This window comes from Helianthus annuus, chromosome 15 (assembly GCF_002127325.2).
Source record: "Helianthus annuus cultivar XRQ/B chromosome 15, HanXRQr2.0-SUNRISE, whole genome shotgun sequence".
NCBI classification, from domain to species: Eukaryota; Viridiplantae; Streptophyta; class Magnoliopsida; order Asterales; family Asteraceae; genus Helianthus; species Helianthus annuus.
Genome location: NC_035447.2, coordinates 21332480 through 21404568, shown reverse-complemented (window position 1 = coordinate 21404568; position 72089 = coordinate 21332480). Strand labels below are relative to the sequence as shown.

The 72089-nt window shown below is 38.6% G+C and overlaps 2 protein-coding genes across 2 annotated transcripts; both read left to right on the top strand.

Annotated features, from left to right (window-relative positions):
• The first annotated feature begins 24553 nt into the window (after positions 1–24553).
• LOC110911022 (peptidyl-prolyl cis-trans isomerase CYP65) lies at positions 24554–30433 on the top strand. Its single transcript, XM_022155586.2, has 11 exons — positions 24554–24887; positions 24986–25048; positions 26761–26864; positions 27286–27377; positions 27474–27563; positions 27653–27728; positions 27803–28173; positions 28262–28518; positions 29301–29589; positions 29692–29802; positions 29919–30433. Exons 1-11 carry the CDS (start codon positions 24760–24762, stop codon positions 30117–30119), a joined length of 1782 nt encoding a protein of 593 aa, XP_022011278.1. The 5' UTR covers positions 24554–24759; the 3' UTR covers positions 30120–30433.
• A 10163-nt stretch (positions 30434–40596) lies between these two features.
• On the top strand, positions 40597–41819 carry LOC110913432. Its single transcript, XM_022158263.1, has 2 exons — positions 40597–40875; positions 40941–41819. The coding sequence occupies exons 1-2, from the start codon at positions 40597–40599 to the stop codon at positions 41817–41819; spliced, it is 1158 nt and encodes a 385-aa protein (XP_022013955.1).
• Positions 41820–72089: the final 30270 nt, after the last annotated feature.

Below are 72089 nucleotides of genomic sequence, written 5' to 3'. Positions count from 1 at the left end.
TATTCATAAAAGTATTATCTAGTTCTAAGTACTCGTTTATGACACTAAGTTATGTGTGATCTCATGGGTCCTAATTTGCCCATTAGAATCAATAACGAGAGTCTTAGATTCATAGATATGATGGCATAAGTTTATGACGAATAATCATGGACCGATTAGCATCATAAATTCAGCCTTGTTTGTGTTTGTGTGTGTGTGTGTGTATATATATATATTTACATAGTTATAATATTAACCTAAAACTAAGTCCATCATAGATATCATAGATTATCATGTAAGTCAAGCATGGAGGTTTAACCTCTTTATATTATTCACCACTACACATAATCATCACAAGGATGATTCGGAGGGTCATGAATTACAAGAAATAAAGAACTAACTAGTATATTATCGAGCAAAATCATCAAGTGAGGTTTGGAATCAAGTTAGGAATGCCCAAGCATCCAAAGTTCACACTTACATCTAACATAAGTCTCATCATATGAACTATGGCAATCTTATGTGATTTCAACACTTGTGGGTTGTATTAAGCCCTAACAAATCAGAAAGTTTAGAGGTTGTTTGTACCTCTAAACTTGTAAGAATTGTCTCCAACAAGCTCCACAACCATTGATGGGTTTAGGAGGTTGCTAGGTACAAGATTCAAGTAAGAAAAGTTATGTTTAATAAAAGTTTAACCAAGTTTCTTCAAAACAGAAAGTTTGGACCTAAAAATGGTGATGTTCCACCTTAGATTACCTTGGTAATCTTGTGGAAACACTCCAATAGGTATTCCAAGCTTTGTAGAAGAAGAAATGGTGAAGAAAGTATGTAAAAATGAAGTTTACATGAACATAAACAAAATCAGAAAATTAATCACACTTTGGACCTCAATTATGGTGAGGTTTCACCTTAGATTACCTTGGTAATCTTGTGAAAACCTTCTTAGAGGTTATCCAAGTGAAAATAAAAGAAGAAACAAGAAGAAATGGTTGAGGAAGTGAGTTAGAACTCACTTTGAATCCTTAGAACTTCCTGCTCAAATAAGGGAATTTAGAGGATTTTGGAGTGAATTTGAGAGTGGTTAGAAGGTTTGTAAAGTGGTAATGAGACTTAGAAGTGTTGTTTATATAGGGAGGGATTAGGGTTAGTGTTTAAAAGTGTATTAAATGCAAGTAGTTGGGAGCTTGGAGCCAAAAATCGGACCAATAAGCAAACTGATCGAGCTGGGCAAGGATTACCCCTGGCCGCGAGTTGCTAAGGGATCCCGGGCATGGGGTCGCGTGTCACGGGGACTACTCAGCCGAGAACTTTCCATATTTGACACTAGGGGTGTGCAGAAAACCGAAATAACCGAACCGTAACCGTAATAACCGAACCAAACGTTACAATACATATATTTTTATGCTTAAGTTTAAGTTGTTTATGTGTTTAATCCAATGCTAGTAGATATTATTAATTTTATTCTTGAATGTTATGTCTTTATAATAAAACATTATATGTTTATTTATAATTGAAATGATTTATTTATTACCTACAAGAAATAACAAATATTAATGTAAAAATTAAATGATCTTCAAATTATTATCAAAAAATGTCTTAATAAAACTTTGGAGAAACATAAAAATAGATTAGAAGGTTAGATTTATGTGAGCAATATTATTTAAAGAAGTTAACTATTATATCTTAAATGTAAACATATAAGAATGATTCTTATGTTTTAATTATACTTTTTATTTTGTGAATCTTACATAATTTTGTTCCAAAAAACCTAACCGAACCGACATAAAAAAAAAACGAAACCGAAAATGAACGGTTTTAAAAAACCAAAAACCGACATTTCGGTTTCGGTTTTGGTTTTGCCCAAAACTGAACCGAACCGAACCGAACCGTGCACACCCCTATTTGACACTTATGGTCCCTCAGCTTTGCTTATCTGATGTTTTGAAGTTATAATTTGCATATAACACATTTAATTAAGCATCATATATTAAGTAAAGTATGTTCTGAGTATTATAATTGTATAATTTAAGTAGTAAACTTGTATAATAGTGTAGTTAAGTATGGTATACATAAAAATCAAGTATTGGTATGTCTAAAGTGTATGAAGACGCGTATTTACGATGGTTTGCAAAAGAACCATGTATGTGTATACAAGAATAACAAATTTGTATCAAGTATGCATATGTTTCGAATGTAAAAAAAGTATGATTAATCAAAGTATAACTTAAATAAAGTGATCAAGTTAGTTCTATTACGATCCAAGTTACGAATTACGAAGTCGTAAGTGAAACACGAATACGATACGGATATAAATTTCCAAAAATAGGGGTGTAAACAATCTTTCTAATTATGGTAAGTTTCAAAACGCGAGGCATTACATTTCGAATCCGAATTTGTTGATTTTTACTTGTAAAGTCCGAATTTATGGGTTATAATCGGAATTTTGAGTTATATTCGGTTTCTAGATTCTCGGTGTACGGATTTGGTCCGTTAAAGAGTTTTCAGACAATTTGGGACTGTTTTCGGGCAATTGAAGATACGAAGGTGACGTTGCTTGGACGTTGACAGTTTACGAAGAAATAGGGGGAGTAAAACTTCCTATTTTCTTCGTAAATCTAAAGCTTGTGCTGAAAAGACTCGTGTGTGATGGAGTTTTGTCAAGTATGTTCATGTTTTCAATCAAGTATGGACGTGATGAAATGGGATTCTCGGTTGACGACTAGTTAAAGATTCAGCCATATTAGTTGTTGTTTAGAGTAGAGAAGATTGGTTTCTTGTTCTCTCTTCCAAGATGGTTGCCACTCGGTTCTCGAAACAATGTGGTGCTTCTTGATAAGGGGAAAATCGGAGATGAAAGCCATCAGGGATTCAGTGGATTTGTGAAGATAGGAGATTGATTCATGAAGATTCATGACGAGATGAGATCATACACGAAGGGTTGCAGATCATGATAAAGATGGTAGATGTACTTTTACAAAGTTCAGTCTGTTATTAACTTATCGAACTGAACTTCATGTCTTTGCGGAAGTTGAAGTGTTCATCGTTGGGGATTGGAAATCCAATGTCTCTTTCTGCTGCCGATTAGGTTTGAAGATTAAGGGTTCAAGCGATATTCTTACATTTGGTTGTACGCTGGTTCGCGTTAACTTGATTCGGGAGTAGTTTGAGGAGGAGGATCTACAGTGTCTGATTTTGGATTTTTCAGGTTTCACAAAGCAGCCATTCAAGTGATCGTTAGCAAGTCTTTAATTAGAAGGGTTGAAGATCGTTGTGCTTTGCCGGAAAGATCAAGTCTCAGCCAAAATAGAAAGTAGGAATAACATCATCAGTCAAGGGGGAGTCTATAAGCGCAATATCCGATGACTGAAGATTTTCGATGCCAGACAGAACTGATAGCAACAATTAAGGGGGAGTCTGTAAGTGCAGCTCTCGTCGGGTAACTGTGCTTATCAGTTCTGTTCGACAAAGACAAAGGCCAAGTCAAGTTATTATATTATGACAAATTCGGACATATATAAGGTGAATAGGTCTGAATTTGTGATTTTGGATCTGTCAGAACTTATGGTGTATTGTCCGAATTTAGCAATTTGTATTGTCAGGAGTTAGGGTTGGCCTCGACCTATATATATGCGTGTATAGGTTAGAATTGGGCATCCATCACATTTATTCATCTCAGTGAGAATGGATCTGGGTGATCAGCTTCGTGCAAACTCTCACAAACAAAACAAGATAGAAAGATGTAGAAGATGAATCTCTTTATTAACGAATCAGTCATCACAAATTACATACCAAATGAGTATACATCTAAACCGAGTTTTCTCTCACTAACACATAGTCACACTCTCTCTAGAAATGTGCACACACTATTAAGGAATTCCTTAGGGTTTGTGAGAGTTTGCACGAAGCTGATTACCCAGGTCCATTCTCACCGGATACTACGCTTACAATTGGATAGAAGGAATAACACACTACTAGTTAGTGATGAGGTGGTTATTTCCTCACCAATAGTTTGACTTTCTATGGCTAGAAGGATTTTGACAGTGACTAGCATATATGAAATTTTGAGCTCCCTATTTAGGAGGCCAACTGTTGGGTATAATCATGGATTAGCTTGTCTTAGCTTGAGGCATTTTGGTGACCATCTACTTCAGATTGGAGACCTCAAATCTCAGGTTATTTCATTAAATCAAGAAGTTTCAAAGTTCTGGCATCATTCAATATGGCGAAATCAAATGCACCCACATAATGTAGTTATATCACTAGTTTTATCAAACTGTGATGCCCTTTTTTTCTTGGTACTAGGGACTTCCAGTTGTTGTGTCTTCCTGAGGAAGTAAAGTGTTGTTGCTTGCATGGTGGTCTTACTTATGTTTTCACTGGCAATCTGTAACGAAGTGAGGTCCACTAAAAAAGTGGAAGCTACACATGCAATCTCATCAACAGGTTATACCTGGGATGGATTTCACCTCTTCTTCATGTGGGTTAGGAAGTATGTCCTGTAACATCTCAGCATTGTTTAGAAGGGTTATCTCTTGAAAATGGCTTTGAGATTTTTCTCATTTGTGATGTACAGATATTTATCCGTCATGAATTTTGAAACTATTGTTTTTAAAAGAATTAACAACATTTTTTAATTAGTGAAACAATTGTTTGAAAAGAATCATCAAGATTAGATGTGAAAAAGTAACATCGATCTTATGTGTGAGTGAATATGTGTGTCACTCTTTATAAGACAAGTAGGCTTTTGAGGAATGTTATAAAATGTCAACATGTTATTTGTGAAGTATGTTTGTATTAAGATACCATAGGAAGGTGTTTTTCCTTGGATAGATAGAGGCAGTAGGCTCAAAAATGACAATAACCAATAAAATTCATACATGTTCTTACCTTGTATCTTTGCCTGATATTGTGGAAGGTGGAAAATTATGTTTTGAAAACTATTGGTAGAAAGATCAGTCGTTCGTGAAACCACTGGTGAATAACCAGAAGTTTATTCCATTTTTGAGAAAACAACTGGTATGTGACCAAAAGTTTTGAATTTTGAAAGATTAGGAAAAAGAAGAGTTGTTTTTTAATTAATATACACATTGTTAATGGTTTTATTATAATTCTAACATCCCAAGCCTAGAGATTAGGCTTTGAAATGTTAGTGTGTCCAGTGGTTTTGTGTTTTGTAAAGACATTTGCAAGTTCATTTGCAAAGGACACATATTAAATTGAAATCAGACTTTTTTCATAACAATCTCTTACAAAGTGGTATCTGATATCAATATGTTTGGTTCTTGAATGTTGGACAGGACTCATGATGATATTCTGAGCAACTTCATTGTCCATTTTGATGGGAGTTTTCAAGGTGGTTATTCAACAAGCCAACAGTTGATTTTGCAACCACAAGATTTGAGCAGCATAACTAGTTGTTGTAATATACTCAAGACAACAGTTTGTTACTTGCTCTGCCAGGAAATAAGTGCATCTCACAAATACTTGCATCCACATGTGGTTGACTTCCTTGTAGTGAGGCAACCTGCAAATTCACTATGTGAAAAGCCAACAAGCTCAAGATTGTCATTAGTTGGATACAAGATTCCCAAGGTTGGAAACCCTTTGAGGTATTCGAATATCTTTTTCATAGAAATTAAATGTGACTCTCTTGGTGAGTGTAACTGTCACAACTGAGCAGAACCCGCAACAATCCTGATTTTCCACCTCATTTCTCTGTGTTTATTTGCCAAATTTCGGGACGAAATTTCCTTCAAGTTGGGGATGATGTGACAACCCGAACTTTCGAGGAAGGTTAGTGACGTGTAATCTAGTGATCTTAAACTCATTAAACTTAAACGTTTGATAACCCGATTAGATAATTTATTTGAAATGGTTGGGTCGCGTACATGTTGGGCCTGATAACTATACTTTGCAAATAACTCACCCTATCGGCCCAAATGGAACTCCTAAGCCCAACCCGAAGTAAACTGGTGTTCGGCCATGTGATTTAATTATGACTGCCCTAAACTTGTGTCACATATATGAATATGATTAGTGCTTAAATTGCTAATACAAATCTTCGGCCCAAGCTTAGAGATGTAGGCCCAACTGGTTGTTTAGAAAAGGTAATCGGCCCAACATCCTATCCATATAGATTCATGCGTATGTATTGTACTCGTAATCAAACTTTGATTAGTTTAAAACTATAACAAACCCTACCTATTCCCTGATTACGCACGGCAGTAGAACATACCCTTCTTCCCCCCTCGTGAGACATCATCTCTTGCAATCCAGTTCTTGGTTAGTATACTTGCTTTAAATTGTCGATGATCATATTTGTTAAATGTAACCCGTATGTGGTGATTTCTGGTTGAAACCATGTGTGATGTTGTGAACTGTGATGCTCATATGAACTCTCATGAAGTATATACATAATTACTGGTTGCATGTCATGATTCAGGTACATTAATTGATGCTTAGGGATGGTATGCTAGTTACATATTTAGGAAGAATGTTAAGGGGATGGTTCGGTTATTAAATTCTAATATTAAACATGAGGAATCATTATTACAGTAGGTTAAAGGTGAATATGGGTCAATCACGAGAAACAAATAGGGACCACGCGGCAACTTTATGATCGGCAACCTCATGATTGGCCAATCATATTTAATTGATGGTCAAATCTTGCTTGTAAAGTATGATGAATGATTGGTGTTTATAGGCGGCGAGTAGTATGATTCAAGAATTAAAGTATATGCTGAGATTAAATATATATGTAAAGTATGAAGTGGTAATTGATGATTTGATCATGTCACTTAAATGGGCGGTGCACATGTGCTTTCTGTTACACCACAAACATACATGTAGGACTATTATATGCTTAAAATTGTAGGTTAATTAGTGGTCCAATGGTTTCATGGGAACAAGCCATAGTGTCGGTCATGAGATAGTATTGATATTATGAATGATGTGAGCCCCCATGTTGCATGTGATTACTTCAGTGGCAATAAATTCCTGCATGTGATTTGTGTGTATAGGTCTTGGGCATGGGATGATTGGATATGGATATATTACAAAAGTCTATGATGATTATTATTATAAAAATGAGTAAATATTAATATGTTGTTTTATTGGTTGTTAATATAAATGCACACACTTTACACTGAGCTGGGCCGAACGGTAGAAGGCAGTACCGAGTGGACCTGACATCGTTTGGGCCGCGGACGTGATGGGTTTGGACGGGTTATACGGTTTGGGCTTAACACATGTTAGCATAAATCGACAGGGTATTGGGCTGTACTGTTTGTGTTAAACATAAGTTGTTCATTAGTGGGTCGTGTAGAAACTGAACGGTTAGGGGTTATTTGCTATGTGTTAGATGGAATGTGAACTTGTAATGTGAGTGTATACGTGAATCAACTGTCAACTATGTGTATGTGTATATACTGACATGTGCATGAGTTAATGTCGTGATTTATATGATGTAGTGTGCAATAAGTGTCATACGTGTAAAAGATACGTGTTTTAAGTGCTTATGAAATTAATTGGTATGTGTAACCCTTTTAGGGCTTGGTTGATTAACTTGGATAACGAGTAATTTAACAAACCGAGCAAACCAAGGTGAGTTCATTGCTCTTTTCTCAAGCATGGATCCCAGGGAAGGGATAACGGGTAACGTTCCGAGGAGGAATGCATGGGTAACGGGATGTTGGTTATTGTACTCAGTTTTTCTATCATTGTAAGACCACTACATCTACCGGGTCGTTGCTTGTAGGGCAACGGGGGTTATTAGTTGATAGCGCTATTAGGTTTGGCACCCTCACGACGTTCGAGGAGAACGGGCGTGAACTAATTACCTTAAAACATGACCAATGCTTTGATAGAGGCATTGGGGTTGGCAATCACATATCATACGGCCATTCGGTAATCGAGTAATAACAACATCGAAACATCAAGCATCATAACAACAAACAACGTATCGTCTTGTAAACTGTTTTACTCACATGATTGGTAACACTACTTGGTAAACAAACACAAACCTTGAACTCACCAGCGTAGTCTGACACACTTGTTTACATGCTTGTAGGTAATTACTGAAGGAACTTGGGAACTTGCCGTCTGATGCTGCTGGAGTGGTTATGGTCATGATAAGCAATTACTTTGATTTGGTTTAGATACATTTACACACTTATACATTTATGCTTCCGCTCAATAGTTTGGTTTTGGTTTAACTTTTCAAACAATACATTTCTTTCAATTGGGTATTTTAATACATTATAACTTGTGTTTGATATGATTGGTGGCTCTTTGTTGGATCGTTGCACCTCCAATAGGAACATACCCTAGGTGGTAATTTGGGGGTGTGACAGTTTGGTATCAGAGCCACTGGTTATAGAGAACTCGGTTTTAAAATGTTTTCATAAAACCAGACTATAACCTAATTGATCCAAACTATGACCATGACACTCAGCTTCAGATTGCAAGGTTCGTTCCTCATTAGTTTACGCATTATATGCCTAGTAAACGTAACTATATTTATAGCATACACGATACGACATGGTAGGCATCATGACACATTGATAGTGTAACATAACACTTGCATCTAGTAAATCCTAATCTTGTTGGTAGTGCTTATTTTGTGTGATTGGGGTGGGAGAAACTTCAAACATAAGTTAAGAAGCATCGAGAGGAGCATGCAAACCGCCTTATTATCATGGGTGCACACATAATAATAACGCGTGGTGCATGCAAATCCCAATGAGGCTTAACGAGTGTAAGAGGGGTTCTTCCCTGTTTGTGTATGAATATGGTAGTTAATCGTTCTTAACATGATAAACCTGAACACTTTCCTCGTTTTTCGACTCCTAAATTAGTTCATTTCCATATATAGAAACATGAGTGGACGAGGAGACGGTCGTGGTAGCATCAACATGACTCAGGCTGAGTTAACAAATCTGATAAACACACGTGTGGCTGAGGCTCTGGCAGCCTACCAAGCTGGTATGAACTGTACCAAATACTTTCAATCCTGTATCCTAAACACAACTCTTACTCCTGTGTTGTATTTTCTTTCACCCAGCGCACCCGAACAACCAGCCTGCCTGTACGTTCAAGATGTTTATGGATTGTAAGCCACAGACCTTCAGCGGGACGGAAGGGGCTGTGGGACTATTGAGGTGGTTCGAGAAAGCTGAGTCAGTGTTCGCTATGTGCAACTGTCCCGTGGGGGACCGCGTGAAGTATGCGACAGGCACGCTTGAGGATGGTGCCTTAACCTGGTGGAATGCCCAGGTTCAGCTGCTGGGTATTGATGCAGCAAACGCTACTACTTGGGACGACTTCAAGGAATTAATGAGGGAGGAATATTGTCCTCGTGATGAGATACAGAAGCTAGAGAACGAGTATTACGATCTGAAACTGGTGGGATCTGAGGTTGAAGCGTACGTGAAGCGGACGTATGAGTTGGCTGACTTGTGTCCGAATTTGTCCCGACCTATGTCTCGAAGGATCGAGTTATTCATCAAGGGATTGCCTCCACGAGTGAAGGGTTTGGTTACTGCTGCAAACCTCAATAACTTAACCCAGATTGTCCGGTTGACTCACAAGATTATTGATCAGGAGGTGGAAAGCAACTCACTGCCACCGCGTGTTTCTAAAGCTACTACTGCCACCACCACAGCCACTACTCCTGTCACTAATAGTAAACGCAAGTGGGGTGATATGGACAAGGCGTCCCACTCGATTCAGCCCCAAAAGAAGACAGACACTGGCAGTACTCGCAGCTTTAGCCAATCATCCTCAGTGAATCAAAATCAGAGACCTTATGTGGGAAAGAAGCCTCAGTGTAGCAAATGTGGGTTTCATCATTATGGGCAGTGTGATCGAGTTTATCGCAGGTGCGACAAGGTAGGCCATGAGGCCAAGGATTGTAGGGCTCCTAAGCCAAAGCAGCAGCAGCAGCAAACTCAGCCGAATCAGAGACAGCAAGGGCAGCAATCTCAGCAGAGTCAGGGGTCTAGAAAAGGATGTTATCAGTGTGGGGCTGAGGGGCATATGAAGCGGGATTGCCCACAATTGAAACAGAATGCAGGTGGTAACAACGCAGGGAGCAATGGTGGGAACAATGGGGGCAACGTGGCGCGTGGGCGTGGATTTACTATTGGAGCTGGTGAAGCTCGGAACGACGGCAATGTGGTTACTGGTACGTTCTCTGTGAATGGTGTTTATGCTTCTATTTTATTTGATTCGGGTGCCGATTGGAGTTATGTGTCTGCGGGATTCAGTAGTCGTCTAGGATTGTGTCCTACGCCTCTTGTTGTTAAGCATGTAGTGGAAATAGCAAATGGTAAAACTATTGAAGCGTCTCATGTCCTCATGGGTTGCAAGTTAGATCTCTTAGGTCAAGTATTTGACATTGACCTACTCCCTGTCACTCTCGGAAGCTTCGATGTAGTTGTTGGAATGGATTGGTTATCCAAATATCAGGCGGAAATTCTCTGCAAGGAGAAAGTCGTTCGTATTCCTCTTGCTAGTGGTAAATCTTTATCGGTTTAGGGTCATCGTAGCGGTGCTACAGTAGGTATTATCTCAGCCATGAAGGCTCTAAGTTGTCTACGTAAGGGCTATCCTTCCCTCTTGGACCTTATTACTGACTCTCAGACTGACGAAAGGAAACTCGAAGACCTCCCGGTTGTTCGAGAGTTTCCTGATGTTTTTCCTGAAGAGCTCCCTGGTTTACCTCCACATCGTCAGGTGGAATTTCAGATCGAACTCCAGCCAGGAGCAGCACCGATTGCTCGTGCTCCATACCGTCTTGCACCAGGAGAGTTGCAGGAATTATCAAATCAACTTCAAGAGTTACTAGACAGGGGTTTCATTCGTCCTAGCTCTTCTCCTTGGGGAGCCCCTGTATTATTTGTGAAGAAGAAGGACGGGTCTTTTCGTATGTGCATCGACTATCGCGAGCTCAACAAGGTGACAATCAAAAACCGCTACCCTTTACCCCGCATTGACGACTTGTTTGACCAGCTGCAAGGGTCAAGTTTCTATTCCAAGATTGATTTGAGGTCCGGATATCATCAAGTACGGGTTAGAGAGGAGGATGTGCCTCGAACAGCTTTTCGAACGCGGTATGGCCACTACGAATTTCTGGTTATGCCATTTGGGATGACCAACGCACCAGCGGTCTTCATGGATCTCATGAACCGCGTGTGCAAACCTTACCTTGACGACTTCGTTATCGTTTTCATTGACGACATATTGATCTACTCCAAGAGCAAGGAAGACCACGAGCGCCATCTTCGTCTTATTTTGGAGCTCCTGAGGAAGGAGCAGTTGTACGCAAAGTTTTCTAAGTGTGACTTCTGGATTCGGGAGGTACACTTTCTCGGGCACATCGTTAATGAAATGGGTATTCATGTGGATCCTGCCAAGATCGATGCTATTCGAAATTGGGCGGCACCAAAGAATCCTTCGGAAGTGCGTCAATTTCTTGGTCTTGCGGGATATTATCGTCGGTTTATCCGGGATTTTTCTAAGATTGCTCAACCCCTCACCGCCCTGACTCAAAAGAAAGTTGTTTATTCTTGGGGGTCGAAACAAGAAGAAGCATTCCAGCTCTTAAAGCAGAAGTTGTGCAGCGCGCCGATTTTATCGCTACCAAAGGGTACTGAAGATTTTGTGGTTTATTGCGATGCGTCTATTCAGGGTCTCGGCTGCGTGTTGATGCAGCGAGACAAGGTGATAGCTTATGCTTCTCGACAGTTGAAGGTACACGAGAAGAACTATACGACACACGACATGGAGTTAGGAGCCGTAGTCTTTGCGTTGAAGATTTGGAGGCATTACCTGTACGGTACCAAGTGTACCATCTATACCGATCACAGGAGTCTTCAACATATCTTCGACCAGAAGGAATTAAATATGCGGCAACGTCGTTGGGTCGAGCTTTTTAATGATTATGAGTGTGCTATCAAGTATCATCCAGGTAAAGCTAATGTTGTAGCTGATGCCCTTAGTCGCAAGGAACCGAAACAGAAACGTGTTCGTGCCCTACAGCTTACTATTCACTCTGATTTACCTGCCCGGATTCGTTCAGCTCAGATTGAAGCGTTAAAGGAAGAAAATATCGAAGCCGAAGGATTACGAGGGCTACACAAGAAGAAGTTCGAGCAATGGTCTGACAACATCTACTACTTCATGGAACGGATATGGGTTCCTTCACTGGGTGATCTTCGAGAACTTGTGATGGACGAAGCACACAAGTCACGATATTCTATTCATCCAGGGTCTGACAAGATGTACCAGGACCTCAAGGTTTTGTATTGGTGGCCGAACATGAAAGCTATTATTGCCACCTACGTGAGTAAGTGTTTGACCTGTGCTAGGGTCAAGGCAGAGTACCAGAAGCCTTCGGGACCACTTCAGCAGCCAGAGATACCTATGTGGAAATGGGAACAGATCGCTATGGATTTTGTTACGGGGTTACCTAGAACACAGGCTGGGAACGATACTATATGGGTGATTGTCGACCGTCTCACAAAGTCAGCACATTTCCTAGCAATCAAGGAGACAGATAAGTATTCGCAGCTCGCAGCAGTGTACCTTAAAGAGGTGGTTTCTAGGCACGGGGTGCCGACTTCTATTATTTCTGATCGAGATCCTCGTTTTACTTCAGAGTTATGGCAGGCCATGCATAAGTCATTCGGCTCACGTCTCGATATGAGCACGGCCTATCATCCACAAACGGATGGTCAGAGTGAGCGCACTATTCAGACACTAGAAGACATGTTGCGAGCATGCGTTATTGATTTCGGGAAAGGATGGGAAAAGCACTTGCCGTTGGTAGAGTTTTCCTACAACAACAGCTACCACACCAGTATCAAAGCGGCACCATTTGAGGCACTGTATGGGAGGAAGTGTCGTTCACCTCTCTGTTGGGCTGAGGTGGGTGATAGTCAGATAACAGGTCCTGAGATGGTACTCGAAACTTCAGATATGATCGTGAAAATCAGAGAACGTATGGCAGCTGCTCGTGACCGCCAGAAGGCCTATGCGGACAAGCGTGCCAAAGAGGTAGTGTTCGAAGTAGATGATCGCGTCATGCTGAAAGTCTCACCGTGGAAAGGGGTTGTACGCTTTGGGAAGCGTGGCAAGCTGAATCCACGTTATGTTGGGCCGTTTAAAGTTCTTGAGCGTATCGGTAAGGTGGCTTATAGGTTGGAGTTACCTACTGAGCTGGGTAATGTTCACGACGTATTTCATGTATCCCAGTTAAAGAAGTGTTATGCTGACGATCCCTTAGCGGTACCTTTTCAAGAGTTAAAAGTCGACGACAAGTTGCAGTTTGTTGAAGAACCCATCGAGATCATGGACCGTGAGGTCAAAGTGCGTAAACACAGTCGTATTCCCATCGTTAGGGTTCGTTGGAACTCAAGACGTGGACCAGAGTTCACGTGGGAGCGCGAGGATCAGATGAAGCTAAAGTACCCTCACCTATTTCCCAAAGACAAAGCAGAGTCAAGCAAAACTAGTGAATCTCGGGGCGAGATTCCCCTTCAAGTTGGGGATGATGTCACAACTGAGCAGAACCCGCAACAATGCTGATTTTCCACCTCATTTCTCTGTGTTTATTTGCCAAATTTCGGGACGAAATTTCCTTCAAGTTGGGGATGATGTGACAACTCGAACTTTCGAGGAAGGTTAGTGACGTGTAATCTAGTGATCTTAAACTCATTAAACTTAAACGTTTGATAACCCGATTAGATAATTTATTTGAAATGGTTGGGTCGCGTACATGTTGGGCCTGATAACTATACTTTGCAAATAACTCACCCTATCGGCCCAAATGGAACTCCTAAGCCCAACCCGAAGTAAACTGGTGTTCGGCCATGTGATTTAATTATGACTGCCCTAAACTTGTGTCACATATATGAATATGATTAGTGCTTAAATTGCTAATACAAATCTTCGGCCCAAGCTTAGAGATGTAGGCCCAACTGGTTGTTTAGAAAAGGTAATCGGCCCAACATCCTATCCATATAGATTCATGCGTATGTATTGTACTCGTAATCAAACTTTGATTAGTTTAAAACTATAACAAACCCTACCTATTCCCTGATTACGCACGGCAGTAGAACATACCCTTCTTCCCCCCTCGTGAGACATCATCTCTTGCAATCCAGTTCTTGGTTAGTATACTTGCTTTAAATTGTCGATGATCATATTTGTTAAATGTAACCCGTATGTGGTGATTTCTGGTTGAAACCATGTGTGATGTTGTGAACTGTGATGCTCATATGAACTCTCATGAAGTATATACATAATTACTGGTTGCATGTCATGATTCAGGTACATTAATTGATGCTTAGGGATGGTATGCTAGTTACATATTTAGGAAGAATGTTAAGGGGATGGTTCGGTTATTAAATTCTAATATTAAACATGAGGAATCATTATTACAGTAGGTTAAAGGTGAATATGGGTCAATCACGAGAAACAAATAGGGACCACGCGGCAACTTTATGATCGGCAACCTCATGATTGGCCAATCATATTTAATTGATGGTCAAATCTTGCTTGTAAAGTATGATGAATGATTGGTGTTTATAGGCGGCGAGTAGTATGATTCAAGAATTAAAGTATATGCTGAGATTAAATATATATGTAAAGTATGAAGTGGTAATTGATGATTTGATCATGTCACTTAAATGGGCGGTGCACATGTGCTTTCTGTTACACCACAAACATACATGTAGGACTATTATATGCTTAAAATTGTAGGTTAATTAGTGGTCCAATGGTTTCATGGGAACAAGCCATAGTGTCGGTCATGAGATAGTATTGATATTATGAATGATGTGAGCCCCCATGTTGCATGTGATTACTTCAGTGGCAATAAATTCCTGCATGTGATTTGTGTGTATAGGTCTTGGGCATGGGATGATTGGATATGGATATATTACAAAAGTCTATGATGATTATTATTATAAAAAGGAGTAAATATTAATATGTTGTTTTATTGGTTGTTAATATAAATGCACACACTTTACATTGAGCTGGGCCGAATGGTAGAAGGCAGTACCGAGTGGACCTGACATCGTTTGGGCCGCGGATGTGATGGGTTTGGACGGGTTATACGGTTTGGGCTTAACACATGTTAGCATAAATCGACAGGGTATTGGGCTGTACTGTTTGTGTTAAACATAAGTTGTTCGTTTGTGGGTCGCGTAGAAACTGAACGGTTGGGGGTTATTTGCTATGTGTTAGATGGAATGTGAACTTGTAATGTGAGTGTACACGTGAATCAACTGTCAACTATGTGTATGTGTATATACTGACATGTGCATGAGTTAATGTCGTGATTTATATGATGTAGTGTGCAATAAGTGTCATACGTGTAAAAGATACGTATTTTAAGTGCTTATGAAATTAATTGGTATGTGTAACCCTTTTAGGGCTTGGTTGATTAACTTGGATAACGAGTAATTTAACAAACCGAGCAAACCAAGGTGAGTTCATTGCTCTTTTCTCAAGCATGGATCCCAGGGAAGGGATAACGGGTAACGTTCCGAGGAGGAATGCATGGGTAACGGGATGTTGGTTATTGTACTCAGTTTTTCTATCATTGTAAGACCACTACATCTACCGGGTCGTTGCTTGTAGGGCAACGGGGGTTATTAGTTGATAGCGCTATTAGGTTTGGCACCCTCACGACGTTCGAGGAGAACGGGCGTGAACTAATTACCTTAAAACATGACCAATGCTTTGATAGAGGCATTGGGGTTGGCAATCACATATCATACGGCCATTCGGTAATCGAGTAATAACAACATCGAAACATCAAACATCATAACAACAAACAACGTATCGTCTTGTAAACTGTTTTACTCACATGATTGGTAACACTACTTGGTAAACAAACACAAACCTTGAACTCACCAGCGTAGTCTGACACACTTGTTTACATGCTTGTAGGTAATTACTGAAGGAACTTGGGAAATTGCCGTTTGATACTGCTGGAGTGGTTATGGTCATGATAAGCAATTACTTTGATTTGGTTTAGATACATTTACACACTTATACATTTATGCTTCCGCTCAATACTTTGGTTTTGGTTTAACTTTTCAAACGATACATTTCTTTCAATTGGGTATTTTAATACATTATAACTTGTGTTTGATATGATTGGTGGCTCTTTGTTGGATCGTTGCACCTCCAATAGGAACATACCCTAGGTGGTAATTTGGGGGTGTGACAGTAACACCATGTAAAAACGTGTCCAATTATGTATAGACACGTGTCCTAAACTCTAAACATGTGAAAGATTGAGTTTGAAGGACTAAAGTTGACAAACGGTGAAATTATGTGTACAGAGGGACTAAAGTGTCAACATGCCAAACTTGAGCCTCTGAATGACCATACGTGAAGAATATATTCTTAAACGAGTGATTAATTGGGTATAAGAAGCCGTTTGTGAAAATAATCGGAAGATTATAAAACTACAGGGGTTAAACGTGTCAACATGTTAATTCTTACCTCTGAGTGACCTTTTAACGAACCCGAGGCTTCGAAATATTCAAATATACTCTCAAGAATAAGTGGTATAAATTTCACGTGGTTTCGAGATCGTTAAACAAGTTTTCAAGACTTTGGGCTAAAAGTGTCAAAGTAATGAAACTTGTGTTTATAGTGATATTTAACGAACCGAGCCTAACGAAGTTTGATTGTACTTCCTTGAACCTCTACAAACTAACTACAAGGGCCTTATATGCCAAAAATGAAAGAAATAAAGCTTTAAAGGGTCCAGGGACTGAATCTGCCAAATTTGAAACAACTTTAACCTGAACAGCCGGTCTACGCGGGGCGCGTAAGCCCCCTTCTGAGCCTACGCGGGGCGCGTAAAAGTGCCCAGCTCAGAAAAATGCTGACAGCTGCAAGTTCATGCTTATAACCGACTTAAATGCTTCTAAATCGATACCAGGAGCTTGTTGTTGGTATTATAATACCACTAGGACACTTGTAAACATCAGGGATCAATCCTAAACACACTTGTGATGATCCTAAGATGTGTTCTTCAAGTATAAATAGGCACCATTTTGAAGGATTATGTGCTCATTTAATTGCAACAATATTCAAACTCACTTCTGGAGCTATCAAGCATTAGGAAAAGACTTAGAAGTGTAGAAAAGATAGCAAGGACCTTATGTAAGAGTTTAATCCCTGCTTAGTCCATTTTTATTAGCTTAAAAACCGAAAAGTGAAACATATCGTAATTTAGCTTTGACTTTCAGTTTAATCATATATGGTCCAGCCACTGACCGAAACGAAAGTGGTTATGGAACCATATTAAGGTAGGTGATTAACCCTTAGAAGGGCACCTCCTAATTATTTCGTTTGACTAGTTAATTGTCGGGTCAAACTAGTAAGTCAAAAAGTTAAACTGGACAGAAAGTTTAAAAATGATTTAAACTAATAAAACAAAGGTTCTAAATTATATTTTAACATTCTAATGACTTGGTAATTAGTATTAGAACATGTATAATCAGGCCTAACCCGATAATTATCAGTCTAAGGTCAGTTTATAACCGAAAGTCGCAAAAGCTTGATTTTTGCTTTGACTTTCAGTTTTGACCCATTTAAGCTTAATTCTCCCATGTTTTAAGCTTCCATTAGGACCACATTATTCAGTAGTATAACCCCCTGGAGTTGTATTGCTTGGTCCTTAGTGGTTTGAATTGTATGCTCTTGTTTGTTATTATGCTTATAAATGCCGAAATTGCCCTTTTGATATATAATTGAGATTATTAGAAATGTGAGAGGACAAAAACCTTTGCTACTGATATTTAAACTTGTCCCAAAAATTTGACATCAGTTATTGGTCCCAAATAGAAGTTATGCTCGATATCGTAATTAGAAGCTTTTTATTAATTAATTTGTGATATCTTGCATAATGCATCTTTAAACTTGGATTTTGAACCAAAATTAATTACCTACTATTAAGATATTATTTTTAAGGATTTTTAAGATTTTTGGTCATATTATAACCTGATTAAATCATAGAGTTCTTGTGTAATTCGGTAAATGACGATAATACCCTTTTTGTGCATAAAATGAGATTTACAAATGATTTGCATGCCAAACCTTTTCCTACTGATTTCATACATTAAATAAATTGTTTTGAGCATTTAAAACTGATCAAAACCTCAGATTTACATAAACATCTTGATTATCGCCAATTAGCGAGTTTTACGCTAATTAGGTGCATAGTATGGTTTAAAACCATATTTAACACCTAAGACTTGTTACCTACTGAATTTTTAAACCAATTTTAATATTATTACAGTAGGTATAAGTCATGAACTCAGATTTCCAAAAACGTACCTAAAAGCATATGTGAAATGACCAAAATGCCCTTTCGGGACATAGTTTGGCCATAAATGGTAAACCTCACATATATGTAATATCTTACTGATGTAATGAGATAAATTAAATATTTTTACTGTTTACAAAAGACCAGAACTTCAGTTTGTCATAAAATCTCTTCTATAATCATTAAAATTACCAAAATGCCCTTACGAGACTTAAATTGGTTTTAAATACTTTTTGGGCATATATGTTAACATCCTAATGATGTATTAACATATTTTAAGCATAATAAAATTTAAGACCTGTATATAATTCATTTGGTTACCCGTTACGCGATTATGCGTTCGGATCGGTTTATGTGACCAGTTTACGTAAAATAGCCGAAACGGGTTTAACCTTATCATTAAATCCTCAAATTCCAGAATGTGTTTAGTTTACCCATATTATACAAGTATCCAAACTTGTCGGGTCTAAACCACATTCTATTCCGGTCTCCGCTTAATCTAGCGTTTAGAACCGTATAATATCTTTCCCACTAACCGGTCTAAGTCTTAGACTTAAATAAAGGCCCGTTAGTATTCTAATAGGTTATTAAAACCTTCGTTCCAGATTAGGAGCCAGTAAAAGCTATCTGTACTTGCTGATTGTATACGGCTGAGATAAAAATCTTATTTTTGCTCAGGTAAATACTTTAACTTATTTTCCATTATACGGGCTTGGGATACGGTATTATAATAATACCGCTTGGTCGGGTATGAAATCGTACAATCGGAATGTGATTAAAAAGATGCATAACCCGTTTTAATCTGACTTGGTTGATGCAATGCCTTTAGGGGGTTAATGACCATGTTCTGGATATCCTCGGCTCATTCATTGAAATGGCCACGGCTTAAGCACGGGGTGTAGGCATACAACTGACAGTTGCGTATGTATAAATGGTATCTCACATCTCTTGTGGGCATATACTTGTGGCGTGTCAATTAACTTAATCCGGCTCTTCTAACCGTTCCTAAATGGACGACAAACATGTAAAACTGTATACAAGATTATTTTCAAATAATTGTCCCAAGTTATAAAAGTTTATTTGTGCCTTGTGCATTTAAATCAATTTTTCATAAACTCTTTTCAAAAGGGGTCAGTTAATTGTATTTACCAGTTTAAACTGACGTATTTTCAAAAGGTTAAGTGCAGGTACTAGACGTAATGGGCTGGAACTCCCGAGTGATTATATAAAGAGCCTTGCAAGCTTTTATCACTTTGAGTCTGTTGAACAATACTTCGTTTGTTTTGATCCGCCTATGGATCCTTTTACATTCCGTTGTGTAATATTTGATATTACTTTCAATTCGGTTTGCAATATTATTACTTTTAGACTTTCGTTGTGCATTGAACTGTGATTATTGTCTATGATGATATCAACTACGTCACGATACTCCCCACCGGGCCCACCGGTAATACGTGGAAATATCGGGGTGTGACAGTGAGGCTTGATATCTTGCACATACACAAGTGGCAAATATGATATCTGGTCTTTATGCGGTAAGATACATCAATGACCATATCATAGATCTGTACAAGGTCTAATCTATAGGTTTGCCAGTTGGGCCATAATCTAATGACTTGGATGTGCATATGGGAGTGGCACAAGTTTTGCAGTTTTCTAAATCATTTTTTTTGAGGAGGGTTTCAACATATTTTAGTTTAATGTATGAAGGTTCCTCTTTCAGGTTGTTTAACTTGTAAGCCTCGAAAACACTACATCTCACCCATGGCACTCATTTCACATTTTGAGGTCATTAAATTTTGAAAAACTTCACATAAATTTGAATTAGTTGATGCATAGATCATGTTATCAACATAATTCTGAGCAACTGTTAGATCCTTTCCTTCCTATTTTAAGAACTATGTGTTGTCAATTTCCCCCTTTTGAAATTGTTTGCAATTAAAAAAGATGATATCCATCTGATCCACCTTCATCTTGTGGGTTACAGCAAAAGCAAAAAATAATCCGATTGCCTCCAATTTGGCTACTGGAGCAAATGTTTATCATAGTCAATTCCTTCTTCTTGTCTATACCCTTGAACCACAAGCCTTGCTTTGTTCTTCGCCACAATATCTTTTTCATCTGTTTTGTTCTTGAATACCCATTTGGTTCCAATGGGACATTTATCTTTAGGTAGAGGCACTAATTCCCAGACTTCATGCCTTTTGAATTGAAACAACTCTTGGTGCATGGATTCAACCCAACTATTGCCTTTCAGAACATCTTGATATTTTAAGGGTTCATTCATGGATAAGAATCCAACAAACAGACAGATGTTTGTTGTTTGACTTATTGTCAATACACCTTTACTCATATCCCCTATAACTTGTTCTGGAGGATGAAACTTCATGAAAGAATGTCTCAAAATATATGGAATGATATCCGTAATAGTGTTAGAAGTGCTGGTTCTAGAATGATTATTAGAACAAGCTTTAGGTGAATTAGTGTAGAGTGGTGGTGGTGGTGGAGGGATTGGACCAGGAGTTTTTGAAGTACCAATAGTTTGTGAGTCAAAACTACTGGTGGGTGAGAATTTATATGAACCTTCTGAAAGTGCTGGAACTATTGTGCCAAATCCAAGATGACTTCAATGGTTTGGTCCATGTCTTTTGTGGATAACAAAGGCAGTATAAAAATATATGTTTTGTAATCCTTTTTACTGGTTCTAGAAGTTTGTTGAGAACGTGAAACTGCTGGATTTTCTTCTAGTTTAAATATGAGGATTTCCAGATCAAATAGTTCAGCTGGATTGGTAGGTATTTTGAGTAAGGATATTTCATTGAATTTTACATTCATTGTGACGTGTGCAAGCGTGGTTACAAATTTTGATATATTTTTAGCACTTTTACTGGTTTATCAGGCTTTAAATTTATAAAACACGATATAACACTATCACTCTCTACAACATGTTAGGGCAAGTGCACTCATCGTTGGCATAGTATAGTGATGGTAAGATACCAAGGTCGTCCAAGGACACAAGAGCTTTTAATACCGGAATATCATCAACGTCTAATCTAACCAAATTTTTTAAGAAAAGATGTTTAGTAAATAAACAGGAAATTAACATGTTACAAGAAATAATAGACAAAATAGAATCACTTGCTTCCAACTCCTCTTTGACGTATCCTTGGATGATTTCCGCACTTTGGGTTTTTTTTAAAAGATTATCTTAGTTATAGTTGCATGTCCCTCTTTTGGAGGCAACGCTACCCTCGGCCATATTGGTCTGAGTCAGCAGGGATACAGTCTCGCAAGGCCGGAATATTGAAAGATAATTAAGTAAGTTATTAATGTAAAATGTGGCATGTCCCTCTTTTGGAGGCAACGCTACCCTCCACCATATTGGTCTGAGTCAGCAGGGATATAGTCCCACAAGGCCGGTTTAAAGTTTTAATAGTAATTTATTTATATGGGATTCAAGCCGTTCTTACTTCCCCCGATTTGATGATATCTGTCTCAAGAGAAGTCCTAATAAGCTTGAATCAAGTCCTCGCATGATCTATACACTGAACGAGGCAAGAACTTTACCTAAACCACCCTTCTAACCCCCTTCCAGGCAGTTAACGTGCTTTATATAGACCGTAAAGACACGAATGAGTGAATCAACAAAACATAAAAAGATGATAGAATAAAGTTCACTTTCAATATAAAAAAACCAGTTATTAAAGTCTAATTTAATACATACCCAAATAAAAAGTTTAATCAAAGCTTGGAAATCAAAATTGATACATAAAACATTTGTCTTCACCAAGTGATATAAGAGACTAGCCAAGCATGGCCTTTGTTTGACAAAAACTCTTACAATCAATCTTGGATCCTGAGACTACTACACACTCTAAAGATGGATGATGGATGAATGTGGTGGATGATGATGGTGTAATGGTGGCAGGTGTGAGATAAGTGGTTTGCCAAGGGATGATTTGCAAATGAACCAAGCACCCCTATTTATAACTGGAAACAAGCCTTTCACACGGCACCGTGCCCAAGGGGCACGACCTCGTGTCCTCTTCTTCTCTGTCTTCATTTAAAGAGATATGTCAGTCCGTAATGCTCACACGGCCCGTGTGTCAGAGGGCACGACCCCATGGTCTTATACTTGCTGTACTTTAGGAGATTTTGCATATCTGGGAGTTGACCATGGCCCGTGTCCATGGGACACGACCCCGTGTCTCTTGTCTGCTTCTGTTTGTCTTTTTCTTCATGGACTCTGGAACGGGGCACAACCCCATGCCTTGGTGGCACGGCCCCGTGCTTGTCTTCTGATGTGTCGTTTTGGTCTTGAGGTAAAGCTTGGAGGGTAGGCATGGCATATCAACTTCTCTTCTTTTGTATTTATGTTTGTTTTTGTGGTTAATTTGTTCATTTTGTACATTTAAGCTCTTCTAATCCTGAAAATCAAAAGTATACAAATAAACACACTTTTCCAACATTAGTACATAAAAGGGTTAATAAACACCTCATTTTGGTGATGTTTCACCTTGGTTTTCCATGGAAAACCTTGTGAGAACAATACTAGAGGTGTTTCACACTTTGTAGAGGAATAAGGAGTGAAAAAGATGGAAGAAAGGTGAAGAAAAAGTGCTCATTTAGCACTTAGAATAATCTGCCCAAAACTTGCATTTTCAGTTGAGATTAGAGTGTTTTGAGAGTGTAAATGAGTTGGAAAAATGAAAATGAGTGTTGGGAGGCTTGGTTTTATATTTGAGGTTAGGGTTTGGAGTATTAAATGCAAGAAACACAACATAAAACACCAAAACTTGACCAATAGATGAAGCTGCCAAAGAAATCTGCGGATCACACTCTCTCGCGGGGCGTATGAGAGATGTGAGTGCGAGTCGCGGCCCGCGAGAAAGGTGGCTACATGATTTTGTTTGATATTTGGCAAGTTAAGTCCCTAAAGTTTCATATATGGTTGTTTTAGGATGTTTTAAGTACAAAAGGCCTACTATAAGGGTGTTTTAGGTAACATTAGCTTAAAATCAAGTATAAACAAGTATGATTGAGTTGTATAGATCGAGATTACGTACCGTACACGCATAAATTGAGCATGCAAGTCAGGTATGCGTAAGTTTAACGTATTTTGTAAGAATTACGAACAAAGTATCACATGTATGATTATTCCAAACGTATGAACATGTATGAAATATGTAGAACGTGAAATTTAAAGAAATACGAATTTTATTTATGATCCAAGTCTCGGATTTTACGATGATACAACGAAAGGACGATTACAAGGGATACGAGATTTCCAAGAATAGTATTACAAGGGAAAAGCCATTTTAAAAAGCTATAATCTCCTAACTTTTCAAAACTTTTTGGATTATTGGCTTTTCCCACCATATAAGCTAATTCAAACACTTTTTTTAAAAATTACTTTTCAAAAAAAAAAAAAAAATCATAAGTCAATAAGTACTTTTAAAAAAAGTCATTTTTTGAGTTAAATAAGCTTAGCCAAACATGCCCTTAGTTTACAAGTATTACAAGGCAATTTAGCAAAATAAATCATAAAAAATATGTTCATCATTCGCATGGTCGAAAACATATGTTTTAATGAATTCATTAACTACTTTCATGTATGTTTCATCTAGTTTGTCCAATGTAATTTAACCCCAAATCACTTGTAAGATCTTAATCCAACATCTTACATAAAGTCGTAAACTAGAAAGCAAGAAATTCGGGTTTGAGATCTTGACCTGTCCTCTGGAAGTTAAATTATAAAATAATAATTTTTAGTTAAATTATATGGATAGGTATAAAAGATCGGCTATGAATATTCTTAGAGTTTATAGATTAGCTTTAGAATCTATGGTTTCTGATTATGATTCGACGAGCCAATTCCAACGTAGCTAAAATGAGTTCCGTCGAAATTCGTCAAAGCCGGTTCCTTTCCCTATTTTTGTAAGTTCTAGAATAACACAACCCAAATTCAATTTGTCACTAAACCAATCCGCAAAAGTGATATCTCTATAAGACACGATTAATCCTGTTTACTGGAAAAGTAAACAAAGTGATTTTTTACTTTTTTTTTAAATAAATAAAATTATAAGGTTAGAATCCATTATTATTCCTTTTTCTTGGTACATAAAACATAAAACCATGTTATAGACATGAGATATCAAATAGTTAAACGAGTTGTATTCATATTTAATACTTGTGTTATACGCGTCTGTTAAACCCGATAAGACACGATTTGCGGTATGGGCCGAATCTTTGACAAATATTTCCCCAAAATCTTAAACGGGCTCGTCGCCTGATATTATCACGCCGACCACCGCACCGTGTCAGATCTAGGGCTCACAATCTTCCGATACCCTATTTTTAACTACTGTTTCCGGCGAACCTTACTGAAACCCTAATTCGTTCAAAGTTGGAAATTCTGAAGCAATATGGGGAAGAAACAACACAGCAAAGATCGGATGTTCATAACGAAGACGGAGTGGGCTACTGAGTGGGGCGGTGCAAAGTCTAAAGAGCTACGAACGCCGTTTAAACGTCTTCCGTTTTACTGTTGCGCGTATGTACTTTTTTCTTTATTATATCGATCTGAATTCATATGTTGTGTCGCTTTGCTTTGTGTGTGTAATTTGAATGTTGATTGTTTGCAATTTTCAGGCTTACGTTTACTCCGTTTGAGGATGCAGTGTGCACTAATGATGGCAGTGTATTCGATATTATGTGAGTGTTCTTATCTTCAATGCTTTAATAGTTTTGATTTTGATTTGTTAGAATTGAACTTTGGATTGACTTAGTTAAGTACTTATTAGTTATCAGTTGAATGGTAAGGTTATAACTTATAAGGTGTTCATGTTTGGTGTTATCTCAAGATAAAATCATTAACCAATAGGTATGAAGCTTTGAAGTGCCTACATATGATTAGGCAGCAATGTTGAGCATTAACCCATAGAACTCATCTCTTTGTATATGCTATGTTTGATTGGTGTGCTAATCAATTCAAATAAATGAATAATCTGATGCTGTAAAGTGATTGTTAGAGTCTGTTGCGGAGGAATAGTTAGTTACATCCTTTAATAGGGTAAACTGTTTAAGTAAATGGGATCACAGTATGTAGTAAGCACCCTATGTTGTCAAAGGCCCGCTAGGCGCACGTCTAGGCACTTAGGCGCAGTTCAGCGCACCAAATGCACTGCACCCTGAAAGGCGAGCTTTCAGGCGCTGCTTCAAGGCGCCACCTTGCCAAATTCCAGTCAAAGATGGTAAAAAAGTCCCTAAATTAGGCTGGAATCAACCTAAAACTGCCTAAACTAGCTCTAAACAAGCTGAAAACATGTCTAAAACCTCTAAAAGTGGTATTTTTCACTATGCTTTTAGCTTAAAAAAACCCTCGCCTTTTAAGCGCCTAGGCTCCAAGTTCGGCCTATGCATCGTGAGTGCGCCTTGGGCTTTTGACAACATAGTTAAGTACCATATAAACAAATGTTAAAGAATAGTTGTTAAATTAAAAGGGTTACCTAATCGATTTCTTTAATATGAAATCACTAATCAGAATATCGTAATAAAAGTAACGGATTAGTGAATTACATTCGACTTGGTATAAAACGCTCTAGCTATGAACAGGGTGAAGTGATTTTTTTTTTAAATCACACACAAGTTTCACTCGGTGAATTATCTAATAATGATTACAAGTGCTATCAAATTCTGTGTTAACTCGTGCATTTTAGTTCTGTGGAAGTACGAGAACGCTCTCTGACAGTGACTTGTTACCTCCTCTTAACATAGCATCTTTGTCATTGCCTCATTGGGAAGGTGCCAGGTGGCAACTTATCTTCTTCAGTCACAAGACAATCTTTAGTGATAACATGCCATCAATGGCAGATTCCACTTAGTTTTCTTCAGTGGTAACTTGCATCAGCTCCTTTGATCTTTGCTGGCGGCTCTTCCATCAGTAGTATCTTCTTTTGTTAGCAAGAACTTGTCCGTCATCGCTAACTCCGTTAGGATCAAGTCTTCATCGGTGGTAACTTGCCATCAATACCATAGCAAGTTACCTTGTCTTTCAGCACTAACAATTCCTCAGCAACCATACGCATTTACTTTAACCAATATCACCAATAATGCTCGTCAGTATTTTTCTTCATCAGTAGTAACTTACCAACAATATTAAGATACTTTGAGTTTAGTGATTATCAGTTCCAATAGATGTAAAGCCAAATGTGATATGTAAGATATGTTTTTGCCAGACCCCAAAAGGTTCATTTTTCAAGAACCTATGATTATCTTCTTACTATTATTAGCTTTCGCCAACAAACACTTATTTGTATAATTTAGGTTATATCTTGTATAACGCCTTCTCTGTTGGTATGTTATTTGTTTCTGATTTCTAGACTTTTTTTTTTTGTTTGAGCTTATCTATAAACTTTATGCTGTAGGCACATTATTCCCTACATAAGGAAGTATGGAAGGCATCCTGTTTCTGGAGTTCCTCTCAAACAAGAAGACCTCATTCCACTAACCTTTCACAAGAACTCTGAAGGTATGACTTTATCTGTCTTCCTTTTCTCACATACATGTTAGCTTCTTATTATTGGATGCACCAGCTGACTTGCTATTCTACTTCTGTTTCATTTTGAATATAAGTAAATACATATTTAGGACATGATATGTTGTCTATTATGATGAGTAATGACAGATTGACAGCTGGATTAGGGTTTTACACATTTATTTTGGATTTGTTTTTCAACTTTTCATCATACTAGTTTTTGCACAATGTATAGAACTGTAGATATAGCCATCATTTTCCTCAGATTCCTTTCATTCTTGCATAGATCTAGCTGTTATATAACTTTTACGCAGGTTTTTAACATCCACTCTAACATGTATAATGTATTACACTTACGGATGCTGAATCTTGTACGAGTTTCTTAACCTCTGAAATATCCACTTATATTTTGTAGGAGAGTATCATTGCCCAGTGTTGAACAAGGTGTTTACAGAGTTCACACATATTGTCGCTGTAAAGACTACCGGAAATGTCTTCTCTTATGAGGTTTTTTTCTTTTTTAATCATACAATAATATGTTTTTTTTTTATATAAACAATTCTTTTCCTAAAACAAATTCATCTATCTCCATATCCTACACAGGCAATCAAAGAACTCAACCTTAAAACAAAGAACTGGAAGGAGCTTCTAACTGACGAACCCTTCAAAAGAGAAGACATCATTACTATTCAGGTAACACATTTCATACTTGTCTGTCATGCAATACATAATAGTATAATACATAAATGTGTAGTTTACCTTACATGTGTACGCCTTTGTAGAATCCAAACACAATTGATAACAAAACTCTGGTGGATTTCGACCATGTCAAAAAAAACTTGAAAGTTGATGATGAAGGTAATATTAATTTTAGTTATGATTGTTTAACTTATTATGATGATAATAATTGAAGTTTTGATTGTTTATTACAGAGCAAATGAAAATGGAGTCAGATCCAACCTACAACATAAACGTGAAAGGTGATATAAAGAAGATGCTAAAGGAGCTTAAAACCGAGAAGGGACGGGAACTTGCGTTACACGGTGGTGGTGGAAGCAAGGCTCAGACTGAAAGAGCCGCTGCACTTGCTAACATTTTAGCTGCTAGAGAACGTATTAAAGATAACCCTAAATCAGAAACTGAAGCTAAATCTCAACAACCGGCTTTCAGTATTGTTGATGCTGCATCTGCTTCTGTTCATGGAAGAAGTGCTGCGGCTGCGAAAGCAGCTTCAAGTGATAAAACCGCTGCTCGAATAGCCATGCATATGTCCGGTGATCGGACACCTGTAAACGCTAAGATGGTTAGTTTTCTTTTTTGCTTGTGTAGATATCATAATAACATTGACCTTTTGTATTCTCGTGTTGACTTGTTGAGAATTTGGTTTATAGGTAAAGAGCCGTTACACAAGTGGTGCAACATCTAGATCGTTTACATCTACGTCGTATGATCCGGTCACGAAGAATGAGTTTGAATACGTGAAAGTCGAGAAAAACCCGAAGAAAAAAGGCTATGTTCAGTTGCATACTACCCATGGTGATCTAAATATAGAACTACATTGTGATATAACTCCAAGAGCATGTGAGAACTTTATCACTTTATGTGAACGAGGTTATTACAACGGGGTAGTTTTTCACAGAAACATAAGGTATTTTTTTCTTTTATGATTTTATTTTGACTTTTCCAATTGAGTAAAATGCCAAAATCGTCCCTGAGGTTTGGGCGCTTTTGCTTGTTCCATCCAAAATAAGAATTTTTTGTAACTGGACCCATGACATTTCATTTTTGTTTTCGTTTTTATCCAAATCACTAACTCAGTTAAAATGTATCGTTAACCCTCATGGACGATTTTAGCAATTCCCAAACCTCGGGACAATTTTGGCTATTTACCCATTAATTCTTTTGTTTTTATATTTTAATTTTTTTAATTTTTCTTTTTTATTTTAAATAAAAAACAATAAATATAATTATAAATATAATATAGAGGAGAGAGTGTGTATGGTGTGTCTGTATATATAATTATAAATATAAATGTGTGTGTCTATGTATATATTATAATTAATTGTTATAATTTCTATTTAAAAGTAAAAGAAAATTTAAAAAAATAAGTGTGTATATGGATATATATTGTATTTATACTTATTTGTATTTAAGATAAAAAATGAAATACAAAAGAATAAATCGGTAAATTGTCAAAATCGTCCCTGAGGTTTGGGAATTGCCAAAATCGTCCATGAGATAACGATACATTTTAACTGAGTTTGTGATTTGGATGGAAATAACAACAAAAATGAAACGTCAGTGGTCTAGCCACACTTTTTTTTAATCTTTTGGATGGAACAAGCAAAAGTGCTCAAACCTCAGGGGACGATATTGCCATTTTACTCTTTCCAATTTAAATTTTTTGACATTGTTATATATGATTTACAGGAACTTTATGATACAAGGTGGCGATCCAACGGGGACTGGTAAAGGAGGTGAATCTATATGGGGAAAGCCCTTTAAGGATGAAGTAAACTCGAAACTGCTTCATTCTGGAAGAGGGGTTGTTAGCATGGCAAACAGTGGACCCCACACTAACGGCTCACAGTTTTTTATCTTGTACAAGTCTGCAACTCATCTAAATTTCAAGCATACGGTTTTTGGTGGAGTTGTAGGAGGATTAACAACTTTGTCACTGATGGAGAAGGTCCCTGTCGATGATAATGATCGACCTCTGGTTAGTATTGCCTATAGTTATTTCATCTTATTATTTATTTCACTATCAACAACCAGTTACCTTTTTACCCCCATTTTATAACATATGTTGGCACCTATGCAGGAAGAGATAAAGATAATTAACGTATCGGTATTTGTGAATCCTTACTCTGAACCAGATGAAGAAGAAGAGGAAGAGGAAAAGAAGAATGAGCCCGTAAAGGATGAAGAGAACGTAAGTATATTCGTGACCATTATACACGCCTATTTTATTTTATTTTATTTTATTTTTATTTCTGTATTAGGTATCTAATAAGTTTTCATGTCTTTGGTGCACGTGTTCATGTTCAGGAGAAGATTGGGTCATGGTATAGCAATCCGGGAACCGGAGCCGAAGCAGAATCGTCAGGGGGCGTCGGTGTTGGCAAATACCTGAAAGCAAGGACCACTAAGGTTGATTCAACCACGGCACCCGATGGTAATAATGCTGTTTTAAAAAAAAGAAAGTTGGGTGTATCGACAAACGAACTTAAAGATTTTTCCGCCTGGTAACCGGTTTCCATTCAAGTTGGATTCATCTCCAACTACCATAGGGGTATCCAACGTTATCGTCTTTCTGTAGCCTGACTCCCAAGTTATATGGGGGGTATGGAACGATGCCCGATTGTAAAACCGTGTTGCACGCCTGGTCTCATACCCCATTACTCATTACTCCCTTTTGATCTTATGTGGTTAGAAATTACTTGGTCAAATATTTAGTTGCATTTCTTACAATTTTGTATTTTTAACGGTGTTATGTATAATAGTTTTAAAGATTGTATAGTGTATTATTACATTCGGATGCATGAAAACGTGTATGGGATTAATTTGGCTTATCTTATTCCCCCACCCCTTTCACTCTATCACTCTATAGATATATATCTATGCATATATAGAGAGAGAAAGAGGGAAGGAGTGTGTGAATATTAACACCCTTAATTTTAGGTGATTTTGTGGGTGCCACGTGATACAAACGTGAAAGTTTTTATAAACTCGAATACGCGATTCATTACCTGTCATGAATGTTTCGGGTTGTTCTGAAAAGTTGTGCCTATCTCTATTATCGAATAAAGTCAATAGAAGAAGGTGGTTAGATGACAATTTCTTTTGTCTGTATATCTAGTTATTAACGATTTGATATATAAGTACCGAATCATAATCTTTTTTGACCAATAATTTGGTGGTTAGATCACTCCGGACAAAGAACTGCTATGGACGTTTTATCCGTAAATTATATTTTATTTTATTGTATTAATATTATCATTTTTATTAAATAACGTAGTTTCAATATTTGTTTTAACAGTGGCGAAGCATGACCCGAATGACAGAGGGGGTCGAAAATGTATATACTCAAAAATTTCTATAGAACCGAGGGGTCGAAAACGTATATACCAAAAAATTTCCATACGAAAACTACATATATAACACTTCTATACTTCGCCCCTGATCCGACTCACCATAGAATATGGTTATTTCATTGTTTATTGTTTCTCACATTATGATGTATCAAGCTCATCCATTCCTATTCTTATTTTTCTAAACTTAAATATAACTTTGAGTTATGTTAATGGTAAAACCTATAACAACAGCAGAGGTAATTATTATGGTATATATATATAATAAGGTGGGGTTCTAGAGTGAATACTAGTGTATTTGTGAATTGAGTGAACAAATCTATGCCATTGATTTACATCATCAAATCGTAAAATACACTATTGTATTTTCATCATCAAATCATGACCATTGATTTACACTTGTGAATTGATAATTAAGGGCTAGGATTAGTTCACTAGTGTTCACAATCAAAGGGGTTGTTCACAAATGAACCTAATTCTATATATATAGGAGAAGGATCTGTTAGGAACCACCTTTTATTTCGAGAACCGCGAGAACCACTGTGAACACAACTAAAAATACCTAAAAAAAATCTAAAAAACACACAAACTTTTTTTTAATATATTTTTTTTTATAAAAATCGCTACTTTTCGTTAATAAAAAAAATTAATTTAAATTTTTTTTGAATACTAAAAGTAGCGATTTAAAAAAAATATATATTAATTTTTTATTGTGTGTTTTTTAGATTTTTAAGATTTTTTTAGGTTTTTTTTGTTTAGTTTTATGGTTTAGTTTTTAGCATTTAGCTTGGGTGGGTGGGTGGGGGGGGGGGTTAGGTTTTTTTTTAGGTTTTTTTGTGGTGTAGTGGGTTTATTTTGTTGTGTTCACGTTGGTTCTCGCAATAAAGGTGGTTCTCGCATGAACTCTACCATATATGTATATATAGAAAGTATATCTTACAATTGGCCTTAACGTACATTACGTACGCGATGGCAAAATCGCACGTTATATTACAAAAAAAATGGAAATCGCATGTGTGTATATGTATGAAGTCGCATGTTATATATGAAGTGAATGGATGATTTTAGGAAATCGCATGTTATATCTATTAATGGGATTTTGCATGTACAAATGAAACAACAAATTCGCATGTGATATTTTGGAACCAAACTCGTATGTTATAACACATATTTCGCATGTTGATAATGCATCGCGTACGCAATGTACGTCAAGCCATTTTGTACGTTATCCGGGATATATATAACGAGTTGTGAGAACCATGAGAACTCCTATTTTTCGCGCGAGTTGGGCCACAATTTTTGCACAAACGTAGATAAAAATGTTATAATCACATCTGTAAAAACGAAAAACCAAGAAAATTGTCGCGTCGATAGTTACATGCGATGTAAAATTTATTTATGTCTGATGTAAATTTTCTATATGGCGATTTAAATTTTTGCATACAACATTCTCTTTTTCTGGAACAAGTAATTTTTTTAAAGATTTTTGAGAACTTTTTTTTTTTGAAAAAAAAAAAACCTTTGGAAGACCAAGTTCTTATGGTTCTCACAACTCAAGGTGGTTCTCATTTACTCTTTCCCTATGTGTGTGTGTGTATATATATATATCATGAGAAAACTAGTTTAAATGAGAAAAAAAATCTACCTAAAGAAACCTAAAAAGCACACCAATTTTTTTTCTTAAAATTCGCTATTTTTAATCTATAAAAAATACTACACATGTGCATTAATACGAAAAAAACATAAACCCCCTAACCCATCCTTGCATCGCCATCCCTCAGAAACCTAAACCTCCCTCCCACCCTACCCCACACCTAAAAACTTAACCCTAAACCTAAATACTCCAAAAACCTAACCCTGAAAGCTAAACTAAACCCAAAACCTAAACCTTAAGGCTAAATTACATGTGCAACATATACATATAATGCACATGTGTAGTACTAATTTTGTTTTTATTTTTTATCTTTATTTGGAATTTTTTTTATACATACTAACTAGTGATTTTTTATAAAAAAAGTTGGTGTGTTTTTAGGCATTTTTGGTAGTTTTTTAGTTTTCTCATGTTCCCCTCCCTATATATATATATAGAAATGGGATCAGGAGAAAACGCTCAAAAGGGTGAGAACGGTAAGAACACATCCTGGACTAACACGTGTCACGCGGCATAGAGAAGGGCGGATGGGCTTTTTTGTCCTTTCGTCTTCTGCTTTTCCAGTTCCGCTTTTCCGAATATTGTTTTAATTTTTGGGGTTTAAGATTTTTGGCGTTAATCAAATTCAATAATTAATGGCGTTTAATGGTTTCATCATATTAACATTTTGACGTTTATGGCGTTTATTCAAATCGTATGCCATTGGAACTTAGGGTGGTCAGGAAATCTATCTGAATTGCGTTTTCAAGGCTTTTAAAAAGATGGCCCATTGTTCTATTATTTTTTATAAACATTTTTGCGTTTGTGGTATCTTGGCGTTTTACAATTGTTAGATTATATTTCAGCCACGGTAAAAAAAAATACAAGCGAAGAAATTAAATTAAAAATCCTAATCGGATCTCTCTTCACAATCTTCACTGTCATCAGTCTCTCTGTTTTTAATAGTACAAGAACTGTCACAAAAATATGGCGTTTTATGTAAAACTTAACAAACCCATCGGTTTGATTATTTTTCCTGCTCGTCTGTTGAAGTGGCTTTTTTGTGGATGTTTGGGGACATAGATCTATGACGTGTGGGTGGGTTTTTCGCTTTTTCTTCATGTTGATCTTCATCTTTATAATCATCCCACTCTTCAGTGTCATTGATCTCTTCTCCTCATCCAAGTCTTCTTCAAGAACAAAAAATACAAAATGCCATATGACTGGCATCAGTATCTTTTTCTTGAATTTTTGTTCATCTCATGCAACAAAATCTTACTGAGTTACTCGCCTCCGCTAACAATTCATTCAGTGAAACTTCCCGAATAACAATACTGAATATCCAAGAAAGCATATTAGCCATCTTTGATTTTTTTTTGGCGTTTTATAGTGAGTGGTATTTAGTAGTATTGGCGTTTGTTTTTTTGGTTTGATCAAATGGAAGTTGCTGAGACGTATCATTTTATAGGATCTCTTTTTGGCGCCTAAGTTAGGCGGTGCGTTATTATAATAAAGTATTAGTCTTTTCAGTTACTGTTTGTAATTACTGTTTTTGACAAGCTTTATCTCTGAAGTCTGTAACACGTCCCATCTTTCAAGTTTGGCGTTTTAGATTCTAATATAATAAATTTTCCCTATCTTCAGTATTACTGATTTGTAGTTACTGTTTCTAGTTACATTTTCAAGTTTGTTTTTATTTATTTTAATATTTTATTTATTTTTTGGTTTTTTTATAATACTTCTCCAAAGTAATTTTATGATGGTTTGATAAACGCCAAAGGTTAAGACATATGGCGTTGTTATTATATAACAATCAACTGAAAAAGAAAATTAAACAAAATAAATATTGATCTTCTAAATCTTCACTGTCACCAGTCTCTTTTTTCTTTTGAAGCATCTTCACTGGCTGTTTCGACTTTCGTATGAATTTTTTTGATTTTTGTTTTTTGAAGTAGTTTTTTTGTCGCCGTTTGGAAACACAAAGTCTGAAATCAGCCTCTTTTTCTATAATTTTTGTCCATCTCATGCAGCAAAATGTTATTGAGTTTACACCCTTTCAGCCAAAATGTTATCCTTTTTGGCGTTTTACTGAGAAAAAGAACGCCACAAAATAAACCATCTTAAAACTGTAAATTTGATCATGCTAAAATCAATAAAGTGTTGCTGTATGGTGATGGATAACATTGTTAATCTTCAGTTAAGAAAGATAACTGACAATGTTGTCCACCCCATACAACTACAGTTTATTGACAACAATATATTTGATGTTTGGGTTTTTTGGCGTTTATCAGACGAATGGTATATATTAAATATGGCGTTTGGGGTTTTTGTGTGTGTTTTTAATTGAAGGTCTGAGTTGATGTATATATAGGATTTTTTTGGCGGTTTTTTTACTATAATTAAGTTTGGCGTTTTATATCTAATGGCGTTATTAGTTAGAATGGTGTGTGATTTTTGTTTGGCGTTTTATTTTCATGAGATGGCGTTTTGTTTGGAGTAGTCAAAAGACGTTTTTACCCTTAATGAAGCGCGTCCACGTAATAAAATTGATGTTATTTACGAAAACGCCACCGCGCCAATCTAGTCAATAGATTGTTTTGATCGGACGATCTATAAGCGTTCTCACCGTTCTCACACTTTCCACCGTTTTCTCTAAATCCTGACCATATATATATATATATATGTATGTATAGTGAAAGTTAACGTACAATAGCCCCTTAACGTGCGAAGCGTACGTGAGTAAATTACGCATGCTATTAAATTCAAACCCAGGTTGACACAAAATCACGCATGAACAAACACGCAGAAATCATGTATGCAGTAACCCTAATCACGCATGGGTTGAACACAATCATGCATGAACAAGCACACATAAATCACATATAAAGTAAATCCTAATGACGTACGTGTGTATGTATATATATATATATATATATATATATATATGGATGTGATATGCTTCCATAATCTATATACCATAAGACTTATTGATGCATGTAGCAATAACATTATGTGATACCATGATCGTGTATCTCACTTTATACTCTCAAATTTAGGAATAGTAATCGAACTTGAATATGATGGGACTGAGCATGGGATTACTTTTTATTTTTTTTTCACGGTATTAAAACGAGTATAAGATTCAGCGATATACCCGTTTACCTAATCCAGTTACCCTAATAACGTATGCCTCTTTACCCAATTATATAACTAAAATAAAATCTTTTCATTATTGTTAAATATGTACACATATGATAATCTGTTTGTTTTTGTTGTATCCATCTTTGTACATCAACACCCAAAAAACATTTGTATTGATACTCCAAAGATGTATAATTAATTTAGTTCATATACACCTAAATTAGTATCCTCTAAGATACGAAGATGTATAACCCATTAAAATTAAATTTTGAATAAATTCAAGGGTTATTTTAGAATTAGTTATTCGAATTTGAACGTTTTTTTTCTAATACACAATTTGTGAAATGTAACTGATTACCAGTTACCCGACTGATATTCGACGTGAGTTGGGTTGGTATACCTAATAGGTAATTACTCGATGAATATCCAACAGGTTTTGGGTCATGTTTGAGATAAGCTTTTATAATCGGGTATGGGGTTGAGATTACTGAAACCTTTTTTGAATCCGCCCTACTTCTAGCCCTAGTCAAATTCGGTTAAAAATCACATTGTACACGAGTTATCACCCTTTTTGTGTATAGTAAATATAATATATGTTATGCTGTCAAAATTCAAATATACGTGTGAACAAAACTTGTATAGTGTTTGTTTTATTTGCTTATATGGCTATTAACATTTCTATTTTATGAATGCATTTAAATAGACATACAAATAGAGTAGTGATATTTTAATGGTTATGATGATCCAAGCATATCACACTTCTTTAGAAACACAAAATTAAGGTTTGGTCATAAAGTTAATCACACAAATTGGTTATGCAAGTGTTGGATCTGAGAGTGTGTGTAATGTTTGTTTTTCTGATCAAACAATTAAATCAAATTGGAAATTTAATCAAACAGTAATAAACAAACACATCAATCCCACAACTACATTTGGGAGTGATTGCAAAATGATTTCATTGAATTCAAATCAAAATGTAATACAATCACAAGGTACAGACGTATTCCCCCTCACCAGGTGCACTCTCTCTCACTTAGTTCTTATGCTAAAAGGCTCTAAGTGTTAACCATTAGAATAAAAATGAAGAACTATATATAGGAGGAGGGAATTGCTGGTGACATCACCATGAAAGCGACCCTTAACAACTCATTAAATGATGTAACTAGCAACAATAATCAACACTGCTGGATAGTTACACTGTTACATAGAACTACTGCTTTCGATGTGAGATAGAGAGAACTGCTGGATTTCACAGAACTGGTGGTTGAGAACCAACACTTTTGGAAATCTAGAACTTCTAGTCCTTGACTTGTTGACTTGATCTACTAGCCTTCAGTCTTGACTTTAGTTGACTTGACTATTGACTTGTTGTCTAGCACTTTGAAAATTGATATTCACCAATTTACACATATTTTAGTCCCCCATTTAATCCCCATTTTATGCGTTTTCGGCCGTAAAACCGTCATTCAGATACTTAATCAGGTATACTTTTGTTTACAGGCCTAAAACAACATACCAAACAAGATGATAGTGAAAACGAGGACTTTCCGGACGAAACGACAAAGCTGCGAACATTCTGTGAAGATTCTGACCTGGGCGTTTGGCACGGTCGTGCAATGAGTGGAATGACCGTGCATATCCGACAATATAGCCCAGCCCGGCAGTGAACGACAGTGCGATCCGGAGTGCAAACCAATCTCGGAAAGGAACGAGCGTGCGGCTGGAGGTACTCCCGTGCAACCCCGACGACCAAGACCAGCCCGGAATTACACCACCAGTGCAGCTGTTCGTGCCACCCTAACCCGGAGATGCACGCACGTGCAACCATTGGCACGACCGTGCGAGATCGAAGACCGGTCAACTCTGCTGATGTCACAAAAGTATGGTGCAACGTAATGTAAAAGTGAACGGTTGTGCACTTTATTGGCACAACCGTGCGATCGCAAAATGTTGTAAAAAAACAGACAGTAGCATTCTGTTCGATATTCTGGGTTTTTGGGAGCTCATCAGGCGATTTCACAGGCTCTAGAGGCTCTGCTTTTGACCCAGATTCAAGCCACATTGTGTCGATAAGCTCCGTTTCTATCCGGATTCTCATTCTTATGCTTGTTTATGGTTTGAATTCTTAGATATTTCCATATTTTTTGCTATGTTTCAAGCATTGAGATTGATTATTATGTATTAATGTAAGCCTTTGGGCAAAAACACTATATCCCTTGCTTCATTTTAACCATTGTTAGCTTAGTTAGTAGTTTAGGCCAAAATTGCTATCTTAGTGAATTTATATGCAAGATTTTTTAAAATGAACTCGGTTGTGATTTAATCTAGTTTATGCTTGTCTCGATGGTTGCATTGTGTTTATCTGTGTCACTTTCCTTGATTAAATGAGGTTAGAAAACTCCTAACGGATGACTAACTAATTTTTAAGAGATTTTCATAGACATTTATCAATTGCACGTTAAAGAACAATTTTAGGTGGTTAAAGTGTGTTTATCGTTTTAGCTTTCCGAATGATTGTCATGTTCGGATTCCCGAAAGGGATACTAATTGTCTTGAAAATGAAGAATTGACCAAATGTTTCTAGTGACAAAACCGACATAGTTGACATGCTTTGGTTGTGTATAAAGCAAGGCTATCTACTTATTTTCTTATTTGGAGTCTAATATGTTTTTATCAATATTTGTTTATGCTTACTTTAGTTTTTAGAAAATCACACAAATTATCATCCTACCGGTAATTTAATGATAAAAGTCTAGTACTATTTCTCCGCCCACTTCCTTGGATCGATACTTGGTTCTTACCGATGCTTTACTACATATATGACGGGGTACACTTGCCCTTTCGTGTGTGTTTTAATGTTGAAGTATAAATCACTTTTATAAATTTAAAACCGAATCATGTGTTAGATTCATTGTAAAAACATGTATATACGCGCACACGTCAAGTTTTTGGCGCCGTTGCCGGGGAAGTGGCAAGCTTTAGGAACGACCAGAGTCATTGTTTTATCGGTGTATATACTTGTTAGTATTTGTGTATATTTTGTGATTATTTATTTGTTGATTTATTTGTTAATATTTCTTGTTTTTAATTCGATTTATTCGTTTTCAAGCTCATTTCATATGCTTGTGATTTTTTATTCCATTTATTTGTTCGAATTCGAACTTATTATTCATTTATTCTTTGGATTTTCGGCTCCGAAAAATTGTTTTCATACTAGCCGATTCGATTATTTTAGTTATTTTAATTTTTACAAAATTTTGGGCCCATTTTCGAATTTTTATAAAATTTCTAGCCCATGTTTACAAATATTCTGTTGCTTTTCAGCCAAAAAAAAACAGCATTATTATATTAATAAAATATTCATTGTGTCATTTTTTCGTTTGCAGGTTGATGTTTTCAACCCCCGCTCCAGAAGTTGTTAAGCCGTCAGACGAGCCTGAGCGTGATCTGAGGAGACGTCTTCGCGAAAGATCTCATGCGGTTAGCCTGCTTCTCGCAGCTGGTGAAACGGAACCGGTGGTACCCGCTGAGGCCGAGGGCCTAGCCGACGAAGGACACATCATCATGGCGGACGACGAGCGACCTTTGAATGAATTAAATCAGCCCGGAGCAGCAGGCCTGGAGCCGAGTATCCTTCAGCCTACTATAGATGCACCTACATTTGAAATTAGATCTAGTATTATTAACATGGTGCAAAATTCAGTACAGTTTGACGTGCGTGAGCATGAGGATCCCGGGAGACATGCTGCTTTTCTCGCTATTTGTTCAACATTTAGGATTACAGGTGTTTCGGAGGATGCAATTCGGTTGAGGTTGTTTCCTTTCTCGTTGCGTGACAAAGCTAGAGCTTGGCTTATGTCACTTCCAGCTGGGTCCATCAGGACCTGGAATGAGTTGGCGGAGCTGTTTATGAAAAAAATATTTTCCACCTGAGAAAACAATCAAGCAACGAAACCGGATTGTTTCCTTTCGCCAGGACGAGGGAGAGTCGTTGCACGCGGCCTGAGAGAGATTTAAAGATTTGTTGATTGATGTTCCATATCATGGCTTCTCCAAGAGACAGCTGGTCTTGACTTTCTATCAAGGTCTTAGTTACGACACGCAGGAGAGATTAGATATGAATGCAGGAGGCGATCTAGGAACAAAGACGCCGAACGAAGCATATGATATTATAGAAAAAGCTGCGTTGAAGTCTGGCTCGCGTCGAGCAGGAGATAGAGGCCGGACATCATCATCATCATCTCGCCCAGGAGTTCACGCTGTGGATGACTACACAGCCATTACTGCACAAATCTTGGCTCTTTCAGCGAAATTCGACAAGTCCCAGATAGCTGCTCAAGCTAGTTCAGGGTGTGACCAGTGCGGAGTGTCACACGAGCCTGGCGCATGCTTTCAGGGAGTTGTATATGAGAGCCAAAAACAAGTAGATTTCGTGAGTAATCAGGTGAGGCCACAGAACAACCCGTACAGCAATACATACAACCCGGGGTGGAGAAATCACCCAAATTTTGGGTGGTGAGCGAATACGGGTAATCAAAACCCGTTAGGATTTGCACAGCGCGCTCCAGCGCCGCAGCAGGCTCAGGGTCAGCAATTCCAGCAATACAACCAACCTTACCAGCTACGTCCATATTCATATCAGAATCAGGGTGCCGGGAGTAGCTCCCAGCAGCAAGCCCCTCAATCAGGTTCCAAGCTGGAGGAAATGATGGCTCAGCTTCTTTCTAGCTCCACGAGTGCAAACCAGTTGGCTGAAAAATGATACCAACAAAGCGAAGATCGTTTGCTAGCTAACGAGGGAGAAATGAGGAGTCAGAAAGCCTCGATTCAGAATATCGAGAATCAGGTTGGTCAGCTGGCAAAAATGATGTCGGAAAGACCCCCAGGTGGTCTTCCGGGCAATACAGAGCCAAATCCGCGCAAGCATGTAAATGCGATTATGACCAGGAGTGGCAAGACTACAGGACCTAACATATCGGACCCACCACCGATCACTGAAAAGGTCCCGACTGACACACCGGACGAGGTGCAAGATAGGCTGCGCCCAACAAGTACAGCACAAGTCCAGGAGCCAGTCAAATATTACACTCCTCCAGTACCATATCCGGGCCGGCTGAAGAAACAGAAGAACGAAGACAATACGGTAAGTTTCTTGAAATGTTTAAGCAACTGCATATAAACATACCGTTTGTTGAAGCCTTGGCCCAGATGCCGAAGTATGCAAAGTTTTTGAAGGACATCCTCTCGAATAAGCAGAAGCTCGAGGATATGTCCTGTGTGGTAATGAACGAAAGCTGCTCTGCCATTCTTCAAAATTGTCTACCCACAAAAATGGGAGATCCTAGCAGTTTCACGCTTCCTTGTTTGATAGGAAATATGTCTGTTAGCCATGCATTGGCTGATTTGGGAGCGAGTATCAACCTTATGCCCTATAAGGTTTTTACAAAGTTGGATCTAGGTGAGCCATCGCCTACACGTATGAGCATTCGACTAGCAGATCGTTCTATCAAGTATCCACGTGGATTTGTTGAGAATATGCTTGTTAAGATTGACAAGTTTGTGTTTCCAGTGGATTTTGTTATCCAGGATATGGATGAGGACTTTAGGGTGCCTTTGATTCTCGGACGTCCGTTCTTGAATACTGCTCGGACCATTGTAGATGTAGCTGCAGGGCAGATTACACTCCGAGTGAATGATGAGCATGTGACCTTTGACATCAAGCGGTCAATGCAGCACCCGCAGAGTCAGGATGATGCGCTTTACTATGTCGACATTGTTGACACGTATGTGAGCACACATTTCCAGGGCACGATTGAGGAGATTGATTTGGACACACATCTGTTATGTGGGGACCTAGATGGAATTACACAGGAGGGCCACGATTTCGAGCAGCCAGTCTATCAGATTGGTGATGATGGTTCCCAGAGTTCGGATCAGTTTACAGAGATCGATCGTGAGAATGAAGAAAAGTCGAAGCCGTCGGTTGAAGATCCACCGTCTTTGGAGCTTAAGGAGCTTCCGCCCCATTTGGAGTACGCATTTCTAGACGAGGAGCGCCGTTTGCGGTTGTTATCTCATCATCCTTGACGGACGAGGAAAGGAGCAGACTGCTTAGTGTTTTGCGACTTCATAAGAAAGCATTAGCGTGGAAGATTATGGATATCAAAGGCATCAATCCTTCTTTTTGTACTCACAAGATTCTGATGGAAGACGAGTGCAAGCCCCGTGCACAGCCTCAGAGGCGGTTGAATCCAAACATGCAAGATGTGGTGAAGAAAGAAGTGATTAAGCTGTTGGATGCCGGATTGACTTATTCTATATCTGACTCTGTGTGGGTGAGTCCAGTGCAGGTAGTACCCAAGAAAGGTGGTATTACAGTAGTCCCGAATGATAGGAATGAGCTGATTCCTACCCGTACCGTCACTAGGTGGCGAGTTTGCATTGACTACCGCAAACTCAACGATGCTACTCGCAAGGATCACTTCCCGCTTCCATTCATTAACCAGATATTGGAACGTCTGTTGGGGAAGTCGTATTACTCTTTCTTGGACGGGTTTTCGGGGTACTTTCAAATTCCCATCGCTCCTGAGGATCAGGAGAAGACTACCTTTACTTGCCCTTTTGGCACATTTGCCTACAGGCGTATGCCTTTTGGGTTATGCAATGCACCGGCGACCTTCCAGCGATGCATGGTTGCGATTTTTCATGATATGATCGAGGATTCTATGGAGGTTTTCATGGATGACTTTTCAGTGTTTGGAGATTCCTTCGATCAGTGTCTTGAAAATTTGAAGAGAATGTTGAAGAGGTGCGAGGAGACGAATCTTGTCCTAAACTGGGAGAAGTGCCACTTCATGGTACGAGAAGGCATAGTGTTGGGACACAAGATTTCGCGTGCTGGTATGGAGGTCAATCCAGCCAAAGTGGATATCATTTCACGACTTCCACCGCCCACCACTGTGAGAGCGATACGGAGCTTTCTTGGTCATGCGGGGTTCTACAGGCGATTCATCAAGGATTTTTCAAAGATCGATAGGCCCATGACCCGTCTGTTGGAGAAAGACGCTCTGTTTATTTTGGGGATGATTGCTTGAGGGCTTTTGACCTTCTCAAGCAAAAGTTGATTGAGGCCCCTATTTTGGTCGCGCCTGACTGGAGTCTGCCATTCGAAATTATGTGCGACGCGAGCGATTTCGCTATAGGGGCCGTGTTAAGACAGAAGAAAGAAAAGCACTTTCACCCGATTTATTATGCGAGCAAGACTCTTCACGACGCTCGGGAGAATTATACCACGACAGAAAAAGAGCTCTTGGCGGTTGTTTTCGCATTTGACAAATTTAGATCGTATTTGGTGCTTTCAAAGACAATAGTGTATACTGATCACGCAGCCATCAGATATCTTTTCAGCAAACAGGACGCTAAACCGCGTCTCATCAGATGGATATTATTGCTGCAAGAATTTGATATCGAAATTCAAGACAAGAAGGGTGCGTTGAATGTAGCGGCTGACCATCTATCTCGGTTAGAGCATGGAGACATCAAGGACAGGCGTTGGGATTCCATAAATGACAATTTCCCACACGAGTCGTTGATGAGTGTTGAGATATGCAATGAGTCGCCATGGTTCGCCGACATTGCGAACTACCTTGCTTGCGGGATTCTGATAAAAGGGTTGACTCACCAGCAAAAGAGGAAATTCTTTTCGGACGTCAAGCACTACATTTGGGATGATCCTTACTTATTTCGGGTTGGTGCTGATCAGGTGATTAGGAGGTGTGTTTCAGGAAAAGAGGCGACCGACATTCTGCGCCACTGTCACGAGGGACCTACCGGAGGCCACCATGGAGCCAATTTCACCGCCAAGAAAGTGCTGGATTCCGGGTTTTATTGGCCGACTATATTTCGTGATGCGCAGAGTTGGGTTAGAGCGTGCGATGCCTGCCAGAGGGCAGCAAACATATCCGCACGTGATGAAATGCCTCAGAACTGGATTCAAGTTTGTGAAGTCTTTGATATTTGGGGGATAGACTTTATGGGACCATTTCCCCCCTCACGAGGAAATAAGTACATCCTGGTCGCGGTTGATTATGTATCAAAGTGGCGGAGGCACATGCCTTACCCACCAATGATGCCAGGGTGGTCGTGAGATTTTTGAAAAGTTTGTTTGCCTGGTTTGGCGCACCGAAGGCGCGTATCAGTGACAGAGGGACGCATTTCTGCAATACTCAGCTCGAGAGAGCTTTGTCCTGTTAAGGTGTTCATCACCGTTTATCCACGCCCTATCATCCACAGACAAGCGGGCAGGTGGAAGTCACGAACCGGGGGCTGAAAAGGATCCTCGAGCAGTCGGTAGGTGCAAACCATAAGGATTGGTCGGATAAGCTTGATGAAGCGTTGTGGGCCTTCCGTACGGCTTACTAGACGCCTATTGGGACTTCTCCTTTTAGGCTTTTTTACGGAAAGGCATGCCATTTACCGGTGGAGTTGGAGAATAAGGCGATGTGGGCTTTAAAAACCGCAAATCTGGACTTAAAAACCAGAGGTGAAGCCCGGTTTCTTCAGATTCATGAATTGGAAGAGCTACGACAACACACCTATGAGAACTCCGTGTTGTATAAAGAGCGCACAAAGAGATTGCACGACAAACGCTTGAAGGACCAAAAACAATTCCAAGCGGGAGATCTTGTTCTTCTTTACAACTCGCGGTTGCGCTTATTTCCAGGAAAACTTCATTCATGTTGGACAGGACCGTACACGGTAAAAGAGGTATTTCCATACGGGACTGTTGCAATAGAGAACGCGGACGGCGTTATTTTCAAGGTGAATGGGCATCGTTTGAAGCTATACGTGGCCGGGCCGATCGAGTCGGCGGTGGAGGTTGTCGAGCTCCACACCCCACATACAACTTAAGTGTGGGGAGAAGAGATCTACGCTACTGACTCGAAGACTAAAAATGTAGCAAGAGCGTCTTTGGCGCTTTAGGGGTAAAATCGTCCATTTTTATGTGTTTGTAGTTTTAGCGTAATTTAGGTGCGTTTTGTAGTTTCCGTAAGTTTGTACAGTTTTTATACGTGCCGAGTGAAGGGTCTACGTGGGAATATTGCTAAAACATGTTGCGGATGGTAAAAATGGTGAAAAACGGCGAAAACGGCTGCTGAAACTGCATTCTGCAGTAAACAGACAAGTCTGCAGATCTGGCACGCCCGTGCCACCTGACGCACGTCCGTGCGATTGCGGGTTAGCCGGCACTTCGAGTCGCACCCCCAGTGCAGTGCCGAGGTCAACGTGCAAGGGCCAGTCAAAACCGGTGACGCATGACCGTGCGGATGGACGCACGCCCGTGCGAATGGCCAAGGGCATTTTTGTCATTTGGACAGTATAAAAGCCCTCATCTGCAGTTTATTCCCTCATTCGCGAACCCTAAACAGCTGCCGCCGTTCCAGAACGATATTCACCCAAAATCGCACCATCTTCTCGCACGGTTTCACAGATCTTTCGCACGGTATGTTTTTCCTCTCCGATTTTCTGTTCCATTCGTGTTCTAGGCTAGATTAGTTCGATTTCTTCAAGGATTCTCTAGGGTTCTCTTCATAAACAAATCGAAACCCTAGCCCTTGCAAGAATCTTGTATCTCGTGAACAGCCGGTCGATTCTCTAACCCCCATCTGCCCAAAAATTGTTGATTTTCGAAAAAATAGGGAGATTCTGAATAGGGGGTTAACGTTTCTGCAGATTTGCTATCGCACGATCGTTCCTTAGTTGGCACGGTCCGTGCGATTCCGGATGTTCGCGATGAGGTGCTGTTGGCTCGGTGATGCACGGTGGTGCGACTGACCGCACGCCGTGCAGTTACGACATCTACTGACCATTGCTGCTGATCACCGGAGACGCACGACCGTGCGCCAGGTCGCACGGCCGTGCCATTTGCCCAGATCAGCAAGACAGAACCTTCATAATTGTATGTTCGGCTGTTTTTGTTTGAAATTTTTTCTGCTCCTATCATTCTAACAATATTCCTCATACAGATGGATCATCCCTTCCTACAATTCGACGAAAACGACGAGAGGGAAAGTTTGTGCATTCCAAAACTTCACGCTTTGTGGAATAGGCGAGGGCAGTTTGGTGTCCCTAGGAGGCTTGATTGGGGTGTCATGGCTGAACTAAATCAGCGTGACCGTCTAGAAAATATGTTGACGGTCCCACTTGCGCATCTAGTCAATATCAACCGCCCAATTTATTTAGAGCTTACGCTTGAGTTTTTTGCCACCTATTCATTCGAGAAGCCTAAAGCGCATAAAGTCCCCAACTTCCGCCACAAGAAGAGGATAAATTTCAGACTGGGCGGTCGTTGGCATAATTGGACGGTGGGAAGGTTGGGGCGAAGACTAGGAATCTACACCGATGAGGATATGGATTCCGAGTTCTTCACAGATGAGTTCACCTTCCCCGGCGAAGTTGAGCGGGGCGACTTTTGGGCACAAATCACGGTTGGAGACCCATATGATCCTCGAATGTCAAAAGCTTCATGGCTACGCGACCCATTGCACAGAGTCATGCACCATATGTTCAGCCATACCATATGCGGGCGCATGGACAGTTTGGGAAACTGTCCAACACCAGATCTTATCTTTCTATATGCGCTAGCGGAGGGGGCACATATAAACCTCGCTGCACGGATGGCTGACTACTTTGTGAATAGCTCCGGTCGTACCCCCCAGCAGTCAGATTCATGGGGGTCAGTACGTGACTCAGATCGCATTAGGGACGGGGATTATGACGGACGAGGTAGTTGAGGGTCTTACTTTGGTGACCGAGGGCGTATATGTTGACATCCGCTCGTTGAAGGCGATGGGGGTTATTGCAGAGACGGATCACGGGGATCGACTAAAGGGTGTTAACAACGAGGTCTGGGACCCGTTGCCTCCGGCAGAGGAGGAGAATGAGGATGAGGAGATGGGAGAGCAACATGAGCAGCACGAGCAGCATGAGCCACACAAACCACCACATTCACCACAACATCATTACTGGCCCCCCGGCGTCCCCTCGTACACAGAGCTCTATGGCCAGTTTCAACAAATGCAGGTCAGTCAAGAGCATCAGCGCACCAGTTTAGAGCAGTTGTATGCTACGCAGGAGCAGCAGCGGATTAGTATATAGCAGCTGCGAGTTGGTCAGGACCAGATCAGGGCGAGTTAGGACCAGATCAGGGCGAACCAGGACTTTATGCACCAGGGGGTGCAGGCCGGGTTTTCATACCTTTTTGGGGAGCTTCATAATGCCTTCCTGAACTACTTTGGGGAGCCCCCACAGTTCCCATACGGGAACCCACCTGGTTACGGAGGCGCATGCCCATCCAACATGGACGATGATGCTGGTGACGATGACTAGGAGACGGTGGAGTTGATCGTTGGTGGTTTTGTTATTTTAGTAGTTTGTTTATCGGGTGTTCATTTTGGTTACTATTTCAAACACTCCTGGATATGTACTTTATATTTCTGACACTTTCGTATGTTTGCTTTATGTCATGTTAGGATATTTAGTACTTTTATCTATGTAAATTATGGTTTATTTATGTTTATATTGTTTCTGTTCTGTTCTCATGTACCTTGTGACATACTTGCAGATTTTGGCTATCAAGTCTTGGACTGGAGCACATCACAGATACAACTTGGAAGTCTCGTTGCATCAAGATCATCTCCAGGGGAGTATTATTCTCCTTTATCTCTATATTTCGGGTTTCGCATTGGGGACAATGCGAAGTTCAAGTGTGGGCAGGGTTGTTGACTTTGTTTGTCCTTTATAAAAAAAATCAGAAAAATCATTCAAAAATATCAGTATTTTGTACATATTTTTAGTAATAAACCGGTTGGTTGTGTTTTAGAAAGCTTCGGACATGATAAAAACTCGACAAGCAAAATAAATTTTGAAAAAGAAAACCGGAAAGCGTGACAAACAAAGAAGGACTTGCATGAGAATTTTCACACTTTTACCCATTCCTTCCGTTACGTGAGCACATTTGAGCCTTGAAATTGTTATATATTTGTTCATTTCGGATGTAGGAGTAAGCCGGATGTCATGTGTAATTTAGAACTTGTCACTAGCATTCTTGTTAAGACCATGAATTTGCGGAATTGTGTAGAAGTGATAGAGGCACCTAGATTACCACTTTGTGTTAGCCTTGTTCTTTGTGTTGTGTTTCCCGTAAACCCTACATTACCTTTAGGATTAACCATGTCGAGCCTTCCCGTTTACCTTTGTTTACCCAACATAATCCCCCACTTAGCCAAATTTAGACTTTTTATGTTTTAAACCTTTTAGTGTTGAAACTCGGTCAAAATAATCGTTTAACTAGCGCTCGTTATAGTTTATTATCATTGTATAAATCCTCTAGTTTATATATATATATATATATATATATATATATATATAACAGAAAATAAAACACCCTAAAATAGGGTGAATTCGACAAAATTCGAGCAATTTTGAATGCTTAATGATAAAATCTCGGTTGATGAGCTCGATTTCGCAAAAGTCACCCTTTTAAGGCGTTAGTATGTATAGTTGTATTGTTTTACGCTAGTTAAACGCTAAAGCCGAGTTTTAACCATTTCGCCACTTTAATTATCCATTTCCATACCTTTCGCCCAAGCCTAACGTTACACCCCATAAAGACCTCTTGATTTACACTTTTTCGCATGTTAGTTGGTGGAGACGAGATCTTATGACAAGCTTATGATATTACACATTTCATTGACGAGGGATTGAGTGTTTGCACATACACATTTTATGTATGTTTCACAAATAAAACCGAGTGTGTGTGAACATTGTGAGTTGTGTGAAGATTAGCATGTTAAGTCAATTGAAAGTGACGTCACGACTTTTTGGTTATCTACATATATTTGCATATGCTTGTTTGGTTTGATTCATTTGATGTTGTCTTTCGAAAAACCGGCTAACCATTTGTAGTTGTTTTAATAAATAGTTTGTAAATTCTCGTTCTTGTTAGATGTCACACCCCCAAAATCCACACGCGGAGTACTACCGCTTGGAGGCGTGACATGACCAGGATCGAGCCACCAATCATATTGAACATGTAAATAAGTAGTAATAGATATCCATCAATACGAAAGGTGTTTATCAAAACCAACATAATCAAGTGTAGCGGAAGCATAGATGTAAAAACCCAAACATAAGTATTAAGTGTGTAATGTCATAAATGTTTAATAAACATTCACGTTCCATGCCCACAACGACCTGCTCCTCCCTGTGCAAGCTCCATAAGTACCTAAGGTCCTGCAAGGCATGCAGCAGAGAGTCACAACTAGTTGAGCGAGTTCACAGTTAATAGTTCGGTAATAGTATAGTGTGAGTAGCATTATGTTCGTTCGTTAAGTCATGTATCGTATTAGTTTCCATCGCGGCCTCCCTGGCAGGTATGCGAAGATATTAGGGGATGTTTTTCCCATGTATTCTAGACTAGGTTTATTCGTATCGCGGCCCCCAGGCAGGTGTGCGAAGATTAGTAAATTTAGTTCGCGGCCTTCCTAAGGCAGGTATGCGAAGTCAGTCATAATATCGCGGCCAACCCTTGGCAGGTGTGCGAAGATCAGTTCGATAAGTGTTACTAGTCTAGTCGTATCTTATCGTTCGGTTCTATCATCTGAGTATACACAATAATTCATCAAATCCCATTCCCACCCTGGGAACCCCATGCCTTGGCTGTGTGAACTCACCTTGGTTTGCTCGGCAGATACACAGAAAGTTCGAGTAAGCTATATGGTGATCAACCACGTCCTAGCATGGTTATCATACAAGTCAGGTTCGTATTCGAACATAGCACATAGGTTCTACACGTAATGTACACAAGTAAAATCATGGCATGCACAAGTACTTCATAGCAGTCCAATAGCAGACACGTAAACAAGTCCAAGTATCCGGCCCAATCGATTGGGCTCGTGACAGTGTAAGTCCATTAGTGTGCAAGTGTTCACGGTCTCGAGTCGAGACTAACGATCTCGAGTTGTACTGGTTTCGAGGTCTCGAGTCGCAACAAGGGCGGTCTCGAGTTGTCATGGTCTGGTCGAGACTTCACGGTCTCGAGTCGCAACCGGACTCGAAATGCTGGTCTCGAGTTGTGCTGTTTTGTGTCGGTAAGGTGGTCTCGAGTTGAGACTAAGGGTTCTCGACTCGCAATCCGTGTCTAGATCAGGAACGTAACCAACTTCCTAATTTACAGCTCATTAATTCCGTAACAATTGCTAACAACTTTGGCAGTTTCATAATCAGATCAATCAACAGTTTCAAACGAATCAAAACAGCAAATCATAATCATTTATCACCCCTAATCATGATCTAAGCAAGAACAATCAACCAAATCATCATACGAAACATACAATCGGATCCTTAAATCAACCGATTCTAAACTAGCATGCACCCTAGTTTATGTGTACATCAATTTTGTAATCATGTTTATCCATCCATTCAAGTTATACAAACACTAACCAATTTAAACATACATGAGCCGATTTCAAGCACATTAACATTAACAATTTATAACATCACTAACCATAATCACCACATAAAGCATGCATATCACAACATCCATAAACATGAAATCGGTAAACACACACTAACCGGTTAGAGAAGGAATGATCTGAAACAAAACTTCGAGAGAGATGGGGTGTTCGGCTGCCTTGGTTCCGAGTCGAGAGAGAGAGATAGTCTAGTGTTTGTGTGTGTGTTCTTGGTTGCGAATTGTGGGAAGTAAAACCCTAATGGTGTGCGTATGCGTGTATACGTATGAGAAGGAAGTGGGCCGAACCCTTACTTGGGCTGTCCCATGGTCTCGAGTCCTGTGTCCGGTTGTGGGTCATGTGCGATCGGTTTCAAGTAACATTTACACATTCACATATCACATAATCGTTGCCTTGAGCCGCGTAAGGCTTCAGCCCTTACGTTTTCTGGTTTCAATGCTTCTACCTGAGCATCTCGTATCTGTGCAGGAAGACTAGACTGAATCGTAAGCTGTAGCGCTCGCACGCACTTAGGTAGGGTGTCCTTTCGACTGAGGGCATCAGCCACAACATTGGCTTTGCCTGGATGGTACTTGATGGCGCATTCGTAATCGTTGAGTAGTTCGACCCATCGACGTTGACGCATGTTCAAATCCTTTTGCTTAAGGATATGCTCGAGACTCCTGTGATCGGTGTAAATAGTGCACTTGGTACCGTACAGGTAGTGTCGCCATATCTTAAGTGCAAAAACAACAGCTCCCAGCTCTAAATCGTGCGTCGTGTAGTTCCGTTCGTGAACCTTGAGTTGACGCGAAGCGTAAGCAATGACCTTGTCGCGCTGCATTAACACACATCCAAGACCCTGAATGGATGCATCACGGTAAACCACGAAGTCGTCTGTGCCCTCTGGCAATGAGAGAATAGGTGCGCTGCAAAGCCTATCCTTTAAGTGCTGAAAAGCAGTTTCCTGAGTATTACCCCAACGGTAGGTGACACCCTTCTGTGTCAGTAGTGTGAGCGGCTGTGCAATCTTTGAAAAGTCTTTGATGAATCGCCTGTAATAACCCGCCAAACCCAAGAATTGGCGTATTTCCGTTGGTGTACGTGGTGCAGGCCAGTTCCTGATCGAGTCTACCTTGGATGGATCAACATGGATCCCATCCTTGTTTACTACGTGGCCTAGAAAGTGGACTTCACGAAGCCAGAAGTCACATTTCGAGAACTTGGCGTACAGCTGTTCCTTTCGAAGAAGTTCCAAGATAAGATGCAAGTGCTGCTCATGTTCCTCCTGACTCTTGGAGTAGATCAGAATGTCGTCGATGAATACAATCACAAACTTGTCTAAGTAGGGTTTGCACACCCTGTTCATAAGATCCATAAATACGGCAGGCGCGTTCGTTAACCCGAACGGCATGACAAGAAACTCGTAGTGACCGTAGCGAGTTCTGAATGCTGTCTTGGAGACGTCCTCCTCTCAGACTCTCAGCTGATGGTAACCCGACCTTAAGTCTATCTTGGAGTAGTAGCACGACCCTTGCAACTGGTCGAATAAGTCGTCTATGCGCGGAAGAGGGTAACGGTTCTTCACCGTCACCTTGTTGAGTTCCCGGTAATCAATGCACATCCTGAAGGTACCGTCCTTCTTTTTCATGAATAACACTGGAGCTCTCCAAGGCGAAGAGCCAGGACGAATAAAACCCTTTTCCAAGAGCTCTTGTAACTGCTTTGACAGTTCTTCCAGTTCAGTTGGAGCTAAACGATACGGTGCTCGAGCTATAGGTGCTGCTCCTGGAGCGAGCTCGATTTGAAATTCGACCTGACGATGAGGCGGTAGACCAGGTAAGTCTTCAGGAAACACTTGAGGATAGTCGCGAACTACTGGGATATCTTCCAATTTCTTTTCTTTCGCTGATGCGTCAGTGACAAGTGCCAGAATGGCGGTGTGACCCTTTCGTAACCATTTCTGAGCCTTCAAGAAGGAGATGATGCCAACCACAGCACCACTCTTGTCTTCTTAAACTTCGAGAGGTTCCTGACCAGAACGAGGGATGCGAACAATCTTCGCTTTGCACAAGATCTCTGTGTGATGTTGGGATAACCAGTCCATCCCTATAACGATATCGAAGCTTCCCAAGACTATGGGAATAAGGTCGATGGAGAAAGCTTGATCGGCTAAGACAATATTGCAACCCTTGATTACTTGCGTGGCTTCTAGACTCTTACCATTAGCTAATTCTACTACATGTTTGGTGGGTAAGAGTGTTGGTGCACGTTTTAACAATTTACTGACTTTTAGCGATATATAGCTTGTATCAGCACCCGAATCAAACAAAACAGTAACATAAATATCGTCGAGGAGAAACTTACCCATAACCACATTGGGATCGTTCATTGCGTCTCCTCGCCCCAGCACGAAAGCTCGACCCCTTGCCTCGTTGCCATTGTTGTTGTTGTTTCCCCCGTTGTTGTTGTTCCCGTTGCCCTGGTTATTATTGTTGTTGCGATTCTGGTTCTGGTTCAACTGAGGGCAATCACGTTTGAAGTGGCCTTCAGCCCCACACTGGAAACATCCCCGGTTTCCACGCTGTGGCTGCTGCTGCTGGTTCTGTGGAGCTGGCGGTGGGAGTTGCTGGTTCTGATTTGCTGGCCGTGAGCTTCTACAATCCTTAGCCTCATGACCCATCTTGAGGCATCTTTGACAACGTTCCCTGCGACATCTTCCACTGTGGTGTTTGTTGCACCTACTACACCATGGGTGAATTCCCCGATATCCACCCTGTCCCTGACTGCCTGATGATTGCTGATTCGGACTCTGGTAGTCATTTGTCTTGCGCTGCTGTGCTTGAGACTGAACAGAAACTGATCCCTTGCTGGAATCCCCCTCCCATTTTCTCTTGTTGTCACTGGGAGTAGCAGAAATAGTGACAGCAGTAGTGGTAGCACTGATGCTTTTGGGCAGCTTGTTCTGTTCCACTGCTTGATCGGTGAGTCGATGAGCAAGACGCTGGATGTCTTGGATGTTGTTGAGGTTTGCCGATGTAACGTGGCTCTGAATCTCTGAGGCTAGACCCTTGAGGTACAATTCGATACGCTTGATTGGAGGGTCCACCATGGTTGGACACAAGATGGCCAGTTCGTTCGACCATTTCGTATAAGCTTCAATCTCTGACCCCGTCATTTTCAAATGATAAAACTCATCCTCCAACTTGTGGATGTCATCTCGCGTGCAGTATTCTCGCTTGATGAGTTCCTTAAAATCGTTCCAAGGGGTGGCGTTAGCAGCTGCCAACCCTAGAATCTGAACTTGCGCGTTCCACCAGGTTAGCGCGATTCCTTCCAACGTACCAGTGGCGTACTTGACCCTGCGAGCCTCAGGGCATTCACACATCTCGAACACTGACTCGAGCTTCTCAAACCAATGGAGTAGTCCCACTGCTCCTTCCGTGCCACTGAACGTACTTGGACGACAGTCCATGAAGTTCTTGAAAGTGCAAACTGGTTGCGGTGCGTGTTGACCTATTGTGTACGAGTAGGGCAAAGTTAAACACAAGAGTTGGTTTAGGAGTGTAGGATCTAAAGATCCTAGTGTGAGTTATGACTACAGGATATACCTCCTGCTTGTGCGGCTGCAAATGCCGCAGCAACTTGTTCGTTAATGAGAGCCGTCAACTGGGCTTGAGTCATGTTAATTCGTCCAGACATGATCTTCATAGCAAAGATAACATCGGTAAGAGAGGGGTTCGCGTAAAGTGCGATGACAGAAGAGTGTAAGCACATAGGTATTCTCATGTAATAGGGTCATGTGTATCTAGGCATACTACGAGCAAAGTTCTATATAGTTCTAGCAAGCAGGTAATAAACATAAACCATATTACCTAGGATGTCGAGTCTTGCACGTGGAGCGAAGCGTCGTTGTGGATCGTTGAGAGCACTGTTCTGGTTATAGTCTGGTTTTAATAAAAACGTTTTCCCCATATTAAAACCAAGTTCTCTATAACCAATGGTTCTGATACCAATCTGTCACACCCCCAAAATCCACACGCGGAGTACTACCGCTTGGAGGCGTGACATGACCAGGATCGAGCCACCAATCATATTGAACATGTAAATAAGTAGTAATAGATATCCATCAATACGAAAGGTGTTTATCAAAACCAACATAATCAAGTGTAGCGGAAGCATAGATGTAAAAACCCAAACATAAGTATTAAGTGTGTAATGTCATAAATGTTTAATAAACATTCACGTTCCATGCCCACAACGACCTGCTCCTCCCTGTGCAAGCTCCATAAGTACCTAAGGTCCTGCAAGGCATGCAGCAGAGAGTCAACAACTAGCTGAGCGAGTTCACAGTTAATAGTTCGGTAATAGTATAGTGTGAGTAGCATTATGTTCGTTCGTTAAGTCATGTATCGTATTAGTTTCAATCGCGGCCTCCCTGGCAGGTATGCGAAGATATTAGGGGATGTTTTTCCCATGTATTCTAGACTAGGTTTATTCGTATCGCGGCCCCCAGGCAGGTGTGCGAAGATTAGTAAATTTAGTTCGCGGCCTTCCTAAGGCAGGTATGCGAAGTCAGTCATAATATCGCGGCCAACCCTTGGCAGGTGTGCGAAGATCAGTTCGATAAGTGTTACTAGTCTAGTCGTATCTTATCGTTCGGTTCTATCATCTGAGTATACACAATAATTCATCAAATCCCATTCCCACCCTGGGAACCCCATGCCTTGGCTGTGTGAACTCACCTTGGTTTGCTCGGCAGATACACAGAAAGTTCGAGTAAGCTATATGGTGATCAACCACGTCCTAGCATGGTTATCATACAAGTCAGGTTCGTATTCGAACATAGCACATAGGTTCTACACGTAATGTACACAAGTAAAATCATGGCATGCACAAGTACTTCATAGCAGTCCAATAGCAGACACGTAAACAAGTCCAAGTATCCGGCCCAATCGATTGGGCTCGTGACAGTGTAAGTCCATTAGTGTGCAAGTGTTCACGGTCTCGAGTCGAGACTAACGATCTCGAGTTGTACTGGTTTCGAGGTCTCGAGTCGCAACAAGGGCGGTCTCGAGTTGTCATGGTCTGGTCGAGACTTCACGGTCTCGAGTCGCAACCGGACTCGAAATGCTGGTCTCGAGTTGTGCTGTTTTGTGTCGGTAAGGTGGTCTCGAGTTGAGACTAAGGGTTCTCGACTCGCAATCCTTGTCTAGATCAGGAATGTAACCAACTTCCTAATTTACAGCTCATTAATTCCGTAACAATTGCTAACAACTTTGGCAGTTTCATAATCAGATCAATCAACAGTTTCAAACGAATCAAAACAGCAAATCATAATCATTTATCACCCCTAATCATGATCTAAGCAAGAACAATCAACCAAATCATCATACGAAACATACAATCGGATCCTTAAATCAACCGATTCTAAACTAGCATGCACCCTAGTTTATGTGTACATCAATTTTGTAATCATGTTTATCCATCCATTCAAGTTATACAAACACTAACCAATTTAAACATACATGAGCCGATTTCAAGCACATTAACATTAACAATTTATAACATCACTAACCATAATCACCACATAAAGCATGCATATCACAACATCCATAAACATGAAATCGGTAAACACACACTAACCGGTTAGAGAAGGAATGATCCGAAACAAAACTTCGAGAGAGATGGGGTGTTCGGCTGCCTTGGTTCCGAGTCGAGAGAGAGAGAGAGAGATAGTCTAGTGTTTGTGTGTGTGTTCTTGGTTGCGAATTGTGGGAAGTAAAACCCTAATGGTGTGCGTATGCGTGTATACGTATGAGAAAGAAGTGGGCCGAACCCTTACTTGGGCTGTCCCATGGTCTCGAGTCCAACAACATGGACCGAATGGGTTTGTGTCCGGTTGTGGGTCATGTGCGATCGGTTTCAAGTAACATTTACACATTCACATATCACATAATCACGCATTCATTCAATTAGTAAAGTTCACATAAACACGTAACGTTACACGAAAGTAGGTTCGAAATACGGGTTGTCACATTAGATTCTATCTTTTATTGCATTTTAGTTTAGCTTGCTTGAGGACAAGCAAGGTTCAAGTGTGGGGAGGTTTGATATTCACCAATTTACACATATTTTAGTCCCCCATTTTATCCCCATTTTATGTGTTTTCGGCCGTAAAACCGTCATTCAGATACTTAATTAGGTATACTTTTGTTTACAGGCCTAAAACAGCATACCAAACAAGATGATAGTGAAAACGAGGACTTTCCGGACGAAACGACAAAGCTGCGAACATTCTGTGAAGATTCTGACCTGGGCGTTTGGCATGGTCGTGCAATGAGTGGAACGACCGTGCATATCCGACAATATAGCCCAACCTAGCAGTGAACGACGGTGCGATCCGGAGTGCAAGCCAATCTCGGAAAGGAACGAGCGTGCGGTTGGAGGCACTCCCGTGCAACCCCGACGACCAAGACCAACCCGAAACTACACCACCAGTGCAGCTGGTCGTGCCACCCTAACCCGGAGATGCACGCACGTGCAACCATTGGCACGACCGTGCGAGATCGAAGACTGGTCAACTCTGCTGATGTCACAAAAGTATGGTGCAACGTAATGTAAAACTGAACGGTCGTGCACTTTATTGGCATGACCGTGCGATCGCAAAATGTTATAAAAAAACAGACAGTAGCATTCTGTTTGATATTCTGGGTTTTTGGGAGCTCATCAGGCGATTTCACAGGCTCCGGAGGCTCTGCTTTTGACCCGGATTCAAGCCACATTGTGCCGATAAGCTCCGTTTCTATCCGGATTCTCATTCTTATGCTTGTTTATGGTTTGAATTCTTAGATCTTTCCATATTTTTTGTTATGTTTCAAGCATTGAGATTGATTATTATGTATTAATGTAAGCCTTTGGGCAAAAACACTATATCCCTTGCTTCATTTTAACCATTAGTATGTTGATTATGTTTGTAATGACACTTTGAAGCATTTTCTATGTTAATCTTTGATGATTAGTTTGCAACCTTGTTTATTGATGTTGATTTCTTGATTATAAGTAATTATGTTGGATGATTAGTATTTGGTTAGTTGAGATAGTTGAAAGATGAAGCTTAATTAATCATGTATTAGTAGACTTTGAACATGCTTAACTTGTTTAACTTGTTTAAAATGTGTGCGCCATGATACTAGAAATGGTTAGTTGTTTAATAAAAGGTAATTATTGTTAATCAAGAAAGCTTTCCTACGCGTAAGGGCCTTAACGGGTTAAATGGTGTCGTTATGAATTCTTGTCATGAATTGTTAGCTTAGTTAGTAGTTTAGGACAAAATTGCTATCTTAGTGAATTTATATGCAAGATTTGTAAAATGAACTCGGTTGTGATTTAATCTAGTTTATGCTTGTCTCGGTGGTTGCATTGTGTTTATCGGTGTCACTTTCCTTGATTAAGTGAGGTTAGAAAACTACTAACGGATGACTAACTAATTTTTAAGAGATTTTCATAGACATTTATCAATTGCACGTTAAAGAACAATTTTAGGTGGTTAAAGTGTGTTTATCGTTTTAGCTTTCCGAATGATTGTCATGTTAGGATTCCCGAAAGGGATACTAATTGTCTGGAAAATGAAGAATTGACCAAATTTTTCTAGTGACAAAACCGACATAGTTGACATGCTTTGGTTGTGTATAAAGCAAGGCTATCTACTTATTTTCTTATTTGGAGTCTAATATGTTTTTATCAATATTTGTTTATGCTTACTTTAGTTTTTAGAAAATCACACAAATTATCTTCCTACCGGTAAATTATTGATAAAGGTCTAGTACTATTTCTCCGCCCACTTCCTTGGATCGATACTTGGTTCTTACCGATGCTTTACTACATATATGACGGGGTACACTTGCCCTTTCGTGTGTGTTTTAATGTTGAAGTATAAATCACTTTTATAAATTTAAAACCGAATCGTGTGTTAGATTCATTATAAAAACATGTATATAGGCGCACACGTCAAAAATCCAACACTTTGTTCTTCTATTCTTTAATCTTGAAGGCAATAGTTTATGTTCTAATAGTTTGGGAAGCCTTCAAGGGGGGAAAATTTGGTCTTGTGAACGTATCTTAACTTATTCCATCAGCCAGGGAAGATGGTTCCCTTGGGTTTTGGCTTTTACCATCAGCAAATCTTACATAACCCAACAATCTCCTCCTAGATCCGCTGATGCCAAAATCACACTTATTGATGCATGTCTTTTGTTCTCTTATTATATGAAGTCTTTCAGTCTTTCCTTGATCATGCCATGATATCTTCTGGGCTTAAACTTATCACTTCATACCCATCCACCTGGTTTCTAGAGCCATCTTCTCTAAAGATCTTCACAACATTCTAGTCCTTCATTGTTTGTGATCTCACAATATTTGGGTTAGGGAGATTGTGAGGCGGGTCTAAGACTTTAGTGGGAGTCATTGATTGAAGTGATAAATGTTGTAGATCTTTTAGGGATTCTTCAATGCCTACAGAATAAGTGTTAGCAGCTAGATCACCAGCTGTTCTGAACACATGTGTTACATCAGGCATGGCATCGACAAGAATCATCTTCTCCTCTTCTTCTAGATCAACAATCCAATTAGCAAAACTGTGTTTCTCTTTGAGGTAGTTCATATAATTTTCCATGATTTGGGGATTGTAGGAGAAGATCTCTTGGGGTTTAAAAGTAACAGCAACATACTCCTTTTGGGCGAGGTAGACCTCTGTGTTCTCCCAAGATAGCTGATGTATGTAATGTAAATTACATCTGTTTCCATGTATAATTTGTATAATAATTTGAGTCATTTTGTGTCGTTTTACAATTGGTTTTGTATATTATTGTGTCTTGTGTGTTTTGTAGGGTGCCAAAAGTAAGAACGAGCTGAAACATTAAAGAAACGAGCAAACAAGAGAAGGTTTGGGCTTAGTGAAGGATTCTCATGGAATGGAAATGGATATTTGAGAAGATGAGATGATTGAGAATTGAATTACGAAGCCGTAGCTGAAAACGATGAAGAAAACAGAGTTGAAACAAAGAAGTTATGACGAAAACGGTTTTCAGTGTACGGATGTTGGTCGCGTCACGCGACCACGAAGCCTTATAGAGCCCGCGCGACGCGAGCAGAGGCCTGGTCAACGTGTAAAACTTCAATTTTAAGCCTATTTAAGCCCATAATCATCCCTAATCATGGAATAGACAACCCTAGACGAATTTGTGGAGTTTTAGACGAAAATTAGAGATCTTTTGGAGCGAGCAAGGCGAAGCATTGGTTGAAGGTGCGAAGACTTGGGATCGTGTGTGTGTTAAGCATCCGGGTTTACTTGTACTCTTGTTTACTACTTTGATCATGTTTTACTACTTGTTATTGAATCTGGTTTATGAATTCATGACAATGTTAGGCTACTTTTATTATCACTATCTAGGTCATATGATGAATACAATTGTTTCATTTTGTTTCTATTTGGTTTTTGGATAATTATGTGGATTTTATTAATAAAGTTCATGATTTTGGTTTCAATGTTGTAATGTATATGCATGCTTAATCTTGTTTGAATCTTTTCATATGTTTCATTTGCGTTCTCGGATTACAATGATCGAAATTGAATAGGGATACAAATTTCTAAAAAAAGAAAGTACGAAAACACGGAACGTTACAACTTGTTACTCCCCTTTGTGTCGCAGTTTCACATTATGGATCCACTGGCTGACTGGTTCCCCACGACCATGGGTTGAACTTGGTATCACCACCATTGTTTCTCATTGTTTCGCATTGTATCGCATTGTGTCGCATGTTTCACTATTGGTCTTATTTATTTATTTATTGTTGATGATATTATTGTTGAATTGTCTCATTTACATTTAAATTGAACTTTAACAAATATTAAATAATTATTTTAACCTAGATTTACTCAACAACTTTTGTTGACCCAAAATTATTTTACACATAATACATGTGATCAGGTTTGATGTGACGATGATGAAGACACGTAGGAAATTGCTTTAGACAAATAAACTAGATTTTTATTTTCTGTTTATGTCTTTTAGTTTTGTTGGATTATTGGGATACTTAAATGTGTATGTGACATATATAGTTTGGACATGAATAAATATTTAAACTTTTAATAGTTGCTATAAGCTTTGGACAATATCTCATTCTGACCGATAATCCGTCACGAGTCGGGGTGTGACACCATTAACGACCCGAAATGTCTTGAATCAGTCCAACCCGTTACTTACCGAAACGTCTCGAATCGGACCGGCCCGTTACCGACCCAAAAAGTCTCGACTCGACCCGATAATGACCCAAAACATCTCTGACCTGGCCCGTTAATGACTCGAATCGACCCGACTTGTTAACTGGCCCACCCGATCGGCGGGCCGAGATTTGTAGTTTCCAATTCATTTTCCAACCGAACACATCAAGAATGGAATTTAGATTCCAATTTCTACAAATTCCAATTCCTATTGGAATGTTTAAATTCCAAATCACATTCCAATTTCATTATATTCTATGAAAGAACACTACCTAAGTTTTTTTTCCTTAAGGGCAATTCATCGTAACCGGAGAACAAACATGACCAATGTCGATGAATCTAAAAATTTTAACACCCAGTAAATGAACTCACATCAAATTTCACAGTCTATGAAGTTATAAACACTAATAAATATTTTGCTAAGCTAAGAAAAGTCAAGTCCATTGTTTTAAGAGCAAAACACACCAAGAAAGCATCTAATAAATATGGTTCCAAAAGTGATGAAGATAAACACTATGCCATGGAGTTCTTAAAAAATCTCTTCAGAAAACCATATGAGCCAAAAAAAGATATGGAAAATCTCCATATTAGTCAAAGAGGGAATAAGCAGCTGGAGACAAATAAACCTTCCAAAGAATATTGTTGTAAATAAACCTACAAAATAATGTTATGGATGTGGTGATATAAATAATCTTATTCCTAAAGCCTTTAAGGAGAGGAGAAGTTAACTATAAAGCTTTTCTTGGTGATGCTTAGAATGATAATACAATGAAAACAAAGAATGATAGATTAAAGAGATAGTCTAATGGCATGTAATAAGAAAATCTTTAGCATATTGAAAATTTGATGAATGGATGTTTAGTGAATTATAATTTAATGAAATTATATTTATTAATAAACTCTTCATATGGTGAATTAAAGACTAAATTATTGAGTAAAGTTTTTATTTCTTTTAATTTGAGTCTTTATGTCTCAAATTAAGTCTCTAATTAAGTGTCTGATCGCGGATAGGCTGAAGGTTGTGGATGGCGTTAAAAATCTGCATTGGCAGTGGCGTTCGAACCCAACAACCGCTGCAGAAGTTGCAGAGTTATTCGATCTTATGGAGGGCATTTATGAGTTCGAATGGAAAGGTGGTATAGATAAATGGAAATGGAAAGCTTGTTCATCCGGTGAGTTCTCTGTTTCCAGCGTTAAAAAGATGCTCGCTGCTGCCCCTCGTCCTATCAGTCAGGTAAAGATGCATTGGAAGGTTTGGGCTCCTCTGAAATGTAAGCTGTTGGTGTGGAGATCTCTTATTAACCAGTTGCCGACCAAAGATAAGTTGTCTAAACGTGGGGTTATCTTGCAAAGCCATTTATGCGAGTTGTGTGATATGGATGTTGAAACGAATACGCACTTATTCACAGGGTGCTTCTTTATCGCTGAAGTTTGGAACCGGGTGGAGGCTTGGTGTCGATTGCAACCTCTGGTTATCTTTGATGTAGCTGATTTATTACAGATCACGAGCTCCCAGCCATTCTCTAAAAAAGCTAAATATATCCTTCGTGGCATTATCTATTCTACTATATGGACCATTTGGAATGAGCGTAACGATCGTATTTGGAAGGGCAAACGGCGGCGGGCGATTGAAGTCGTTGAGAGTATCAAGATGTCATCGTATTTTTGGTTTAAACATAGATTTAAGTTGAAAAGTTTACATTGGGTTGATTGGTGTAAATATCCGTTAGACATGGTGTAATTTCGGTTGGTGGCCCGGGGGTCCTTTCTTTGAGGACGCTCGTGGTTGTTTTTTTTTGAAATTTACCTTCCAAAAAAAAAGTGTCTAATAATGAGACTTTTCACCCATCCTCAACTCTTGTAAAATTAGTAGGCTATGTGCCTCATTTTAGATAAAAAAAAAAATACTAGAGAAAGACAAGATAAAGGATACAAGAAAAATACATGAGTACATGGAGAGTTCTTGAAAAAGAAGAAATACTTGAAGACCCATGTGTTGGGTACTTATAAAGATAAGTTTTCTCTATTCGATTCCATCACGTTCGTATCATTGTTTTTCCATAAATTCTAATACTATAACTTTATTTAGTGTAACGTCGGGCGCGTGGCCATTTCCAGCAGTACAGACTGCTTCGGTTGTTGTACCATGGGAGACAGACGGGTCGTCTTTAGTAGAGGTGCGAAATCTATTTTAAGAGAAGCGTGTTGAACACGTGTCTCAGCTACAACCGTCAATACTTGTTTGTTCTTTTTGTAGGAAAATATTGTAAAAGAAGACGTGGTTCAAGACCTCGTTGAAGCCTTACACAATAGACCATACAAGAAGACACGGTTAAAGCTCTTGTTGAAGACCATAGTTTGAATCAGTTTAATTACATATGTTCTATTATAAGTTATTCCGTTAGGATTTGTACACGGTACGGTTACTACAAATTTTTAAATATATAAAAAGAGTATCTTTACTATTTTTATATTTATTTATATAATTTTTATTATAATTATAACCCATGTTCTACACAACACTCATTACTATTACTATATTAAGGATAACTGTGAAACTCTAGTATGATAATTTGTATGATCAATCCTTAGAAAAAAAACCCTATGAAATTAATCCTTTAATATTGATAAATCCTTAGAAAAAAAATCCTATGAAATTAATCCTTTAATATTGCAAGATATTGGTAGAAAAAAGGAGAAAAAAAAAACATTCGAATTTCAAACATGAACCATGGACGCATTATCGTTGAATCTGTCAATCAAAGTCAATGCAATTAACGTAAGTCTTGGTCAATCAATGTCAATGCAAATAAGTTATACTCTCACAATAAGTCCAGGGGGTGTGGTTTGGCGCCCCCCGCCACCTCATGAACTTTAGCACCCCCCATTTAGTTAAACCATCCCGTCTCCGTTAAAGGGGGCACCATCCATGGCTTCCGCCAAAGAAGTAGCGCGCGAGAGAGATGAAATCAAGGGGCCCCACCTAATGTAAACCAATCAGATTTTTTTATTTATGTTTTTTTTAATATACTTAAAAGGGGTTTTATAAGGGGCGTTATTCCACACCGTGTAAGTTAGTGATAAAGCCTCTCCTTATGTGTTACCTACATAGCGTAATAAAGCCCCTAGGGCTTTAAGCTTAAACCACACCATCTAACCTAACTATTTCATTCTGTATTCTTACTTTCGGTAACGCCTTTACAAGATAAAAATATACTATTGCTTCCATTTACAATTTAAACTCAAGAAAAAACACTAATATTCTCTACTTCATATCATAATTTCCAAAATAATATGTAAGGAAAAGATAGATGTAACTTTGTCTTAGTTAGAGTTGCAATGACCGGAGGGATTTATAATATTTTTCTACTTACTACTCGTTTTGCATGGCAAAAACTTCAAGAAAGTGCACCAACAATAAATTTGTTTAAGAAAAAGAAACAAAAGAGCGAACACAAGACTTGAAAATATCTGCATTTTTATTTGTCTTATAGATATATTATAATTTTATTTAGCATGTGATATTCTTTTACTGTAATTTAATAGCCATTAATATGTTCTCTGTTAAAGGGTATTTATACTTACGGTATCAAGGTGTTTGGTAAAACTTTTTATTTTCATGTGTTGACAAAGATTTAGTGCTAAAAAAAATGCTGTTTGCTAGGTGTAAAAGACCCTACTATCTTGAACTGACCCAAACTTAGAACAAGCTTATCTAATAAACGAGTTTAATCTTCAAGTTTTATATACCGAGTTTATTAGGTTACAAGCTTCAAAGGTTATAATTTTTATAAAAATATTATAAATTCTGTTTAATACACACATATCTTGGTCTTGGGCGAAGGTAATAACTAACCTCTTAAGCTGGGTTGAAACTTGAAACTGATCCATGATGAATATGAATTTATACGTCCACCTAAATTGATGAAGAATTCGTTAAGATATAACCGAAGGGTGATTTTATCATCTTAGAAAGAGTTATGAGATTATAGACCATAGATTGCAAGTAAATGTGTCAAGTATATAATTATGTACTTATGATTTGTGTGTAAACATGCGTACAAAATGATAATGATAAGTCTAGTAAAATTGGAAGCATAAATTGACATACACGATTTTTGTAAGACTATGTGTAGCGGTGAAGGAAGATAATGCCCCACCTTTGAACATGATCCGTCATGTGGCGGTCCAATCAGCAACAATGAAGTATTATGGAGCATTTGTTTAATATGAGTGTAGTGGTATAATGCCCCATAATGCCCTATCCAATGATTGCCCAATTATTTTTTTTGGCTTTTTTTAATTAAAACTAATGTTATTTGATTTAGAACGGTCTGATTGGTCCAACATATCTTGACCCAGCGTTTGATTTGGAACGCCCCGACCCAATTTATCAAGAAAAACGCCCATGGGGGCGGTTGAAGGACGTGTTCGGGCGTTTTTTGAGGGGAAAACACCAAAAACCTCCCACTACGGATGGTCTAATGAGGGTCACACATTATATGATTATGAAAGGAAAATCAAATTAAGTACTTGAGGTTATATTATTAGTAACTTGGTGAAAATCATTTATTGTAAATAGTTGTGTTTGTGCATAAATAAAGTAAGTAACCAAATGTTTAAAATGGTACTTGGTGAAATATTTGTGAAATTTATAGAAATGTTATGAAACTGAATTAATTAATCAGTTGCTTCTCTAGTAGTTAGTTATACATTGATATGTATGTGTTATCATGATGTGCAAGTAGATTTAAGAGATAAGTTGTTTCTCAAGTTGTTGATGAAATTGTTAGATATGTGTGGCCATATGTTCAAGATGGAACCAAGTGGCCAATAGTTGAAAAATTGTACGAGTGAATGGCCTAGAAAATATATGGGTTTACGTATGTGACTTATGAAAAATAAAATTGGTGATCAATGGCCTTGAAAATATCTTGTTAAAGATATGTTTATCATTATTGACTTTATAAAACTTTAAAAGTTCTATATTGATTAAACCGTGTAGTTGGTATATCCAAAAAAGTAATATGATTAGATAGTATCGGGAAGGCATATATCTGGTATATTTTAATATATAACTAGCAATAAGACCCACGCGTATTGGGACGCGGGTACATCACAAACGTCGAATGAATTAGTTCAAACGTTATGTGATGCGTTAACCATATGAAAGCACGCGTTTCGACATATCTGATTGAACTCAATGTAACCTATATATCATTGCGATTAGATCAAAACATAAAGTAATTGAATTTATACCGTACAATAATAACATATTATATGTGACTCGAGTCATACATAGAAAATGTAACGTGTATAACGGAAAAGCTGACACATATAATTAAAAGAGATTAATTAGATCTTTTGAAAAAAGGGAAAAAAGAAACCACAATTTGACTCCACTCGGTTCGAAACAAAATTTATAAAACATTCATAAAACTAACCACGAAAACATATTATATTTGACCTTCCTCGTTCCCAAAAAAAGTTTACGACAAAACATACACCAACTCGAATTTATACCAAAACGCACATAAAAATATGCATGTAAAAATGTTTTTTTAAACGAAAACATATTATACATGAACTAACTCGTTTCCAGAAAAGTTACGTCAAAACGTAGAGCAGATCGAATTTATACCGACACGTATATAAAAATATGCACATAAAAAAAGTTTCTTAGACTAAATTGCATAAATCAACCTTTATGTTATACCTAAACTGCATTTTATACCTTTCACTATGAAATCGGCAAAAACACAACCTTTATGTTCATGTTTTGTTACATTCTATAACTTTTACAACTAACGGCGTCCGAAACATATGAGGGCTTTTTAGTCATTTTACTTCTTTTAAAATTGGTTTTTATTTAGAATTAGCGATAAACTTCAAATAAAGTATTAGTTAAAAAATTAATAGGTTAAATATGTTCGTAAAATCGTGCCAAGTAGCACTAATGTCACGCCAATATCAGTGACCACCAACATCAGCAAAGCTCGAAAAAATAAAATTAAAAAAGTAAAAAATAACACTGAACGAAAAACCGGCGTAAAATCATTGAACCACGCACGTCCGTTGTGGCGTGTTAATGCGAAGAAATTAGACATAAACGTAAAACGCAGAAGATAATAACTAAGTCGATCTAGAATCCGCACGTTGCGACGAACTTGTCAAACGGAGAAAAATACTGTCAAACGGGAAAAAACAGACGAAAAACGTTAAACCCCACACGCAAGTTGCGGCGTGTTGACTCGCAAAATTTTGAACGAAGCGTAAAACGAAAAACTTGCGAGAGATGAAAAGTATGAGGGACCAAATTGAAAATAAAAAAGTATTGAGGTTAAATCGCAAAAGATGAAAAACCTTGGATAAAAAGTTAAAAAGTCATTGGGGTTAAAATTCAAAGAATAAAACCTTTAGGTTAAAAGTGAAAATTGGATTTTTTTTTTTTTTTTTTTTTTGAAAACTACCCTTAGCCATAAGTACAACCTCTTTATGCACAAAATTGTTGAAAATTTATAGTGTGGAAATTTGGTTCAATAATATGAAGAATACACTTGGTGTGTTATGAAAAAGTATGTTAACTGAAGCTTACGATATCATTACAATATCAGGGCTGTCTTCGAAAATCAAAAAAAGAAAATTTGCAAGATAAAAAAATTTGGGGCTTATTCGCAAATCTTCATTTAATATAAACTCATCAATCACTAAAATTTATGTGGATGTAATTTAAATAGTTATTTTTAACTAAGTTTAGGAGTAATTTATTAATTAAAGGAAAAGACGCAGTTGAAAAAATTAAGCATTAAATGCTACTAACAAAAAGAAACAAAAAAATAAGCTAAAATAAAGAATTTGGAGACGCCTGGATTAGAACCCGCATCTTCTTGTTATTTAAGCAAGTTAGTATTCACTAGTACAAGAGCTCATTAATATTATTTCTCGATTCAGTGCATATATATTCTATCTTATACAACGTAAATTCTACACAAAATTAAAAAGATTTGGCCCTCGGGAGAGTTTGGGCCTTGTGTCATCGCCCATCCCGCACCGCCTACGGACCGGCCCTGTACGATATGTATATTCTAAAGTAATAATAAAATGTTAGTACCATAGAGGCGTACAATTTGGTATATTCCAAAAGGTGAACTGATTAGATACTACATAAACATACAACTGATATCTTTCAAAAAAAAAAACATACAACTGATATATTTTATAGAAATAAGTTATTTTAAGTAGTGCCAAAGCATATATAATGATGCATTTAAAGAAGTAAATATAAATATTATTTTTTTTAACGGCCAACAAACTTAATCCCGAGCACTCTCGGGGCACCCACTGGACAAACGGAGTACTCCGAGAGTAACCCGAGTCCACCACCAATTCCGGGGAAAACCCGGTAACCCACCCGCCCGTAGGCACGACAGTGAAATTACCGGTAAAACCCGTTTGGCTCAAGGATCCAACCCAGGTTTCCCTGGGTCTCCTATCATTGCCCACCAATGCCTCACTCTGCACCAAGTGGGAGTCGAACCTGCATCTCTCAAGAGAAATGCAAGCCCTCCACCACTTGATCTAGAGATCATTGGCAAATATAAATATTATAAACCACTAGAGTGTATGGTTGGAACTAATGCTATATTTAGAAGCTTATGTTCCTAGCTAAGTTTAAGTAGTTGGATCCATCACATTTTTTTGTGGGTCACGTAAATTTATGAGATGGATCCATCACAGTTTTTGTGGGTCACGTAAAATTTATGAGATGTAAGGTAATGAGTGTAATGTGTCAAAATCTCAACATGTTGTAACAAAATTGTCTAGGGCCGGCTCTTGGGCCGGCTAACCCGTGCCGTCACTCGAGAACCAAATTTTTAAAAGGGCCGAAAGGTTTTTATAAGCTTTTATATATATACTAAATTATATATTTAATATATATATTCATTTATTATAGGTGGTGGAGTGGAAAAATGATCTTAAGATAAGAGAAATAAGAGAAAGGTCTTAAGTTCAAGACTTTCCACCTCCAAAGTTTTGCTTTTTTAAATCATTTCCCCATAACCATAATTTTTGGGCCCAATTTCTTTTTTGTCGTCCAAGGCCTAAATTTTTTTAAAATTCTCGATAACAGATCTGAAAATTGTGATTAAACTTTGAAAAGGTGATCAAGTGTCCCATGCCTGAAAATAATTTTAAAATATATCGACTTTTGGATGCATGTGAATTTAATGTTTAAAGGATTATTAACTATTTATTCGGTACACATTAAGAATGTAGTTAATAAACCTTTTAAGAAACTTGAAAATTGTATTTAAAAAAAGAGTTAATTACTGTTTTCGTCCCTGAGGTTTGTCAAAAATAACGGTTTCAGTCCATTAGTTTAAAAATTGCGATTTCAGTCCATTAGTTTCATTTTCGTAACCATTTCAGTCCACTAACTTAACTCCATCCATTTATTTTGTTAACTTTAGGTTGACTAACTAATTCAGGGACGGTTTGCGTCAGTTTTAGAAACACAGGGACTTAAGTGTAAACTCTAAAACATTAAAACAAAAAAAATAGTAAATTCCAAAAAATCAAAAAAATTCCAAAAAACCAAACAAATTCCAAAAAATTCTAAAAAATAATAAAAATTCTAAAAAATCATAAAAATTCTAAAAAATCCAAAAAATCCGTTTCGGCGCAAACTGTTTTGAACCCGAACCGTTTCGAGCTGAACCGTCCGTACCGTTTCGACCCGAACCGTTTCGAGCCGAACCGTTTAGACGCGAACCGTTTCGACCCGTACCGTTTCGAGCCGAACCGTTTCGACCCGTACCGTTTCGAAGCCGAACCGTTTCGAGCTGAACCGTTTCGAACCGAACCGTTTCGACCCGTACCGTTTCGAAGCCGAACCGTTTCAAGCCGTACCGTTTCGAACCGAACCGTGCCGTTTCGAACCGAACCGTTTCGAGCTGAACCGTTTCGAACCGAACCGTGCCGTATCGAACCGAACCGTTTCAAGCTGAACCGTATCGAACCGTACCGTTTCGACCCGAACCGTTTCGAAGCCGTACCGTTTCGAAGCCGAACCGTTTCGGTTCGATACGGCACGGTTCGCGTCGAAACGGTACAGCTTGAAACGGTACAGCTTGAAACGTTTCAAGCTGTACCGTTTCGACGCGAACCGTGCCGTATCGAACCGAAACGGTTCGGCTTCGAAACGGTACGGCTTCGAAACGGTTCGGGTCGAAACGGTACGGTTCGATACGGTTCAGCTCGAAACGGTTCGGTTCGATACGGCACGGTTCGGTTCGAAACGGTTCAGCTCGAAACGGTTCGGTTCGAAACGGCACGGTTCGGTTCGAAACGGTACGGCTTGAAACGGTTCGGCTTCGAAACGGTACGGGTCGAAACGGTTCGGTTCGAAACGGTTCAGCTCGAAACGGTTCGGCTTCGAAACGGTACGGGTCGAAACGGTTCGGCTCGAAACGGTACGGGTCGAAACGGTTCGCGTCGAAACGGTTCGGCTCGAAACGGTTAGGGTCGAAACGGTACGGACGGTTCAGCTCGAAACGGTTCGGGTTCGAAACAGTTTGCGCCGAAACGGATTTTTTGGATTTTTTAGAATTTTTTAGAATTTTTATGATTTTTTAAAATTTTTATTATTTTTTAGAATTTTTTGGAATTTGTTTGGTTTTTTGGAATTTTTTTGATTTTTTAGAATTTACTATTTTTTTTGTTTTAATGTTTTAGAGTTTACAGTTAAGTCCCCGTGTTTCTAAAACTGACGCAAACCGTCCCTGAATTAGTTAGTTAACTCAAAGTTAACAAAATAAATGGATGGAGTTAAGTTAGTGGACTGAAATGGTTACGAAAATGAAACTAATGGACTGAAATCGCAATTTTTAAACTAATGGACTGAAACCGTTATTTTTTACAAACCTCAGGGACGAAAACAGTAATTAACCCTTAAAAAAATGAAGTGTTTTGGTAAAAGGTGTACGGTCGATTCACGATTACCTCAGTTGAAAATGTGGTACAACATATACCATGGTTGGTTCAAGGTTGGATTGTAGATGACATGTTTTCTTTTGAATTTTCTAAGTGGTACAACAAACATATTGTATTTCTAAATTGTAGAAAAAGATAACATGGTGGAACATAGGTCGTATTTTTCCTAGTATTTTTTATAAAATATTTTAATATAAATTATGGTTAGAAAGATTAAAGATAAAAGATATTACATTGATATTATTAAATAATAGTTATCTCATGGACAACTTTATCACTCTAGTCTCGTTATATATGATCCATTGTTTTGGTACTTCATACAGCTTATAAAACTAATTATTGTAGAGATTATGCCTTTCATTAAGAGAAATAAATATCATGTTTATTATACAGTTAGTTTTGCCAATGATATCTTGGCATAGGTGTTTTAATCCATTGGTGCGGGTTCAAATCTTACAAAATGGGTTATAGTTGGAGTTTAAAAGTAAATTTTAAGGTTTTGTGTGTTTGTTGTTTAATATGTATTGTAGACGATATGATGGCAGTGTTATATTAGGGTTTCTTTCCTTATTCTTAAGAGTACATGTCGTCTTCTTCATCATACTCACTAAATCCCATCAATAGCAAAGCTAAGGTAGGGTCTGAATATGGTAGATGTAGAAAGACTTATCTCTACCCCGTAGGAATAGAGAGGCTGCTTCCAGTGAGACCCCCGGCTCGATTGTAGTTTTGTATCAAGCCTTGGACCTAAGACACATAACACTCAAAAAATCGGGACATAGACTGATTGGTGCATGTACCGCCGTGTCTTTCAACTATCAACGTCACCACATGATGCATGATTAACCATCCGTCGCTTTTAACGTTATTCATAGGAGTACATGTAAATGTAGAAATTACTAAAAGTTTTCACTATACATTTCAAATTGTGTTCATCACCATATCAAGAATGCTATCACTACTATCTTCGTCTATTTATTCTATAGTTTGGAACTTTGATCTTCTAGGTCACCCTGGGTGTGATCATATCATGTGGTTTTGGGGTGGGCGTCTAGAAGTTTTCCAACTTATATTTTATAAGATTCAATAATTTGTGGGGTATAAACATCCAAACTTGATACAAAGGGCCATTTTGTTAGATCAATTACAAACTTTATCATGACAACCTTATCTCATTGTTTTTTCTTTTGACTTCAATTCCATTATTAAACATCACATTTTGAAACAAACACAATAGAAAAGTATTTTACCCAAAAGTGTCTTTACTTTTTTTTGAAATTATTTTCGAATCATGAATATCACTTTGTAATGGACGACAAGACGATATTGGATTGAAATGCAACTACTTTTTTATAGTAGTCGAAGCATCTAGCGATACTACAAGAACTTTTTATGTAGAGCGTTACAAATCCTTAACGACCCTAATAACAACAATTTAAACAATAAAATCATAGAAAAACTCTTCCTTTAAAGAATCCAACAAGAAAACAGTTGTATTAAAAGGATTTTTTGAAAAGATACCATGAGCCCATGAGGTACAATGGGGTCATCATCAAAGAAGTTTTTGAA

Excerpts from the sequence above, each read along its gene's own strand:
- LOC110913432 (XM_022158263.1), top strand. The coding sequence starts at position 40,597 with ATGATGTCGGAAAGACCCCCAGGTGGTCTTCCGGGCAATACAGAGCCA. Across the intron at positions 40,876-40,940 it reads AGAAGAACGAAGACAATACG|ATGCCGAAGTATGCAAAGTT; the intron begins GTAAGTTTCTTG and ends GCCTTGGCCCAG.
- LOC110911022 (XM_022155586.2), top strand. The coding sequence starts at position 24,760 with ATGGGGAAGAAACAACACAGCAAAGATCGGATGTTCATAACGAAGACG. Across the intron at positions 27,564-27,652 it reads AAGACATCATTACTATTCAG|AATCCAAACACAATTGATAA; the intron begins GTAACACATTTC and ends ACGCCTTTGTAG. Across the intron at positions 29,590-29,691 it reads ATGATAATGATCGACCTCTG|GAAGAGATAAAGATAATTAA; the intron begins GTTAGTATTGCC and ends GCACCTATGCAG.